The 72,089-nt window shown below is 37.2% G+C and overlaps 1 long non-coding RNA gene across 1 annotated transcript; it reads right to left on the bottom strand.

Moving 5' to 3' along the window:
- Nucleotides 1-8,538: 8,538 nt before the first annotated feature.
- LOC130453889 (uncharacterized) lies at nt 8,539-43,274 on the bottom strand. The gene is made up of 3 exons (XR_008911548.1): nt 42,630-43,274; nt 9,409-9,609; nt 8,539-8,773 (listed from the first exon to the last, which is right to left on the bottom strand). It is a non-coding gene; the product is annotated as an uncharacterized LOC130453889 (long non-coding RNA).
- Nucleotides 43,275-72,089: the final 28,815 nt, after the last annotated feature.

The raw sequence follows: 72,089 nt of genomic DNA on the forward strand, positions 1-72,089 counted from the left end.
TGGATCAGTCCATGGCCTTAGTATCTCCATCTGTGAAATGGAGCTAGAAATAGTATGGTAGAAAGAAGACTGGCTTGAAGGTTGAAATTGTGTTCTAGATTTCAAATCATAGCACTCTTATTTCTTGTTCTTCCTCTGACTCAGAGCCAGTCATTTTCTCTTCCTCAAGGGGAAAAAAATTGCTTGATTTATAGAATGAGGGAGATACTATATGTTCTCTAAGGTGATTCTTTCTTTGAGTATTGAAGAAACTTGTGTCTCATTGACGTTTTTCATATAATCAAAAAAACTTTTAATTTGTTTATATATGTGTGTATATATATACATATATATAATATGTTATAAATTTAAATTTAAAAAGCACAGTGTCAGTCTTTAGTAGGGATTAATCTGATTCTGTGGTTTATTTTTCCATAAGAAGGAAAAACTAAGAGCAAAGGGAGAATGTTGGAAAGATGAAAATTTTGTTCCAATATACAGAAAAACTTTCAATAATCAGAGACATACGAAAAGGGAAAATAGATAAGTTAGAGATAGGCAGTTCTCTGTCTCTAGATTTTCTGATAAAGGGTAAGATAACCATTTGTTGGGGGTGTTGTACACAGAATTCTCACTCTGGTATAAGTTGGACTGTATTACATCTAAAGTGCATTATCCCAGGCTTATCTCTTTGTACTCAGAAACTCTGTGATTCTACCCCTCCCATATTTAACATACTATATTCTAAGGACCCTCATAGCTCTGACATTCTATGTTCTAAGATCCCTCCAAGTTCTGACATTCTGGGTTCTAAAGACTACCCCAGCCCTCTGTGGGGGGGGGGGCATATTTTTGTTGGATTTCTCATTTTTTTATAAATAGAGTCTATTTCCACACTGCTGGGGGGCCATCAGTCTACAATGCCTTGACAGAGTCATGCATGGTAGCTGGGGAGACCACAGAGTGGTCCTTGGTGAGATATGACTGCCTACTCTATCCCCCTTGCATGACCTCTTTCATCAATGCCTCTTACCTATGAATTGACATGATTATTATTCCCCCTAGTCTCAAAAGAAATAATGCAAGAGCAAAACACATGTACCCTTATTCCCCAAAACATCACCAAAAGATCAGACCCTCAAACCCAATCACAAAAGACTATCATGGGTTAACTTTTACTGAGGTACATAATTCCCAGCAAAACCGTAGCTACAGGCCAAGCCCAAAACGTTCCCACTATTCTCATGAAGCCAGCACACAAATCAATCATCAAGGTCCATACAATATGTTCAGGCACAATACAGGTACACTAAGCTTCAATATGTCTCAGTGATCCAATTACACAAATCAGTAACTCAAACTCGCTAGTAAGCTACCTGTGACGAAATCGTTTATCTTGTATTCTGTCTGTAATCACAATACAAAAATATAGAATATTAATCACTTTTCCAATTATCTCTCTTTGATTTTGCTATCTGCATGCCAAAAAAATGGGTATAAAAATAAAAACAGACATTGGGGTAGCAGAGCAGCTGAGATGCAAAGCAATCCCATGGCCATTATGATTAAACTGCCTTCCATTTGTTATTTATTTTATTTTATTTCTTTTGACTGATCATTCGCCACTAGTCGGGAACCCTGGAGTCGCAAGTGGGGTTGGACCCTGACCGTGGCACCACACCATAAAAGCCATTGTCTGACAAACAGATATCTATACATAGATTATATTTTTTGTGTTTCCACTTTCCAGTTCATTCTCTAGATTTGGAACATTGACAGGTTATTCTTCAAATATTAAATCTTTAGCAATATATAATCTTCTTTTGGTTTTACTAATTTCACTTTTCATTATCTCATGCAGTTCTTTCCAAGATTTAAAAAAAATTAATCTGCTTATTGTTTCTTGTGGAACAGTAGTTTCTATCACAATCTTATATCGCAACTTCCTTAGCCATTCCCCAGCAGATAGACATCCCTTTCATTTCCAGTTCTTTGACATTAGAAGAAGAGCTGCTGTAAATATTTTGAAACATGTAGGTTCTTTTCCTCTCCCCTTAATCTCCTTGGGAAACAGACCCTACAATGATATTGCTAGGTTTAAGGGTATACGTAGAATTTTATAACTCTGTGGGCATAATTTCAAATTGTTTTCTAAAATGGTTGGATAAGTTCAGAGTTCCACTAACAGTGTATTAGTATTCCTTCTATTTACATCCCTCCAACATTTGTCATTTTGCCTTTTGTCATTTTAGCCAATCTGATGGGTGTGAGATGATGCCTCAGAATTGTTTTCATTTGTATTTCCCTAGTCAGTAGTGGTTTAGAGCATTTTTTTTTTTCATATACACATGCATAGCTTTGATTTCTTCATCTGGAAAGTGGTTATATTTTTTGTCAATTAACCAGTTGGGGGGTGGCTCTTATTCCCACAAATTTGACAAAGCCTTCTATATATTTTAGATTTGAAACCTCTGAGAGACTATGAACATTTCCTCTAGCTTTCTGTTTTCCTTCTAATCTTGGCAATGTTTATTTTATTTGTACAAAAACTTTTCAATTTAACATACTCAAAATTATTTTTTTAAACCCTTACCTGTGGTCCCAGAATCAATACTATGTATTGCCTGTAAGGCAAAAGAGTGCTAAGGACTAAGGAATGGGAGTTAAGTGACTTTCCCAGGAACAGCTAGGAAATATCTGAGGTCAGATTTGAACCCAGGACCTCCCATTTCCAGGCTTGACTCACTACCCACTAAGTCACTTGGCTGCCCCCAAAATTATCCATTTTACATCTCTTATTTACTCATAAATTCTGCTCCTATTTATAAATCTGATAGGTAATATAGTCTCCATTCTTCTAATTTGCTTATTGATATGATATCTATATATCACCTTTTATGTCTATATCACATATTTATTTGATCTTATCTTAGAGGATGGTGCAAGACATTGGCTTATACCTAGTTTCTATTGTCCTAGCAATTTTTAACAAATAGTCATTTCTTTTCTCATAATAGATCTATACTTTTGTTAAATACAAGGTTACTGTTGATTTTAATTAGTTTTAATTAGTTAATTAGTCTAGCTAACTAAATACAAATTGGCCCATATAAGATTTACTTTACTATAACAGTTGTCTCCAGCCCTCAATCAACAACCAGTAAATAGCTTAATAACAAATAGCTTATCAATAAATACAGTTCATTAATATCCACACAAGATTTTATTTAACTACATTACTATGATCTTTTCTACTGTTTGTTGCAGTTCTGTTCTATTCCATTGATTTACCTCTCTGTTTCTTGGTACCAGATAGTTTTGATAATTCCTGCTTTATAATACAGCTTAAAATCTAGTTCTGCTAAACAAGTTCCTTTGCTTATTTTTTTATTAATTCATTTGATATTCTTTTTTTTAAAACCCTTGCCTTCCATCTTGGTATCAATACTGTGTATTGGCTCCAAGGCAGAAGAGGGGTAAGGGCTAGGCAATGAGGGTAAGTGACTTGCCCAGGGTCACACAGCTAGGAAGTGTCTGAGACCACGTTTGAACACAGGACTTCCCATCTCTGGGCCTGGCTCTTAATCCACTGAGCTACCCAGCTGCCCCTCGTTCGATGTTTTTGATCATTTATTTTTCCAAATGAATTTTATTATTTTTTATAGCTCAATAAGATATTTTTTTGGAAATTTTACTGGGATGGCATTGAATAAGTGGATTAGTTTAGGTATGATTGTAATTTTAATTATATTGGCTCTGCCCATACACGAACCATCAATGTTTTCTAATTATTTAGATCTGACTTCATTTGTGTAAAAAGTATTTCATAATTATTTTCATGTAGTTCCTAGATTTATTTTGACAGATATATTCCCACGTCTTTTATTCTATCTAACATTCTGTTTCTAAGGGCTCTCCCAGCGCTGATATTATGTTCAAAGGAGCCTCCAAGCTATGACACTCTATGTCCTAAGGGTCCCCCCAGCTCTGACATTTCTGACAGAGAAGCCCTGAGGAACAATATAAGGGAGGGGGAATTTTAAGCTGATTGGAATCCTTTCTCTTCCCCTTGCTGATCTTGATGAAGACACTGAGATTCTCTGGATGTCACGTTCCTCCTTTGTAAGATGAAGAATATGGACCAAATCAGTAGTGTCAGATATGGAAACAGAGGCTACTAAATCCTTCCTAAAGATCTCTGCCAGTCACAGAATGATTAAGAAAACCACACGATATCAATACCAATATTCTATTGAAATTTTCCTTTTTTTGTTGATCTACTTCCTAATTACTTTGGAATTATGGAGCAGGTTCTGGGCCCCATGTTTCACACCTCTGCACTCAGAGTTTCTAAGGTCCCCTGAGCTCTCAGTCCCACATTCGCCTCAGCCCCAATACCAGGAGCCTCTTTTTAAATTTTGGTTTTTAATGTCGGAGATGTGGGAGCATCTTGGAGAATTCTGGGAACCAGGACACTGGAAAGTCTGAGGAGAAACAAGTGGAAAGGACAAGAAAGGATTGTGGCAAGCTCAGACTGGGCTTAGTGGTAAAGAGCCAACCACAGGGACAGGCACATTCCTTGCATTGGTCACAAAGAAAGTTCTTAAGCAAGGGTCTGAAGCTCTTCATATTTTCCCTCCGACAAAGGGCACATACCTTGTCACAATGACAGGCTTCCATCTTATAGAAGCTCAAAAGCTGTCTGAAAACAGAAAACAGAAGAAAAATTAGAGAGGGAGAAGGGCATAAAGGATCAAATCAATTTTCACTATTCTCAATTGATAATACCTGACTTTTCCATACTGTTTTAGGGTTTATGAAATACGTTATATAGATTCTTTCACTAGATCATTAAGGGTAGGTATTACCCAGAACAATCTTTTCCCCTTCCAATTAGGAAAAGAAGGGGAAGAAAACTGGGGAGACAAAAAATAAATGTTCATTAACTGAAAAATAAATTCATTTTAAATATGAAACAAAGATAAGGAAAATGAGTTGCAGAAAGATTAAGAGATTTGACCAGGGTCACACCTCTAGTATGTAAAAAATAGACTCGAATACAGGACTACAATCCCCATGAGCCTTTGCTCCACTTCCCCAGAATGCCTTGTAATCTCACCTGGGCCGAGATTGAGAAGGTATTTAAGCTGATTCAAAGGCTTTTGGGGGTCTCTTGGCTCTTTTGGATTTCCGTTTTGGAGCAGACACGGCTCTTTCCATAATGTAGGTGAGGTCTAGGCCTCTGGCCTAGACATGTGTTTTTTCTTATCCTGTATTTTCTTTTAATCCTTAACTTTAATAAACCTCTAAAAAATATAATACTCCTTTCAGAGAGAAACTAATTTCTACCTGCCTCAGTCTCCCCATCTCCCCTAAATTTTAACTGTTACAAGTAAGTATCAGAGATAGGATTTGAATCTAGGCTTCTCCTGAATGTTAATAGCTAAGAATAACTAAAATTTACATAGCATCTACTACATGCAAGACACTGAGCTAAGTGCTTTACAAATATTATTTCATTTCATGCTCACAACAACCATGGGAGGCAGGGACTCTTATTATTCCCATTTTACAGATGAGAACATTAAGACAGACAGATTAAGAGTCACACAGCTAGTAAGTGTCAGTGACTAGTTTTAAATTCAGACCTTCCAGACCTGGTGCTCTAGCCACTGAACCAACATTTAATGATAACCAAAAAAGATTTGTTGAATAAAAATGTTAATGAATATTTAATCTATAGTAGGTATATATAAATAGATATTATATATAAATGAACATATAAGCTATAGTAAATATGTATAGATACTATATATCAATAGATACTGTACATAAATAAATATATAAACTCTAGTAAGAATATATATATAAATAGATACAATATATAAATGAATATGTAAATCTAGTAAGTATTGTATTAATGGGATTTGGTAGGGGAATGAACAAGAGGGAAACATAAAAAAATCCAGATTTATTGTTTGGGAAAGGGAGGAAGGAAAACGGGTTAGGAGAAGGATTACAATTAATCTCAAACCCTAATTTCTATAAATCTATCTTAGCCTATCTTATCTAAGCAAAAACAATAAGTTTTGCCAATAATCAAATTTCACAGGTGGAGTCCAATCAAATGGGCCAGGATCTTCAGATGATATCTGTCCAAAACAGGTCCAGTGGAGAGGTGTGTCCTCAATCTTCTGTTCAAGCTGCCAGCAGCCAGTTCAAAAGATTCCTCTCTTCAGCTGGTATCACCAAAGCCAGAAGCCTGTTGTCAAACCTCCAACCCAAGGTCTTTCAGGAGAGAAGTGCCAAGACTGTTGTGACCTTAGAATCTTTACCCAGACCCTGACCCTTACGCTTCCATGTGACTCTCAGTCACATGCTCTTGTCAATCACTCTAACATTTGCATTACACAGTTCTTTTGCAAATATCCTCTTCCTATTATGGTATACATATCTATCTGTGTTATACATTAATAGATACTACATATAAATGAATATATGAACTATAGTAAGAATATATATTATATATAAATGAATATATAAACTATAGTAAGAGACATCAAACTTAAATTCTGGCTTTATAGTGATGGATAGAAATGTGCATTGGGAGATGGTACAGTAGATAAAGAATCAGAACTGGAGACAGGAACACTTGAGTTCAAATCCAATCTCTGAAACTTTGTTAGCTGTCATTTAACCTCATAGCCTCAGTTTCCCCATCTCTAAAATGGGCATAATAATAGTGCCAACCTCCTATGGTGGTAGTGAGGATCAAGGGAGATAATAATCGTAAAGTGTTGAGCACAGTACCTGGCAACTGAGTAAGCACGAGATAAATGCTAGCTAATGTTATTTTTGGTTTCTTGTTGAAGGACAAATGATTCCCTTGGCTGAAATGATGCGATAATTCCTGATTGGTTTTGATGTGCCCCAGTGCCTGGGGATTGTGTCAAAGAGGATGGGTTCTAGAACATCATGGACAAAGGACTCTTTTGGAAGAACCACTCCCACATTGAGGAACTAAGAGATTGTACAAATACGCCAGCCTCTTTGTCTTTCAATCTCTCCTCTCTTGGGACTGAACCAGAGCCAGCTCTCCCTTGGGCTTCCAATAAGGAGGGGGAAGGGTGAGACACTGGACTCCTGGCAAGGGGAAGAGGTGGAAGGAATGCCTCATCCTTCCTTCCCTGAAGTAATAATGGTGGCCACAACTCCAGTACATGACAAGGGCAGTAAGGACTTGCCTAAGTGACCTCAGGTACCTGGCCATTGTCTTTTGTTTGGGGCTTGTTTCCCTGAAGCCAGATAATTAAAGGAATGTTTCCAGCCATGGCAGGAACCTCATGAGTTTGGAAATCCAGGAGCTCCTAAGCTGCTATTGGCTTCCCACCTTGGTGTTCCCTATGACTGACTTGCTAGAAGACTGGGACTTTGTGATCTGCTCAGCCAGTCAAGATCTGAGATGAATGGAAAAGGTCTGTTCAGCCATCCCAAAAAGCTACCTGACCTCCCAGGAGAGTGTCATAACTCTGATTTCACTTGTGAGTCTGGTCTTGTTTTGTTTGATGTTTTTAATTTTTGTTAATAAGGATTTGTGAGTCTTTTGTAGTGGAAGAATTAAACAGCCATCCTGTACATGACACACCTTTGTTCATTGACACCTGCTAAATTCCCTCTAGGGAAGACTCTCAGGATGAGCCATATCTAAGTGTGGATGTGGGGTTTGTAAAAGTTAAAATTAAATCTTAATAATAAAAATATTATATTTTAAGAGATTTATTAATGATCACTAGAAATCAAGGAATAAAGAAGATTCAAAATAAAAACCACATGCCCATGGCTGATCAACCAGTTCAAACACATGCCTTACCACCACCAAGCTCTGGACCAGAAGTAAAGAGATGGGACCTTCCATGTCCCCACCTAATATTCCCTATCTTCAGGAAGTATGTAATGGCAGGAAGTCAGTGGGCTCCTGGGAAATGTAGTTGTTTTTTAGGGTTAACAGATTTTCAATTATACAGGTTTCCTCCCAGGGTTCTACTCTGCTGGTTGATGATAACATAAGAAAGGGTGTGAGAAGAGCTTGGCTTTCCATTTTGGGGCCAGGCTGCCCCAAGAATAAAACCAGCCTGCTTGAGCCCAGAGGAGTAGCCCTTTCCTCCAGTTGACAAAATAAATAATTATGAATGGATGAATGGAATTCTGTCTGTGTGCAAACTCCTGTCTGTGAGGGACACAGATACAAGCAAGAAGGGACTCTTTCCCTCAAGAAACTCCCAATGGAAATAAAAGAGTTTGTCATCCTGAATGCAAACTGACCAAATTAGTGAGGAAGCTGTGCTTTAAGGAGCAAGAGGCCTCAGGCATACAAATCTGAGGAGAAAGATTCCTAACCAGGCAGCTAGGTGGAACAGTGGATAGAGACCACTGGACCTGGAGTCAAGAAGTACTGAATTCAAATCTAGTCTCAGACATTTGGTGGCCATGTGAGCTAGGGAAGTCATTTAATAATTTAATATCCATTTGCCTCATTTTCCTGACCTGTAAACTGGAGATAAAATGCCAGATCCTAGGGTAATTCTGAAAATCAAATGAGATATTTGTAAAAAAATTACCATAGTGCCCAGCAATCCCAGCAATAAAGCATTATATAAATGCTACTTGTTAATATTATTCTTATTCACTTACCACAGGTTACTTCCCCAGGTGGTAGCTCTATCCATAATGTTGGATTTGGGGGTCAGATTTGTTTCCTCTCGTATCATACCAACTTTGATTTTTCCAGCAAGACCTGCCCAGAAAAAGGGATAATAAGAGTCAGAAATAGAAGGGCTCCAAACCCCGCAGTGGGCATTCAACATTCTGCTAACTTTCAAGGAACATGAGCTTAGGTCTTCATTTGATTTCTAAACCACTCACTAAGCCCTACAATTTCCCAATGCTAACCCAAGCTCTAGCAGTTACTCCCAAGGCTGAGGACAGGCTTCTATTTAATTTTATTTATTGTCTAGATTAATTAAGTATAGGGGAACTCATCCTCACAAACCTTACCTGACTGTTTTGGCTTCAGCAACTCATGAAATCATCTACAAAGGCAGGGAATTATAAATGGAGTCAGAGCACTCCATTAAGTCATATATCTCTAAAAGATTACAGTAGGTGCTCAGTATAGATGTTCTATGAAAGATCCAAGGAAGGACAGACCACTCCATTTGGGGAAATCAGAAAAGCTGTTGTGGAAGGAGTGAGTGGTTTCTGAGATGAGCCTTGAAGGATGGGCAGGTAATATTGAGGTGAGTCAAAATTCCAACCCATCACCTCAAAATGGGAAGAAATGGGCTCCCTCCGGTAGCTGGAATTATAGCAAACAGAAACAGACAAGCTTTTCCAAAATAATAGTAGTGAACACATTTTTCATAGTGTTACCCATCTGCTCCAGTAGATGAGGCAACCAGAACTTAGGTGTCCTGTCTTCTATCACATCCCGTTGGCAGCAACCAAGTATGTTCTCCTTTCCTTCCATCTATAGTCACTCCTCAAGTGGGAGAGAGTACTGCATTCATTCATCCCTTTGGCAGTGAAAGTAGGTGGAGGGAGAGATCCAGAAGAACATCCCAGCTAGTTTCCCTGAAAGATAAGGGCATGATTTCAGTCACAGTTGTCTTTCTATAGAGTTTCCACATTACAGGATTCAGATGCTGGCTCCTCTTCTACTCCCCCGTCTCTCAGCTTCCTCATACAGTTCCTTCAAGGTCATGAAAGATGCCTACTTCTAAAAGTCTGGATAGAAGTCAACGTAACCAACCAACATTTACTAATTTAACATTTCCTGAGTACACAGTATGGTGGTAAATACTAAAAATGAGTACAGAATATATTAAAATTAGTTCATTAATTAAAAAGTAATTTGGGAAAAGAGCATTAACAACTGGCAGAATAGAAAAAAGATCTTTTCTAGCACTTGAATTGAGCCTGAAGGAAATGATGTGTTCTTAAGAACAGAAAAAAAAAATAAAGATCATTCCTAGCTTGGGGGGGGGGGCAAGGGGGACCTTTACAGAGTGTAGAGATGAGCGATAGAACATCATGTACACTAAGTGGGCTGGAATAGAGTGAGTATGACTAGGAGTAATGAGTCATCGTCACATTATTGAACTATAGGTTGTAGCCAGATTGTTGAAGGGCTTCCAAAAGAGAAATGTTCATTTCATTCTAGAGGCAAGAAGGAGTCACTGGAATGTCTTCAGCAGATGGCCTGGGCCATCAGATTATCAGTGAGGATGGTGCAGAGGTGGAGCCAATATGGCCGAGGAGCAGAGGAAATAGATTGAGTTTCCTACCCCACATGGAATATTTCAAATCCAAAGGACTGAAAGAGGACCAGAGATGTGTACCAGAGTTAAAAGCCATTCTAGGTCACCTGAACCTCATTAAAAGTGTGGGATCAGATAACAACTGCCAGTTTTGTTGCTAAGTGCCCAGTTCCAGGCCACAGATTCAGGGCAGACTGAGAAGAGAACTGGTGCCTCAGGATGACATTTCAAGGCAAGGGGTGGTTGTAATCCCTGCACTATGCACTGAGTGAGACACAAGGCCCAAAGCAAACTCTAGCTGTACGGCTTTGACTCTCAAGACAAGAGCACAGTCTCATTTCCAATTTCTAGTTCACTCTGCAGCTTGCAGAGGAATAACCAAGTCAAGAATCCTGGAGCAAAGGAGAATCTACATACAGTTTGATCCCTCTGAACCAGCAGAGCTTTCCAGATGGCTAATAGTCACTGAATCTAGCAGAAGTCTACTAGAACCTCAAAGGAGTCAATCCCATAAGCTCATTATTCAGACCTAAACCAGATCAGGAATTTGATAACCTTAGATTAATGGAGCAGTGATGAGCCTTGCCTTGAATCAGATCACTTTGGGAGCTCTGAAAGTTTGCAGTTTCCTAGCCCAAATTATCTCTGAGGTCCTAGAATAAAACAACTCTCAACATATCAAGAAAGTAGCAGCAGGACCAGCTCAGATAGTCTCTCCAGAAGTATATAGATGTCAGGCAAATAGAGTGTAGGAGAAGATGGAGGGGTGGCTATGCTTGAATCTTAGTCTCATTAGAATGAGCTCAAAGTGGGAAGAACTTCCATTACACTCCCTCAGTTATAGAAATCTACCTTAGCTTATAGGTAAATAGGAGGGTAGGAAGTATAAGGTAGGAGGAGGACAAAAAGGGAGAGGTGATCATAAAAAACATAACATCTGGGAACAGGGAAAGGTAAGAAAGAGAGAGTGAGAGACAGAGAGAGAAGAAATTGGGAAAATAATATAAGAAATACATAAATATGAATGTGAATAGGATGAAGTCTCTGATAATATGGTAAAAGGATAGTAGGTGAATTAAAAATCAGAATTGCATAATATGCTATCTACAAGAAATATTTAAAACAGGGAGATGTGTGTAAATAAATAAAATTAAAAAGTTAGACTAGAATACACATGCCTCAGCTAAAGTAAAAAAAAGCAGGGGTAACAATCATAATCTCAGACAAAACAAAAGTAAAAATTGATCTAATCAAGAGATGAGAAAAAAGTGTACTATAGACAATGAAACAATGTCAATATTAAACATATATACACCAAATGGCATAGCATCCAGATTCCTAAAGGAAAAGCTACATGAGTTACAGGAAGAAATGGATAGTAAAACATTATTAATGGGAATCTCAACCTTACCTTTACAAAAGCAGATAAATCCAACCAAAAAATAAACAAGAATCAAATTAAGGAAGTAAATAGAACTTTAGAAAAGTTGGATATGATAGAACTCTAGAAAAAATTGAATGGGATTAGAAAAGAATACACCTTCTTCTCAGCAGTGCATGGCACCTTCACAAAAATTGACCTCATAATAGGGCATAAAAACCTCACATCCAAATGTAGAAAAAGAGAAATATTAAATGCACATTTTTCAGACCAATGCAATAGAAATTACCCTTAACTAAGGGCAGCAGAAAGAAAAACTAAAAATTAATTGGAAACTAAAAAATCTTATCCTAAAGAGCAAATGGATCAAAGAACAAATCATATAAACAATCAACAATTTAATTAAAGTGAATGACAATGAGGAGAAAACATTTCAAAATTTATGGGATATAGCCAAAGCAGTATTTTGGGGAAAGTTTGTATGCCTGAATGTTTACATCAATAAATTAGAGAAAGAGCAGATCAATGAATTCGGTGTGCAACTAAAAAAAAAAACTAGGAAAAGAACAAATTTAAAATCCTCAATTAAACACCAAATTATAAATCTTAGAAATCAAGGGAAAGATTAATAAAACTGAAAAACCATTAAACTCATAAATAAGACAAAGAGCTGGTTTTAAGAAGAATAAATAAAATAGATAAACCATTGGTTAACTTGATTTGAAAAAAGAAAACAAAATTTCTAGTATCAAAAATGAAAAAGATGAAATCACAACCAATGAAGAAGAAATTAGAGCAATTATCAAAAGTTATTTTGCTCAACTATATGCTAATAAACCTGACAATCTAAATGAAACAGATGAATACTTACAAAAAGATAAGCTACCTAGATTAACAAAACAAGAATTAGAATACTTAAACAAGTCCCTTGCAGAAAAAGAAATTGAACAAACCATCAAAGAACTCTTTAAGAAAAAGGCCCCAGGGCCAGATGGATTTACAAGTGAATTCTACCAAACATTCAAAAAAAAACTAACTCCAATACTATATAAACAATTTAAAAAATAGAGGAAGAAGGAACCTTTCCAAATTCTTATTAGGACAAAAATATGGTACTGATGCCTAAACCAAGAACAGATAAAACATAGAAAGAAAACTATAGACCAATCTCCCTAATGAACATTGATGCAAAAATTTTAAATAAAATACTAGTATGGAGATCATAACATTATGTTACAAAAATCATACACCGTGATCATATGGGTTTTATACAAGGAATTCAGGGATAGTTCAACATTAGGAAATTCATGAGCATGCTTCACCATATCAATAACAAAACCAACAAAAACTGCATGATTATTTCAATAGATACAGTAAAAGCATTTGACCAAATACGAGACTCATTTCTTATGAAAAATATTAGAAAACATTGGAATAAAGGGAACCTTCCTTAAAAATGATAAATAGTATCTATCTAACCCCATTAACAAGCATTATCTATAATGGGGATAAACTAAAACCTTTCATAATAAAGATCAAGGGTAAAGCAAGAGTGCTCATTATCACCACTATTTTTTAATATTGTGCTAGAAATACTTGCTATAGTAATAAGAGCAGAAAATGAAACTGGAGGAATGAGAATAGAAAACGGAAAAACAAACTTGTCACTCTGCAGATGTTATAATGATATATCGAGAGAACCCCAGAGAATCAACCAAAAAACTAATAGAAATGATTAACAACTTCAGCAAAGTCTCAGGATACAAAAATAAACCTACATAACTCATCAGCATTTCTATTTACCCTCAATAGCAAGAAATAGAAAAGGAAATTCCATTAAAATAACTCTAGAGCATATTAAATATTGGGAGTATACCTACCAAACAAACCCAGCAATTATATGTATGAATACAATTAAAAAACACTATTCACACAAATAAAATCAGACTTAGACTATTGGAAAAATATTCATTGCTCATGGATAGGCTGAACTGATAGAGTAAAATGACAATGCTACTTAAATTAATTTACCTATTCAGTGCCATATTAGGAAAACTGCCAGGAGCCATCAAAGACCCAGCTGTTTGACACAGTCATATATGGAAACTGGGGTCTGCAAAGTAGCCCCCAGGAAGGATGGAAACACCCACTGACCCCTCCAAAGTGACTTTCCTTATTAACATCCCCTTATTATTGGAATTGCTATGATTGTTCCCTAGGAAAAATAGATGAGAGTAGTATGTTTGCAGGGTTAATACAGATGTCTCACTCTGTCCCCCTAGAATATTACCAGGAGATCCCACTTACAAAATTAAACCTAAGAATTCTTATATACCCACTTAGATAGGATTTTCTTTTCTAGACATAAAAACTTCTGGCAAATATGTGCTCAGAATTCCCCAACCTAAATCTGGATCATGTTGATTCTACCCTCTGACCCCAAAATTAGCAACATTGTTTTTGTTGACTATCACCTTAGGCTTCGTATCTGTTGTTAGGTTCTGTGGAAACATGTATGTTGAAAAATGATTGTGTGCCATAAAAGCATGTACTCACTTAAGCTATAAAATAAACAAATCCCATGCAATGGCAGAACACTGAGTGACTCCTAAGCACAGGTTTGAGCACTCAGTCATCTCTCATCTCTTATTTGCCTGACTGCTCCACCTAGTCAGAAGGACCCTCCACTTTGGGAGACTGCAGGCTCGGCTCTCAAAATCAAACTACCCAAAAACTATTTCATAGAACTAAAAAAAAATAACAACAAAGTTCATCTAGAAGAAAAAAAAAGGCCAAGAATATAAAAGGAAAAATATGGAAGAAGGAGACTTGGTTGTACTGTAAAGATTAAAATTTAGGGAATATGGGGAGACTGAGGCAGGTAGAAATGAGTTTCTCTCTGCAAGGAGTATTATATTTTTTAGAGGTTTATTAAAGGATAAAGATTAAAGAATATACAAGTAAGAAACATGTGCCTAGGCCAGAGGCCTAGACAAAATAACCTCACATCACGCAAGAGACCGCCTGCTCCAAACGGAAGTCCAAAAAGAGCCAAGAGCCTCTCAAAAGCCTTTGAATCAACTTAAATACCTTCTCGATCTCGGCCCAGGTGAGATTACAAGGCATTGTGGGGAAGTGGAGCAAAGGCTCATGGGGATTGTAGTCCTGTATTCGAGTCTATTTTTTACAGTACCAGGTCTCAAATTATACTATAAAGCGGTAATCATCAAGACAATCTGGTTCTGGAAATAAAATATAATAGTGGATGGCATGTTAACATGGCAGTTAATGTTCAAAACAACTTAGAATTTGATAAACACAAAGATCTAAGTTTTTGTGGAAAGAACTGGAATTTTAGATTTACTCCACCCTGCTTAGTCTTTAGAATTCTAGCAACCAGGAATGTATACACCCCCACATATGGATTAAGTGTGAAGAAGAAAGGTCTATGACCCGTGTGTGCTAGCAAGTGACAAATCAGAAACAAATTACTGACATCCTAGGCTTTCCAAAGCCAAGTTTAAGCCACCATTGGTACATGTGAGACACAGTAAATGATGTAAATAACTTTATATTTGGTGTCACTTCCTGTGAGAGGTTTCTTGGTGGTGGAACGTGACTTAGAAGGGCTCCAGTATGGGACCTCAGACTGCTTCCCTTAGATTACCATGTGGTGAGTGTTAAGGCTGATTCCCCTTTGCTTGGTTTTTTCTGGAGGCACTAGTCTCCAAGGAGGCACCTCATCTTGGAGGGGGCCTCATGGCTGTGTGAACTTTAAATTACTCCACCCTACTTAGATCTTACTTTATGGTGAAGATAAAGTTGTAATCTCCTGATTGAACAATGAAGGTACTTAGTTCTTTATAGTGAAGCTAGAACTTTAAGCTATTTAAGCTATTAAGTCTATTTTTATATCTTACTACAAAAAGATGTTAAGTAACTATAAAAGGTAAATTAATCACAAAAAAAGGTTACGTAACTAACAAAAGGTGAACTTAACAAAGAAGTGTTAAATAATTCAAAAGATATTATCTAATAAAAGAAGATGAGAACTAAAGAATGGGCAGACCTGGAGAAAAGCCTCTGATGTGATTGGTAAATGTGAAAATTTAGAGGAGGGGACACAAGTAAAAGGTCTATATATTTTGCATCTCTTCCTCTCTCCAGTACCTTTGATGGCAGAGAGGTCATTGGTGGCACCGTGCTGGGCCTTTCAGCATCTTGGTGTGGCTAAAGCTATTGTCTGGTTTGGTGGTGAGTTTCTGGCTGTTTCCTTCCTTTACTTTCCAAACTTTATCCTCTTAGAAGCTTTTAATCTTCTTCAGAGACCTAGTGACAGAGATCTTGAATTCTCCCTGGCACAGGCCAGGCAGAAGAAATCCTATATCTCTTCCCTCTTTCTCCTTAAATCCTTCCCTCTATATTAATTAAATATTTCAATAAATTTCCAGACCAACTTGGGTATTTTATTTGGGATTTTTCCCTGGAAACCAATTAATTTAGATTTTAAGTCACAACCCTTAAATTATCTTTATAACTAGAAGCCAAGCTATATTTAATCTTCTGGGAAGGTCCTTTGGCTGAGGTCTCTGAACTCCCCCTGGCTCAGACCAGGCCAGAGCAGATCTTCTTCCCTTTCTCTCTCTCTCTTACCCTCATTCTTTTTTTTTAAACCCTTACCTTCTGTCTTGGAGTCAATACTGTGTATTGGCTCCAAGGCAGAAGAGTGGTAAGGGCTAGGCAATGGGAGTCAAGTGACTTGCCCAGGGTCACACAGCTAGGAAGTGGCTGAAGCCAGATTTGAACCTAGGACCCCCCAGTCTCTAGGCTTGGTTCTCAATACACTGAGCTACCCAGCTGCCCCCTCTCACCCTCATTCTTAATTTCTTCCTTCTATTGTAAATAAACCACCATAAAATTCAATTCTGACTTGAGTATTTCATTGGGATTTGGAATTTAAATCCCTGGTGACCACAAAAAAAATATATTCAGTCTCACCCCTAAAATTTACCCTTCACAGAACTCAATAGTTGACAAAAATTGCAGGAAAAACTAAAAAGCAGTATGGCAAAGCCTAGGTGTAGACCAACATTTCACATCATACACTAGGCTAAAAATCAAAATGGATACTTGATATAGAAATTAAGGGTAATAACATAAACAAATTAGGGGAACATGGAAAAGTTTACCTGCCAGACTGATGAATAAGGGAAGAATTTATGACCAAACCAGATGCAGAAAACATTACAAAAAATGAAATAAATCATTTTGATTACATTAAATTTAAAAGATTTTGTATAAATAAAACCAATGCAACTAAGATTATAAGGGAAACAACACATTTTGGGGGAAATCTTATAGAAAGTGTCTCTTACAGAAGCCTCATTTCTCAAATATATATAGAGAACTGCCACAGGCAAGGTCCAACCTCACTCTCGACTCCAGGGGTTCCTGAGAGGTGGTGAGCAATCAGTCAAGAAAATAACAAACAGAAGACAGCTGTATATTTACAGCCATGGGCATGCTTTGCATCTGATGGCTGCTCTACCATCCCCAGACTTGATGTTTATTTTTATACACATTTTCTTGGCACACAGATACATTACCTAACACACATGTCTAAATAATAGAGATAATTGGAAAAGTGATACATTAACTTTTAACAAATCCCTTAATTAACATTCTATATTCTTGTATTGTGATTACAGATTCTTGACAGCATAAAGGTTTCACACAAGATAAATGATTTTGTCACAGGTGGCTTAATTTTCTCATTACCCTGTAAGGAGTTTTGAGCTTACAAACAATCAAGGAAATTTACTTATTATTTTTAATAAAATGAAATAATCAATAAAAAATTCTTAAAGACAATTCAACAATCATATCATTAAGGTTGAGAGGTACTGGAAACACAATTCAGATTTAATATTAGACTGATCATTTTTCAGAGTTTACTAGGGAGTTTCTCAAGGGAAAGAATCAAGTCTCTGAGGCATGATGAAGCTTGGTGTACCTGCACATTTTGTATGGTCTTTTATTATTGATTTGTATGCTGGCTTCATGAGAAAAAGTTTCTGTAAGTGGGAAAGTTCTGGACTTGGCTTGTAGTTATGGTTTTACTAGGAATTATGTACCTAAGTAAAAGTTAACCCATGGTAGTCTTTTAGGATTGGGTTTGAGGGTCTGATCTTTTGGTGATGTTTCAGATAAATAGAGTACAGGTATTTTTCTCTTGAATTATTCCTTCTGAGGTTAGGGTGAATAGCAGTCATGCCAATTCCTTAGGTAAAGGATGTTAATGAGAGAAGTTATGCAAAGGGGATTGAGTGGGCAATCACATCTTGCCAAGGGCCACTCTGTGGTCTCCTTAGCTACCACGAGTGACTTTGTCAAGACATCATGGCCTGATGGCTCCCAGCACAAGTACTCTTTTCAGCTTTAGAACTGTGACCAAGGTCCCTTGCTCCACTGTGGCCAAAAGCACTAGTGTGTGCTACAGAGCACTCAACTAAGGATTGTGATCTGGATCTACATATAAGCAATGGGATAAGAGTCTTGTTCTCAGAGCCAGCTAAAAGACCCCAATTATCCCTTTCTGAGAAGTTTTGTACCCCACCTCCCACTTACCCTTTATAACTGGGAGCTCTTGAAAATTTTCTGCTGATTCAGGTACCCCCAATAACTGTTGCTGTGGTGGGGTCCACCTTGGAGTGCTGCTTTGTGTTCCACCTCCACCTTGGTGCAATAGATGTTTTATGCCAGGCTTATAAGTTATTTTCAGCTGAAAAAAATTATTTTTCATCCTTTTTATGGGTTATGCTGCTCCAGAAATCATTTTGAGGTGTTATAGTGGTTTGGAGATTAATGGATATGTATACCTTTTCTCATCTTGAATCTGCCTCATTTAATGATCTTTCAACAGAGAGGTGATGAATTCAAAATGCAGAGTCACATATATTAATAAGGTAGGCTTTTTGTCAGCCTATTTAGATATTGTAAAAAATAGACTCGAATACAGGACTACAATCCCCACAAGCCTTTGCTACACTTCCCCAAAATGCTTTGTAATCTCATGCAATTCTGAGGTTGGCCGAGATCGAGGAAGGATTTAAGCTGGTGGCAAAGGTTTTTGGGGCTCTTTTTGGACTTCCGTTTTGGAGCAGAGGCGTCTCTTCCATGATGTGAGGTTATTTTGTCTAGGCCTCTGGCCTAGGCACATGTTTCTTACTTGTATATTCTTTAATCCTTAATCCTTAATAAACCTCTAAAATATATAATACTCCTTGCAGAGAGAAACTAATTTCTACCTGCCTCAGTCTCCCTATATTCCTAAATTTTAACTGTTACAGATGGCGACCACTAGATTGGATGAGAACTTCTCAAATTTTTTAGCCTAGATAATGATTTTTTTAAAGCCACATTTCTCCAAGATGCTTTTTAGAAAACCATGTTGATCAGCTCCTGCCTGCAGCCCTCTCCAGCTCCTGCTTCTGCTCCTGGCCTCTCACCTGGTGCCTGAGCTCCTGGCCCTGCTTGTCTGCACTCCGGCTCCTGGCCCTACCTATCTGCTCTCCGGCTCCCGGCCCTATCCACCCCAGCGATCTGTCTCTCACCCATCTGGCCTCCGACCCAGATGGCTCATCACCTCAGCCCCAGACCCACAAGCGTGACCCCAGCCAGCTCATCACCCAGATCCTTGGAGCAGGTGGCTCAGGACTCATTGTGACCAGCTGGTAATGGTATTGGCCACGTGGGCCACGTGGGCGGAGGGGAGAGATGAGAGGGAAAGGAGAATGGGTAATTTTCCCTTAGGCTAAGCCTTCGAATGGACTGGAGTATTGGCTTCACATGGACAGGGGCAGGAGGAGATATCAGAGCAGGGGAGAGAGAAAAAGGGAGAGGAGAAGAAACAGATTTTTTCAAACAGAAACTTAAAAATCAATGGGCTGTTTAAAAGGATACCTTTTGACTGTTCTGGTAATTTCATTGATTTCACCTGCGTGCCAGAAGAAAAATTCAGCCCAAAGATTCAACTTTGGGGAGGCAAATGGGTGGCTCAGCGAACTGATGGCCAGGCCTAAAAACATGAGGTCCTGGGTTAAAATCTGGCCTCAGATATTTCCCAGCTGTGGGGCCCTGAGCAGATCCCTTGAACCCCATTGCCTAGCCCTTACCACTCTGCCTTCGGACAATAGACATTTAAATGGATAAGAACCTAAGGAACTTAAAGACTGGAGGTTCCAAGGCATTTCAAACTCCAATGGTTTATAAAAATCTCTGTATTCTATTGCATTTTTTGTTATGGTTTAACTTTGTGATTTTAAGTTTATATATTACTGGATTCAATATTCTCTTACACTGAAGGTTGATTGAATTTATTTTGAATGTACTGAGTTTTGAAATTCTGTTGTTTTTCCCCTATAACTGTGCTGAACAGATATTATTGTAATTAAGCCAATATTTAAAAAAAACAGCCTTTCTATTTTGACTTTGTAAATTATCACATAGATGGACTTCAGGACTGGTTATAATTGTATAACAACCTTGAAAAAATTTAATGTGCTAAATACCTCAAATGATTTTAAGGGTTTTTTAAATATGATTTTTGTAATTTTTTTTAACAATCTCTGGTTATTTTTGCCTGCCCCTACCATGAGGTAAGGCCCATTCTAGTAGCTGAAGTGAAATACATTTTATAAACCCCAACCTTCCCACATGTGAATGGAAGTTGGGCAATTAATCTCAGGGCATTTGTACCCCTAAAAAGCCTCCAAAAAAGGAGCATCCCTTTATTTATACTTTTCAGCTCACTATTTTACTTCTACCAGAATGATATATAGATTTCTTGATCATGTTCTTAACCCAAGATGAGTTTTACTTTGTTTAAAAATATGTTTATTACCAAGGTTGAAAGATTGCTATGTTTGTAAAAACTTGTGACAAATATCCATCAATTCATAGGTTTTAAAAAAATGCCATACAGCAACTGATGTGAAATATGATAGTGTGTTTGTTTGCTATTGTAATTAATTGGGCTATTGAGAATTTTGGGGATTTTGATAACTACATATTTGTACTACTGTATTTTTAAAAATGAAAAAATTGTTAACCTTGTTCAATTCATTTTACTTCTACTCACAGTGATCATGGCCAGATACTGTAAAAAATAGACTCAAATACAGGACTACAATCCCCACAAGCCTTTGCTCCACTTCCCCAGAATGCCTTGTAATCTCACCTGGGCCGAGATCGAGAAGGTATTTAAGCTGATTCAAAGGCTTTTGAGCGCTTCTTGGCTCTTGGACTTCCGTTTTGGGGCAGACGTGGCTTTTTTTCATAATGTAGGTGAGGTTGTGTCTAGGCCTCTCTATGGCCTAGACACGTGTTTCTTATCCTGTATTTTCTTTAATCCTTAATCTTCAATAAACCTCTATAAAATATAATACTCCTTGCAGAGAAAAACTAATTTCTACCTGCCTCAGTCTCCCCGTCTCCCCTAAATTTTAATCTTTACAATACAAAGAGGAAATGGATCTCATTTTTGGTGAGAAAGTCTTGTAATCTTTATTTTCTTAGCTGACACAGTGTGTCAATGATTATAAGCTACATTTTTTTTTATTTTAAAGCTCTTTTATTATTATATTTTTCTTGCATGTGCAATATACATTTTCAGTTTTTATTATTATTATTTTTTCTCTCCTTTTTATATTTGAAGCACATGTCACCAACATTAAGATTTTCTTTAACCTTTTGATTTTAAGTTTAAGATACATGTGCTAATGCATGCCCTAAAAGGCTTGTGACTATAAAAATGATGCCACTAATTATTTAAAAAATTATGGGACTTTGCTTAATGATTCTGTCTGATTCCAGGACAAGATATACACAAAAGAGCCATTGCACAGAGCCAAATAAAAGCCAATCCAGGATGGATTGATGCACTTTTAGGCCAATACAAAGGTCTTGAACCTAGTGTGAAGACTCGAGGTTACTATATTTAACATGTGTTAAGACATAGGCTTTCCTTGTGTCCACACTCACTCTGAAAATACTCACAGACGAGGATCCCCAAAACTTTGGCTCCTATAATCTGGTCCCCTTTTCTGCCTCTCATAGTGTGGTACTTTTCTGTAGTCCTGGCTATTGACTGGGTAAATGCATCATTGCTTAGATCATTTTGATTGGGCCCTGATTGAAGGACCTGTTATAGATTTATTTTCTTTTACTTGGAATTTTTACAAATAAGACTTTGATAGTCTATATTTTCATCCAGAAAATTTTTTCTTTTCTTTTTGATTTTTCTGATATCTTTTTAATTTCTCTTACCAATTGATTCATATACCTCATACCTCAGCCATGCATCCTTAAGTGATTCTGTATTTGTCAATCACCCTCTTAATGGGGGGAATGTAAAAAATATTATTATTTAAATTGCAAAGTTTAATTCCTTTTGAGAAGAATTTTAGGTAAAGAAGATGCTACCTCTCTGAATCCAGAACTGAACTATTGGAGAAGCCACCATGAAGAATCCTCCAGACCACAAGTGCACAAAAATGAACTTTGGGTGTGGTTAATGAACATTTATTTGCATGTATACTTTCATGCCAAAGGGGACTGCCCCCTAACTGGCTTTCTGTCAATGAGTCCAGTAATGATTGGTTTTGTTCTTTTTTTTCTCTTAGCCTCAAATTATTGTAATCTTTAAATTGATTATATTTTTATGATCCTTTGGGGAAGGAATTCTTCCCAGAGGATCAAATGGGGGAATGTAAAAAATAGACTCAAATACAGGACTACAATCCCCACAAGCCTTTGCTACACTTCCCCAAAATGCTTTGTAATCTCACGCAATTCTGAGGTGGGCCAAGATCAAGGAAGGATTTAAGCTGGTGCCAAAGGTTTTTGGGGCTCTTTTTGGACTTCCGTTTTGGAGCAGAGGCATCTCTTCCATGATGTGAGGTTATTTTGTCTAGGCCTCTGGCCTAGGCACATGTTTCTTACTTGTATATTCTTTAATCCTTAATCCTTAATAAACTTCTAAAAAATATAATACTCCTTGCAGAGAGAAACTAATTTCTACCTGCCTCAGTCTCCCCATATTCCTAAATTTTAACTGTTACAATATTTACTGAGGGATTTTTAATAAATTCATTCAATAAAGGAAAGAGTTAGTGAGTGAGTGGGAAGGACAGATTTACTAAAAAACATTTTTTACCTGAAAAACAAAAAAAAAATTTAATGGTAAAATATAGAAAGAAAGGAGCAGCTTCTTGATTTCTCTCTCAATCCTAATCTGCACCCAATCTTTGACTCTTCTGTAACCAGGGCTCTTTTTATTAGATTCTATCCTCTATTCCCTTTAGTAACTAAATTTGAAGAAATATTTTTATTGAGGAAATATTATCCTTTCATATCTTCTTTTTCCTCAAACAATGACTGTACTCAAAGACTCCAAAGAGCAGATTTTCAAGCAGGGGTACCAGATAATACTTTGATCTTGATGAATCACCATCATAAAATGCCTGAAAAGGAAGCAGCATTTCTATCATGTTAGAGATAAGACTTCCTGCATAAAAAGGGAAAGCTAAGAAGCCATATTTCAAGTTTCCTTACCACTACAATCTGAGGAGTTGTGACATTGCAATCTGGGAAACCACCATACCATCACTCCAGAATTGATACAGATTTAGAGGCCCACAGTATACCAGTCCTATGTGTTAGAAAATAAAGGACATCCTTTAATAAATATATTTTGGGGATATAAACAAGCAGTTTTTTCTAAGATAGAAATCTAAACCACCAACAAACACATGAAAAAATGCTCTGAATAATTTATTATCAGAGAAATTCAAATTAAAGAGACTCTAGGGTTTTTTCTCATATCCATCAGACTGAAAGCAGTGAGGAAAGAGGGAAATAACAGACATTGGAGAGTTTGTGAGAAAAGAGGCATGCTAATATGCTGTTGGTAGAACTGTGAACTGGTCTATCTCTTTTACAAAACTCTTTGGTACTAGGCCCAAATGTCATTAAAATGAATGTATTGACCCAGCTGTATCATTACTTGGTCTATATCCTAACGAGGTCAAAGAAAGAGGAAAAAACCCATGTGTTTGAAAAAAGCAAATGAAGAATAAAAACTATGGTATTTCTTTTTACAGTAGCCCCAAACTGGAAACTAAGGGGATGCCTTCCTATTAGGGAATGGTCACACATACTATGGTTTATAATTATTATAGAATATCATGAAACTATAACAAATGGTGAAATAGTTTGAAAGGCTCCTGGGAAAACCTCTGTGAACTGATGAAGGGTGAAGTGAGCAGGTCTAGGATAACTATGTATAGAATGACTACATTATAAGGAAAAACAATTTTAAAAGACTAGAATTCTGATCAAGAAAATAAAAAATCACAAGTCCAGAGGACTAAAGATGAAACATACCACCCACATACTGCTAGAAAAGTGGTTGATTTAAAATGCGAAATGGGACATACATTTTTGAAAATGGGCAATGTGGAAATTTCTTTTGCTGGTGGAGAAAATGAGAATTCCTGAATGCCAGAAATGAAAGAAGATCCCAGTTATCACAATTCATCAGTAGATTAGAGTAGAAATCTAGTATTTATATTTTATTGGAAAAAAAATTTAAACTACCTGGTAAATCTAGCTACTTCCTCTTTTTACTATAATTCTTTATAAGCTAGCATCTTGCAATAAGGTGTGACTCATTAAGTAAGTGAAATTGGAAGACAGTGTGGAAGAGATTAGGCTTGGATCAACACCTCACACCCTACACCAAGATAAACTCATAATGGGTGAATGACTTGAACATAAAGAAGGAAACTATAAGTAAATTAGGTGATAGTGGTTGGTTTAGGTCTCCCACTAATATGGTTTTACTGTCTATTTCCTCCTTCAATTCTCCTAGTTTCTCCATTAGAAATTTGGGTGCTATACCATTTGGTGAATACATGTTCATTAGAGATATTTCCTCATTGTCTATACTCCCTTTTAACAGAATATATTTACCTTCCCTATCCCTTTTAACCAGATCTATTTTTGCTTTGGCTTTGTCAGATATCATGATTGCAAATCCTACCTTCTTTCTATCAGTTGAGGCCCAAAAGGTCTTACTCCATCCTTTAATTCTGACCTTGTGAGTATCTATCCGCCTCATGTTTGTTTCTTGAAGACAACATATGGTAGGGTTTTGGATTCTAATCCATTCTGCTATTTGTCTACATTTTATGGGTAAGTTCATCCCATTCATATTCAAAGTTATGATTGTCACTTGTGGATTCCCTGGCATTTTGATATCCTCCCCTAATTCTGACATTTCTTCTTTAGCTATAACCTTTTAAACCAGTGATTTACTTTAGATCAGTCCCCCTACTCCCCTCCCTTGGTATGCTTCCCTTTCTAGCCCCTCCCTTTTTGTTCCCTTCCCCTCCCCCCTCTCCTTCCCTCCCTTTTTATACTCCCTACTCCCTCCCCCTCCTTAATTTCCCCTTCTCTCTTACCCTGTTGGATAAGATAGAATTCAATATCCCAATGGATCTAGATGTTCTTTCCTCTCAGAGTTGATTTCACTGAGAGTAAGGTTTAAGTAATACCACTTTGTACTCTCTTCCTCGCCTTCTTATAGGAGAATTCTTCCCCTCCCCTTCCCATGTGTATCTTTGTGTGACAAAGATTATCCTATTTAGTTTTTTTCTATTTCTTGAAGTATATCTTAGTACCATCAACAATACCCCCTCCCTTTTTCTTTCTCCCCCCCTTTCTCCATATTGTCTTGATGCCCCAATCTTTCCCTATGTGTAACTCTTCTAACTACTCTAATGAGGCATACAATTTTTGAGAGTTACACATTACATTTTCCCCACATATTAATATATATTATTTGATATAAATGTAGTCCTTATAGAATAGAGTTTGGATAAAAGAAAAAGATAACATTTTTCTCCTTTTCCCTTTCCTTCATGTTTATCTTTTCATGTTTCTCTTGCTCTTTGTGTTTGGATGTCAAACTTTCCACAGAGCTCTGGTCTTTTCTTTATAAATACTTGGAAATCTTCTATTTTGTTGAATACCCATACTTTCCCCTGGAAGTATATAGTCAGTTTTGATGGATAGCTGATTCTTGGTTGAAGACCCAGCTCTCTTGCCTTTCTGAATATCATGTTCCATGCCTTGCAGTTGTTCAGTGTGGAAATTGCAAGGTCTTGTGTGACCCTGATTGACATTCCTAAATTGTCTTTTTATGGCTTCTTGTAAGATTATTTTTCTTTTGCTTGAAAGCTTTGGAATTTGGCAATTACATTCCTGGGAGTTGTCTTTTGGGGATTCAGTGTAGAGGGTGTTCTGTGAACTCTTTCAATGCCTATATTGCCCCCTTGTTCTAGAATCTCCAGGCAGTTTTCTTGGATGATATCAAGATTACTGTTTATTTCTGACTTTTCTGGTAGACCAATGATTCTCAGATTGTCTCTCCTTCCTCTGTTTTCCAGGTCTGTCACCTTGTCAGTGAGATATTTTATGTTATCTTCTAATTCCTTAGTCTTTTGACTTTGCTTTATTAATTCTTGATCTTTTGCAAGATCATTGTCTTCCAGTTGCCTGATTCTGACCTTTAAAGACTGATTTTCATTTTCAGTTTGGTCTGTTCTGCTTTTTGAGGCTTCAAGCTGTTTCTGCAGTTGCTCGTTTTTGTCCTTCAGATTGCTGAGTTCCTTTTGCATTATTTCCCATTTTTCCTGCCAGAAGGCTTTCATCTATTTGATAGCTTCCAATTTAAATTCTTCAAGAGCTTGTGGACAATTTCCATTGCATTTGTTTGTGTTTCCTCTTCTATTTCCTCTGTATTCTGTTTTTTCCCTCCATAAAATATATCCAAAGTCACCCCCTTCTTCTTGCTTTTCTTGGTGTTCGGAGTCTGTTGCTCCTGTGCACTGTTTGCTATCTCTATGTTTTTTTTTCTCCACTTTCCAGTCAGAAATCTGAGTGAGGAGGGCTTACTCTCAGTGTAAGGGTCTAATGATCAAGGCTTTAGCCTCGAGCTTATTCTCAGTTCTCCACAGCTGCGCTGTCTTCCTGGGGGAGCCCAAAGTCTGCCCTCTCCTGCCTGCCAGCATTTCGGGTGTTACTGCTCTCAGGTGTGGGTCTTTGGTGGTCTTAATTAACTCCCAAGACCTGTGGGTTCCCAGGGATTCCTTCCTGCACTCATTGATTATAGAGCTCTAGTTCTGGGTGCCCAAGATCTGAGTTCCCCTCACCTGCCTTCCGGGGTTTGGGGTGTTACTACTCTCAGGAGTAGGTCCTTGGTGGTCTTATTCAGGTCCCCAGACCTGGGGCTTCTTGTTGTTCAGTCCTGGGGTGCCCCTCCCTCACTTGTTGATTCTGGCCAGTGCCAACTTAAACTCTGGCTCCTGTCAGTGTGGTAGGTGGGGGAGGGTGGGGGAGAGTGGATCAGCTTTTCATTCCCTTATATTGTGGAATCCCACCTACCTTCAGTCCTGCACTTTAGTTTGGGGTCTCTCCTTTCTCATGAGGATGGTTGTTTTTTTGCTTTTTGGGGGGCGGGCGTCTTTTGAGGTCATCTGTATCATTGCGTCTGAGGAGAGGAAGTGAGCCGCATCTACTCTGCAGCCATGCTTACCCAGAAGTCCCTGCATATTTTTTCTGAAATTTCCTTTTTCTTTTTTTCAGGACTTGAATTATGATAGTGGTGGCCAAGTAGGCATAGAAAAGAATGGGGGAAATGCTGCAAAGATAGATGCAACTTGATTTTTCCACTGTTTAACAAGGGAGGGGAGGGAAGAGACAATGATAACTTCGTGTTTGTGAACCTAGGTGACCAGAAATATGGCTATGGCTTTAGTAGGAATAGGGAGAATAAGGACTTGGAGTGGTAAGAGGGATTGATTTAGAGGGAAGATGATGAATTCAAATTTGGACAGAGTAAATTTGATGTGCCAGTGTGACAACTACAAGAGATGTCCACTAGGTAGTTTATGCAGGACCAAAGTTCAGAGGAAAGATTAGAATCTAGAATTTCCTATCACAAAATTTGGATCTTAAAAGTGAGAATGTCAAAGATGGAGGAGTCCTTAGAAATACAGTTTTGGACTTGGATGGGATCTGAGAACACAGAATTTTTTTTATCATGTTAGAGCCTGAAAGGATATGAGAGACAATAGGATCTTTCTTAAAGTGAAACTCTTTAAAATGTTTATTTTTTATTCCCAATTTTATAAAACAAAATAAAATAAGCATTTCCATATGCAACACAAAGGAATATTATACATAAATGAAATCACAAGTCTCTTATATGTTTAGCTTGTTGTTTATAATTTGTTTAAAATGTGTAAATTATATGCATATGCCAATATATTAATATATTTAAACATTTATTTAATATATTTAAATATTTATTTTATTTATAATATATTCAAATGTTTATTTTATTTTATACATTTAAATATTTTAAATATAAATATCCTCTGCTTTTAGTTCCCTTTGCATTTATTTTATTTTGATACCTTTTTCTCATGATTCTGTGGCTATTTTAAAAATGTAATCATAATTATGTATTATTCTTATTCTCTTTTCATTTCTTCATTCATTTCTCTTATTTTCTTTATATTTCCAACTTCATAATTTTAAATAATGTAACACATTCCACTATATTCTTATATCATAATCCAAACATTTGCATTTGTGTTATCTTTAATTATTTTATCATTACAAACAAGGCTTCCATGAGTATTTTCATACATATAAAGCTTTTTATTTTCTCAATAATCTTTTCAGGGCCTAATCCTAGAAATGGTATCCCTACATTAAAGACCATGAACAGTTTTATAGCTTTTATTATAAATTTTCATATTGTTTTATAACTAATCTAGCAATGTAATATTAGACTATTTCTCCATGTTCCCATCAACATTTAATTTTTTAAAAATTATTATTCAATTTCAACTTGAAGGAACTGTGATATGATCAATGAGTGTATTCCCTCTAGATTCTAAACCCTTTACACTTTAGTATATATATATATATATATATATATATATATATATATATATATATATATATATATATATGGTCCTTGGAAGTTGCTGAGGCTAAGCAATTCATTAATGAGTGATGATTTCCTCTAAGGCAACCAGATCAATTCTCAGATTAACATACACTACCATGACCATGTTTAGCTGAAACAATAGGATCTTAAAATGAAACTTTGACCCAGAAGAGCCCTTAGAGGTCCTATGGTCCCACCCATTCACTCCATTACTTTATAGGTGAGAAAATTGAGATCTGGATAAGTTAAATGATTTGTCCAAGATCATCCTAAGCTTGTTGAGCTCCCCATCTTCCTTTCTTTTTCCTTTTTGATCATTTTAAGATCATGAGGTACTTTCTACTTCATCTGAATTAATTTAGGAAGTCTCTTAGACAATTTTTTCCTAACATCTGACAAACATAATACCTGGAAGAATCCCTCAGTATTCAGTTTTCATTAACATTGCATCATGGAGAGCCTTCAAGCTGGGACAAGAAACCTGGATTTTGGCACAAGTTTTGTTGTGTAATGAATCACTTTGTTACCTAGGCCCAATACTACTTTCCTTTATAAAAAAAAATAAAGGGTGGTGGTGGAGGGGAGTGAGGGGAAAAATAAACATTTCCAAGTTTATTTCATAAAAATATTTTGAAATTAGAAAAAAACTTTTAAGGTTCCCTTGAATAAGTACAATAGAATAGATTATGAGAAGGTACCAGAGAGTGGTAGAAAAGATAATCAAAAGACCTGAGCTTGATGGAAAATTCTTGGCTTTGATAATAACTTGCATTGTGAAAGGCAATTAAATATCCTAAGCCCTGGATCTCTTCCCAGGCATAAAGGGACCTGCTGTGAAAATTTGTGCTTCTTAAATATGTTTGTGACCTACTTCTGGCACCTTACATTGAGACTCACTTTGTATTGTCTCAGCACATGTTTGTTCATTGAGTGATTAAGAGAATTCTGTTCATTCAGCTCCAGAGACAGTGGATGGCTAAATTCATAAGGATATTTGAATCTCTTATAGATCTTTGCCCTTGGAAAAATACTTTCCAATCCTTCCTCTCCAAGAATACAACTCACAAACAAGCTTAAAATGTAGGCCAAGGGAGTTGACATAATAAAGAACTTTCTGATGGGGAGAGTTGCAAAATACTTGTCTGACTAATTCAAGGGAAGTTATGAAATGCCTATACCTAAAAGAAAAAAAAAGAAGTGGGAGAATATTTGCCTATAATGATTTGTTTGACTGGCTAGAAACAAAAGACTAGGTGAAATGACTATTTCTTATTTTTTCCAAGTCATACAACTGAAACAATAACAGCCTCTACAATCACAAAATAATAACCTAGAAAATATATGTGACCACTCCATCAAGGACTGGGGAGAGCCTCCATAGGTCATTTAGTTCTGCTTTTGCACCTCCTACCTTCAATCATGATCACCTTTTAAATGTCCTCAGTTTAATAGCCATCATTTACATGTAAAGATCTTCATAGACCATGCAATTCCTTCCGAGATTTCTCTGAATTTTTCTTATGCATAATTTCTCAGAATCATAATATTCTCTTACATTCATACACCAATTTGGTTAACAATCCCCAAATTGAAGATGAAATCCACTTTCTTTGACCACCTTACAATTCTTGCCAATTATGATATAACTGGGTCAAAGAAGGTATTTAGTGACTTTTAAAAATATATATAATTTCATTTTATTTTCCATACTGGTTAGACCAAATCACCACTCTCCACAACAGTACATTAATGTGCCTATTTTTCCAATACTCCCTCTAACATCGATTATTTTCATCCTTTGAAATCTTTGTTAATCCAATGTGTGTAAGGTGAAATCTCAAAGTTACATTAATTTGCATTTCTATTTTCAGTGATTTGGGACATTTTTATATGGTGGTTGATAGCTTACATTTCTATTTTTTAAAAACTTCCTGTGTATGTGCTTTAACTATATGTCAATTGTGTAATGGGGTGTATGGGGTGCTAAGGGAGGGTAATATCTCCGGTATGGAGGGCTTGTCGTGCCCTTCTAGGGCAGCTCTCCAGCCACTGACCCTCACCTGACACCCAGCTCTCACTTGTGGCTCCCAGTAGCTGCTAGCATGCTACTGGCAGCAGCCACACCCTGGGCAACGGCTTCGACAGGCCGGCTAAACCTTGTGAGGGTAGCCATTGGGTCAACGTCGACCCCTGGTGAACCAGGGCTTTGCTCACCCAGCATGTGAAGACTGCTTCGGCGGAACAGGCGGAAGAAACCAACAAGAAGGTTCAACGGCTGAGATGGTGATGCAGCAAGGCACTGTGGAGTGCTTAGGGCGTGATGGAGCACAAAAGACAACATGGCCATCCAATGCAGCTGAGGAAGTCTCCAGGTGTAACGACTTTTTGTGCCAATGAACCCAGGCTTCCAACACCGAGAGAGTGGGACTGTCTCTGTGCATCGACTTTTCCACTTAAATCTTCGTGCACAGGTGTCTTTGTGCACAAAAACACACAAAGACAATCATCATCCTCGGTTTGAGAGACAACCAACAGTTGTGTAATGACTCTTATAATACATTTATATCCATCCCTTTAGAGTTTGGATGTTGACCCTTAATCAGAGAAACATGGACAAGGATTTTTTTTCTAATTAGCGACTTTTCTCTTAGTTTTAACAGAACTAATTTTTTTTCATGCAAAAGTTTTTAAAATGCTAATTGAAAATATTCACTTTTTCTTTTAGGATCATCTCTATGAAAGCATTAATGGAGAGAAGGAAGATTGCTTTTATATGTATTCCAAGTTTTATTTAATGTGCCTTCAATGAAGGAAGAACAGTAGAAGTTGAAATCCCCTGAAATTCAGTCAGTCTGTAAATATTTAGTAAGTGCCTATGAGGAGTCAGGCACCAGAGCTCACAATCTAAGGGAGAAGATACCATACAAACAATAGAGGACAAACAAGCTATATGCAGGATAAGCAGGAAATAATCAACAAAGGACAAGCACTAGAATTAAAAAGGACTGGTAAAGAGCTTCTGTAAAAAGTGAGATTTTAGCTTGAGCTTGAAGGAAGCAAGAGAAGCCAGGAGATGGAAATGAGAAGGGAAAGCATTCTAGGAATGGGGGCACAGCTAAGAAAATTACTGGAATTGATATGTAGTGTCTTATTTGTTGAATATCAAGGAATCTAGTGTCATTGGACCAAAGAATGTGGAAAATGGTAGAAGAAATAAGAGCCAAGAAAAAAGTCAATAGTGAAACCCATGATACAAATGTTTAGAGTCTGGGGGAACTAGAGGCTCTTGTGAAAGTAGATATATTTGACCTTATAAGTATGGTATTAAGCCCATGACTATAACATAACTCTATATGGGTATGCTTTCTTTAAAAGTAACAAGATAGTTATTTTTGTATTTTTTCTTTTTTTCCCAACTGCATGTAGAAAAAAATTTGACAATCGTTTTTTGACATTTTAGAATTTAAGTTTTCTATCTTCCTTCCCTCACCATCTTCCCAGGGTAAAAAATAGTCTGATATGAGTTAAATCCATACTTTCCTATAATACATACTTCTACATTGCTCATGTAATGATAATCATAACATGATAATCATAACCTATCACAGATATAATAGAAATATCACGAAGAAAATATAGTGGAAGATGGCTTGCTTTCATCTGTACTCAAATTCCTTCTTTGGCTGAGGATTTTTTTTTCATCATGAGTCCCTTGTGGTTACCTTGAAGACTTGATTCACAGTTGATCATTGTACAATATTTCTATTACTGTATACACTGTTTTCCTGCTTCTGCTCACTTCACTTTGCATCAGTTCATATAAGCCTTTACAGGTCTTTATGAACTCATGCTGTTCATCATTTCTTATGGTATTCCACTTGTAATATTTATTGGGAAAGGAAATGGAGGGAATCTAAGAAGTCGGGTTCAGATTTTCATGGGACTTTCAGTTACTTTGATGATGTCCCATTTAAGATAGGAGACAAATTCAAAACACCAGCTAAAGTTGGTCTCCTTGCCTGATTGTTTACAAGCTGTCAGGGAAACACAATATGACTTTTCCTTGGAAAGAAAAACAATTGAGTGAGCAGAAGACCTTAAGAAAATCCAAGAAGCTCAATGGGAAGCTGAGCAAAAGATTAAACTTTATATTATTTGAAAAAACTGGGGGATAAAACGTGAGGTTTGTAGCAGGGTCTGGAGGAGTTGAGGGGAGAGAGGGAATATTGCTTGGCGAGACAAAGGAGAGAGATGCCCCCTGCCAAGATGAAGCAGCTGGGGTCTGATTAGGACTGTTTGTCATTGAATGACTGAACTGATGTTCAGCTCCCTCTATGCCCAGAAAAGATAGTCCACTTATCTGACTGCGAATTCAAATAATATAAAGTTTAATAACCATTTGGGATTGGAGTTTTTCCTCAGGTTCAGAGCTGAGGCTAGGCCCCAGAGGCTGGCAAAGGGTTTCTTCCACTCCTGTCTACTCTATATCAGTTGTGACAAGGAAATCACTTTAAAATACTGATATATATTAATTTAAGGTCGCCAAGGAATTCAGCTATGTAATTCCTTAATGAAAACTCAAGTCAGCAGTCAACCTTTTATGGAGTTTAATTTCAAACAGGAGGAAGAAAGGTATGAGAGAGAGAGAGAGAGAGAGAGAGAGAGAGAGAGAGAGAGAGAGAGAGAAGGGAATAGGGCTTAAATACCCCCTCTGTTTAGGCTGGGCCAAAAGGCCCAAGCCCTTAGATAGCTGAGGCAAAGAAAAGAGATCAGTCCCTATTACTCACGTGACCAAAATGGAGAAACAGTCTCAGGGACCTCCACCTCCAGCTTCCTTCAGAGCAAGCTTCTCAGAGCACAACCTCCCAGAGCAAAACCTCTCCCCTCTCCCTAGTCCTCAGACCCCACTACCTTTAAGGAAACCATCCAAGTTCCCTCCCCTCAGTTCTCACATCTACCAATCACTGTCCATGTCTTCCCTGTGCCAATGGTCGCTCTAGCTTAACCCAGGACCGCCCAGAGGTCTGTGGCTTTGCACATGTCTGTTGAAGGTCATATTCTCAAATAATTAAATCTTGATCCTTTGCTGCAGCCCTTCCTAAACCCTGTTACCCTGAGTAGGGTGGAGATTGGAAGTTCCAAGACCTGGTTCTGTCATTCCAAGTATCTCTATTGTATCAATTCTAAAATCAATCATGACTCAAAGAACTTCCTGTTCTATGCTTAAGCATAGGTCAAAACCCTTTCCATTGTTCAGCAAAAGGTTTCTGTCCTAAAGTAATCTTAAGTAGGGAGGAGAAGGAACCTCCCATGCCAATGGGGTTCACATTCCAATAGAGTTCCCACTATCAGTAGGAAATTCTTCAAGTATGAAATTTCCCAATGGTGAAATTTCCAACATTTATAAGTCTAAGAAATTTTAAGGTTTACACAGTCCTCTTTGTCTAATTCAGAATCTTAACAGCAGAAAGAAAGCAAACAAGAATAGTTCTGACCGTCAGAAGTGATTGGGCCTGAATCTTTGGGCTGAACCAAGAAGAGGCACACCACACCAGGCTGGGCTGAACAAGCTCCTCTCTCCTCCAATGCCAGGAAGGAAGCACCACCCGGCAGGAAAGAAGTGCTAGTCACAAGACCCAACTGCCACTCCCAGTTGCCCCTTCCCCCACCAACTGTCAGTTTTGTTTCCTTTCCTCACATTACAACCATATACCATTCCCCAAATGGTGAACAACCCCTCGGTTTCCAGTTTTTTGCTACTACAAAAGAGCTACTAAGAATATTTTGGTACAGGTAGGCCCTTTTCATTAAGGGATCTGATCTCTTTGGGATATAGACCCAGTGTTGGTATTGTCAAGTCAAAGGGCAGGAAGAGTTTTGTGGCCCTTTAAGCCTGGTTCTATATTATTCTCCAGGATGGTAGTTTCCATTCAGTCTCAACAACAGTGTATTAGTATCCCAATTTTACCACATCCCTTCCAATATTTATCATTTTCCTTTTTGGTCATGCTAGTCACTCTGGTAGATATGACTGGTATCTCAGAGTTGTTTTATTTTTCATTTCTCTGATCAGTAGTGATTTGGAGTACTTTTTCATATGTCTATGGGTAGGTTTAATCTCTTCCTCTGAGAACTGCCTGTCTCATACCCACTTTTTGATTGGGAAATGTTTTGTATTATAAATTTGACTCAGTTCTCTGATGGGAGCCATCAGGCCATGATGTCTTGACAAAGTCACTTGTGGTAGCTAAGGAGACCACAGAGTGGCCCTTGGCAAGATGTGATTGACCACTCAGTCCCCTTTGCATAACTTCTCTCATTAACATCCTTTACCTAAGGAATTGGCATGACTGCTATTCACCCTAACCTCAGAAGGAATAATTCAAGAGAAAAATACCTGTACTCTATTTATCTGAAACATCACCAAAAGATCAGACCCTCAAACCCAATCCTAAAAGACTACCATGGGTTAACTTTTACTTAGGTATATAATTCCCAGTAAAACCATAACTACAAGCCAAGCCCAGAACTTTCCTACTTACAGAAACTTTTTCTCATGAAGCCAGCATACAAATCAATAATAAAGGACCATACAAAATGTGCAGGTACGCCAAGCTTCATCATGCCTCAGAGACTTGATTCTTTCCCTTGAGAAACTCCCTAGTAAACCCTGAAAAATGATCAGTCTAATATTAAATCTGAATTGTGTTTCCAGTACCTCTCAACCTTAATGATATGATTGTTGAATTGTCTTTAAGAATTTTTGATTGATTATTTCATTTTATTAAAAATAATAAGTAAATTTCCTTGATTGTTTGTAAGCTCAAAACTCCTCACAGGGTAATGAGAAAATTAAGCCACCTGTGACAAAATCATTTATCTTATGTGAAACCTTTATGCTATCAAGAATCTGTAATCACAATACAAGAATATGGAATGTTAATCAAGGGATTTGTTAAAAGTTAATGTATCACTTTTCCAATTATCTCTATTATTTAGACATGTGTGTTAGGGAATGTATCTGTGTGCCAAGAAAATGTGTATAAAAATAAACATCAAGCCTGGGGATGGCAGAGCAGCCATCAGATGCAAAGCATGCCCATGGCCATAAATAATAGCTGTCTTCTGTTTGTTATTTTCTTGACTGATCGCTCGCCACCTGTTGGGAACCTCTGGAGTCACAAGTGAGGCTGGACCTTGCCCTTGTGCTCACAGACCAGAGCATAGGACAGAAAAGTATTCAACATAACCCTTCTTTATATCATACCACCTTGGAAGTACTGAAAGTCAATAAATCCCTAGAGCTATCTCTAAAGGAAGATTATATCTTTTGGGGTTATTTAACACCTTTTTTTGTTAAGTTCACCTTTTGTAGTTACTTAACACCTTTTTGTGGTTAAAATGGGTAGATATACTTAAAATACTGAGTTATCACCTTTTTGTAGATTAAAATGTAAAAATAGATTGCAGATTATAATTCTAGCTTCACTATAAAGGAAGAGATAAGTATCTTCATTGTTACAATCAGGAGATAGTTAAATCTAATCTTCACACTATAAAGTGGTAGTCATCAAAACAATCTGATACAAGCTAAGTATGGATCAATGGAATGGAGTAGGGGTAATGACATCAGCAATCTAGTGTTTGATAAACCCAAAGATACCATCTTTTGGGAGAAAACCTTACTATTTGACAAAAGCTGCTGGGAAAATTGGAAAATAGTGTAAAAAAAAATAGGTATAGATCAATAGCTCACACACTATACCAGTGATGGTGAACCTATGGCACAGATGCCTAAGATGTCACACAGATACCTCTCTGTAGGCACACTCCCTTACCTCCTGCCCCAAATTCATTACTAGAAAGGCAGAGGGACTCAGGTGGAGCTGCTCCCCTTCCCCTCTCCACTGTGTCTGATGACATTATTTCACATCTCCCACTCCTCTACCTAGCAGCCCAATGGAAGTATTTCTTCTCTCCCCTGTATGGGATTAAGGCAGGGGCATGTCCAGCACTCAGTGGAGGAGGAAGGGCACAGTACTCAGTCTGGAGGGTGGGGTGGGGGTGGGACCTGGCACTCCATCTCTAAAAGGTTTGCCATCACTGCCCTATACCAATATAAGTTCAAAATGGGTATATGACTTAGACATAAAGTGAGTTATTATAAGTAAATTAGGGGAACATGGAATGGTTTAGATCAGATCTGTGGAAAAGGGAAGAATTTATGACCAAACAAAGAGATAGAGAACATTACAAGGTGTAAAATGAATAATTTTGATTATATTAAATTAAAAAGGTTTTGCATTATAAAAAACCAATGCAACCAAGATTAGATGGCAAACAACAAACTGGGAAAAAATAATTACAAATTTCTCTGATAAAGGTCTCATTTCTCAGATATGTAAAAAACTTAATCAAATTTATAATACAAGTCCCCAATTGACAAATGGTCAAAGGACATGAATAAGTAATTTTTTTATTAAGAAATCAAAGCTATCATCAATCATATTTTTAAAAACATTCTAAATTCCTCTTGATGAGAGAAATGCAAATTAAACAACACTGAGATACCACCTCACATCTATCAGATTGGTCAATATGACATAAAAAAGAAAATGATAAATGTTGGAGGGGATGTGGCAAATTGGGACACTAGTGCATTGCTAGTGGAGTTGTGAACTTATCTAACCAATCTAGAAGGCAATTTGGAATTATGCCCAAAGAGCTATAAAATAATTAATATCCTTTGATCTAGTAATACCACTATGAGATGTGTATCCCAAGGAGATTTTTTTTAAATGGGAAAGGACCTGTTTATACAAAAATATTTATAGTATATCTTTTTGTGATGGCAAAGAATTGAAAACTGAAGGAAGGTCCATTAACTGGGCAATGGCTGAGCAATTTGTGGTATATGATAGTGATGGAATACTATTGTGCTGTAAGGAATGATGCACAGGATGATTTCAGAAAGAGCTGGAAAGACCTTAATTGACTGATGCTGAGTGAAATAAACAGAACCAGGAAAACATTGTACACAGTAAAAGCAATATTACATGATGATCAACTGTGATAGATTTAACTATTATATCAGCAATATAATTAGAGAAAATTCTGAGAGACTTGCTATCTTTTATGCAATGCAATCTACTTCCATACAGAGATCTATTTGGAGTCAGAATGTAGATAAAAGCATACAATTTCTCAATCATTTATTTGAGTTTATGTTTTGGGGTTTGGGTTTTATAAGACTACTCACTTATAAAAAAGAACAATATGGAAATGAGTTTTGCATGATAATACATATATAATCCAGATCAAATTGCCTGCCAGTGCCAAGACAGGGAAGCCAGGGTGGGGGGAAATAAATTTGATCATATAACTTGGGGAAAACTTGTACAGAAATTTGATATTACATATAATTGGAAAAAAATAAAAATAAAGTAAATATTAAAAATAAAATAAAATATATTTTAAGGGCCCTCACAGCTCTGATATTGTATTCTAACATCCCTCACCCCTCTCATAATCTACATAAGACTGCTCCTAGTTTTGACACTGTGTCCTAAAGGTCCTCTAAACTCTGAAATTCTGTGTTCTAAAGACACTCTTAGTTCTGACATTGTGCTGTAAGCTCCCCTCCCTCAAACTCTGACATTATGTATTCTAAGAGCATACCCGCTTCAGACAATCTGGATTCTAAGGGTATTCCCAGCTCTGACATTCTGTGGTATAAAACCACTCTTAGTTCTGCTATTTTACATCTTTAGGTTCCTTCAAACTCTAACATTCTGTATTCTAAAGACCCTGTGGGCTCTGATGTTCTACATTCCAAGATCTCCCTCATTCTGATATTTTATACTCTAAAGGTCCTTTTGGCTCTGACATTCAGTGTTTTAAGGGCCCTCTCAGCTCTGACATTACCCATACTAAAGGAGACCTGGAGATTCCGGAAGGCAATTTAGAATTATGTCCAAAGGGTTTTAAAAGATTGCATGCCCTTTGATCCAGTAATACTACTACTTGATTTGTATCCCGAAGAGAAAATAATGAAAACTATTTGTACAAAAATATTCATAGCCATACTCTTTGTGGTGGCAAAAAATTTGGAAAATAAGGGGATGCCCTTTATTGGGGAATGGCTAAACAAATTGTGATATGTGATGGTGATGGAATACTATTGTGTTATAAGGAATGATGATCTGGAGGAATTTCATGTAAACTGGAAGAACCTCAATGAACTGATGAAGAGTAAAATGAACAGAACCAAGAGAACATTGTACACAGAAAGTGAAACATTGTTGAATTATCCAATGTAATGGACTTTGTTACTAATAGCAATGCAATAATCCAGGACACTTCTAAAGGATTTATGAGAAAGAATGCAATCCATATTGAGAGAAATAACTATAGGAGTAGAAACACAAAATAAAGGCATAATTTAACACATCACTTGTACATATGGGTACACAATTTGGGATCTGGGCTTTAAAAGATTGCTCTATAGCAGAAATGAATAACGTGGAAATAAGTATGAAGTGATTACATTTGTATGACCCAATGGAATTGTTTGTCAGCTATGGGAGGGAGGACGGAAGAGGGGAGGAAAAGAAAATGAATTATGTAAACATGTGAAAATATTTCTAAAATAAATAAATAATTAAAAAATAATAAGAAGACCCTGAGGAGCAGTAAAAGAGAGTGCAAAATTTAAACTTATTGGAATCCCTCTTCTCTTGTAGACCTTGGGGAAGACACTAAGACTCTCTGGATGTCACTTTCCTCCTTTGTAAAATGAAGAATTTAGATTGGATCAGTGGTCTTATATATGGAAACAGAGGCCACTAAACCCTTCACAAAGATCCCTGCCAGCCACAGAATGACTTAGAAAATGATATATTAACAATATTGATATTCTATTGATTTTATTTATTTATTATTTTCTTGATCTAGTTCCCAATTAACATTGGAATTCAGAGCAGCCCTAGCCCCATGTTTGACACCTTTGCACTCAAAGCTTTCTAAGGTCCCTTTAAGCTCTCAGTCCCAAGCACCAAGTTCATGAGCCTCTTTTTTTATTTTCAGCTTTAAATGCTTGAGATGTGGGAGCATCTTGAAAGATTCTGAAAGCCTACTGGTTGGAAGAACCAGAGAAAAGCAAGAACTGATGTGGACTGTTAGGACACTTAGTTAGGACACTTAGTGTTACTCTGTTGGCATTTTGTTCGGCTATAGTTTCTCATTTTCCAATTGAAATTAGTCAGCTGAGATCTCAAACAGTAGGCAAAATTCATGTCACAAAAACAGATTTTATTCTTACATGAGTCCGAAGAGTCTGAAAACATGGAGAACAGAATAAAAATTAATCTTCACTATTCCCAATGACTTTCCCATGGTATTTTAGGGTCTATGAAATATAGATTCTTTCAGTAGATCATGAAGGTTAGGGACTACTCATTTCAATAGCCTTTTCCTTCTCTAATTAGGAAGAGAAGGATAAGAAAGTGAGAGGGGGGAGAGAGACAGAAAGAGAGAGAGAGAGAGAGAGAGAGAGAGAGAGAGAGAGAGAGAGAGAGAGAAATTCATTAATTAAAATATAAATTTAATTTTAATTTTTAAAAAAGAGAGAGACAAACAGTGGATAGAACAAGGGACTTGGGAGTCAGAAAGACCAGGTTTCCAATCCTGCCTTAGACACATAACTCTGAGTAAGAAACTCTCCTTATAAGGATTGGATTTGATGGCTTCTCTGCCATTTGAATTCAATTATGTTAGGATTGAGTAAGTTCAAATTAATTTGGAGAAATGAAATGTTTCAACATAAAAAATAAACAATATATATTCATAAATCAATTGTCCATGATTAAAAACATTGCTTGCCACAGAATTTCAGGGAAGAGAACATCAGTATTAACTAGAATAGCCAAGGATAATTTTTAAGTTCACTCTTATAGTAAAATGAATGTATAATAAATGAGAGATATATTAAAAAACACTTGCCATTGCCCATTATGATAACTGATGCATAAGTAATGCATAAGATGGGTCTTAATATCAATAATAGTAATTTATCAGAGGAAAAAATATAAAATAGATTGAAGTGATATAATTTTTAAAGTATATGTGTTATAAGAGATTAGACAATAAATGTTGCCACAAAATAGTTTTGGAATAAAGGTAATAAATATTATGATTTTTTAAAAAGAGAGAGACAAAGAGATTAAGACTCAGAGAGATTAAGTGATTTGACCAGGGTCACACAGATAGAAAATCAGCATCAGAGATAGGATTTGAGCCTTGACCTCTCCAAAATGATATTTTTCTGACTCCTGATCTGGTGCTCTATCCACTTAGCCACCTAGAAGGTTTATAATGAAGCCAAATAAAGTTTATTGAGTAAAAATAATTGACTATATAAGCTATAATAAGGTTATATATTAATATATAGCATGTATAAATGAATACATAAACTATAGTAAGAGCCATTGAGCTTGCATTCTGTCTCCATGGTGAAGGATCTACACATGCATTGGTAGGTGGTATATTAGACAAGAGTACAAGACCTGGAAGCTACACTTTAAAGAAGAAGAGGATTCAGGAATATTAATCTGAAGAAAAGGCCCTCAGTGAGGCAGCTAGGTAGTACAGTGGGTAGAGAGCACTGGACCTGGAACCATGAAATCCTGAGTTCAGATCCAGCCTCTGACACTTAATAGTGTAAACCTTAAAATTTCTTAGACTTATAAATGTTGGAAATTTCACCACTGGGAAATTTCATACTTGGAAAATTTCTTAGTGATAGTCTATTGGAATGTGAACCCCATTGGCATGGGAGGTTCCTCCTCCTCCCTTCTTAAGTTTACTTTAGGACAGAAACCCTTTGCTGAACAATGGAAAGGGCTTTGACCTATGCTTAAGCACAGAACAGGAATTTCTTTGAGTCATGATTGATTTTAGAATTGATACAATAGAGATACTTGGAATGACAGAACCAGGTCTTGGAACTTCCAATCTCCACCCTACTCAGGGTAACAGGATTTAGGAAGGGCTGCAGCAAAGGATCAAGATTTAATTATTTGAGAATATGACCTTCAACAGACATGTGCAAAGCCACAGACCTCTGGGCGGTCCTGGGTTAAGCTAGAGCGACCATTGGCACAGGGAAGACATGGACAGTGATTGGTAGATGTGAGAACTGAGGGGAGGGAACTTGGATGGTTTGCTTAAAGATAGAGGGGTCTGAGGACTGAGGGGGTTGGTTGGAGAGTTTTGTCTCTGAGTGGTTGGAGAGGTGCTCTGAGAGGCTTGCTCTGAAGGAAGCTGGAGGTGGAGGCCCCTGAGACTGTTTCTCCATTTTGGTCACGTGAGTAATAGGGACTGATCTCCTTTCTTTGCCCCAGCTATCTAAGGGCTTGGGCCTTTTGGCCCAGCCTAAACAGAAGGGGTATTTAAGCCCTATTCCCTTCTCTCTCTCTCTCTCTCTCTCTCTCTCTCTCTCTCTCTCTCTCTCTCTCTCTCTCTCTAATACCTTTCTTCCTCCTGTTTGTAATTAAACTCCATAAAAGGTTGACGGCTGACTTGAGTTTTCATTTAGGAATTACATAGCTGAATTCCTTGGCGACCTTAAATTAATATATATCAGTCTTTTAAAGTGATTTCCTTGTCACAATAGCCATGTGACCTTAGATAATTCATTTAATTTCGGTCTGCCTCAGTTTCCTCATCTGTAAGATGGAGATAATAGCACCAAACTCAGGATGTTATGAGGAACAAATTATATAGTATTCATACAGTTTACCAGAGTGTTCTGCACATAATAGGCATTATATGAATGCTACTTGTTGTTATTATTGTTGTTATATTCACTTACCACAACATAATTCATCAGGTTCCACAAAGGAATAATCATAAGGACGCCAATCAGGGCCACAGTTTTCATCTATATTTTTATAGCAACATTTATGTCTCCAGCAGCACCTGCCCAGAAAATGGATAGCAAGAGTAAGAAATAGAAAGGCATTAAATACTCTGCTAACAGTTTCAAGGATTGTGAATTTGGGTCTTCATTTTGTTACTAAAACACTAATTACTGGAAAATGAGGGGATGTCCTTCGATTGGGGAATGGCTGAACAAATTGTGGAATCTGTTGGTGATGGAATATTATTGTGCTCAAAGGAATAATAAAGTGGAGGAATTAATTCCATGTGAACTGGAACAACTTCCAGGAAGTGATGCAGAGTGAAAGGAGCAGAAGAACATTGTGCAGAGACTGATACTTTGTGGCACAATTGAACATAATGAACTTCTCTACTAGCAGCAATGCAATGATCAAGGTCAATTCTGAGGGATTCATGAGAAAGAACACTATCCACATCCAGAGGAAGAACTGTGGGAGCAGAAACACAGAAGAAAAACAACTGCTCGATGACATGGTTCAATGGGGATATGATTGGGGATGGAGACCCTAAACGATCACCCTGGTGCAAATATCAATAATATGAAAATAGGTCTTGATCAATGACACATGTAAAACCCAGTGGAATTGCTCGTTGACTAGGGGAGGGGGAGGGAGGAGGGGGGAAGAACATGAATCATGAAACCATGGGAAAATATTCTAAATTAATTAATTAAATAAAAATTTAAAAAACACTAATGACACCCTAAAATTCTCCAATGCCAACCCAAACTCTAGACTTACTCTTGTACTTGAGAACAGGCTGTTTTCTAAGAATCAGCCTAATTAAATATAGAGGAATTCATTATCCCAAGCCTTATCTTACTGGTAAGTCATTGTTTTGGCCTCAGCAGCTCTTGAAATCATCTATAAAAGGCAGAGAATCATAAATGAAGTCAGTGCATAGAGCTCTCCTCAAGAAGTCACAGATTTCTAAAAGATTACAGAAATGTTCTGTGAAAGATCAAAGGAGGATGAGACCACTTCATTTGGGAAAATCAGATAAATCCTCTTGGAAGGGGTGAATGTTCTGACATAGTCTGGAAGGATGGGCAGGGTTTTAGCAGGTAGTTGTTAACAAAGTAATGGGGTGAGTCAAACTCCCATATCCCACCACCTCAAAAATGAGAAGAAATGGGCTTCATACAGTAGCTACAATTACAACAAATAGAAGCTGAAAAAGTTTTCCAAAACAATAGTAGTGGATCAGGTAGAGGACCAACTTCTCATACTGTTCACCATCTGCTCCAGTAGAACAGCCAATCAGAATTTAAGTACTCTGCCTTCTATCTTATCCCCTATTAGCCATAGCTAAGTCTATTTTCTTTTTCTTCCATCTACACAAACTCCATAATGGGGAGAGAGCACTGAATTCATTCACCCCTTTGGCAAAGAAAGTGGACAACTGGGAGAGAGGGAGAGATCCAGAAGAGCTTTCCAGCTAGAGGTTTCCTGGGACAGAGACGGGAACACTTTGAGTCACAGTTGTCTTTCTATAGTTCCTACATTAAAAGATCCAGATGCTGCCTCCTGTTTCATAACTGACCTCACCTCTCTCATCCTCTTCATACAGCTCCTTCAAAGCAGTAGGGAAGGTCATTAAAGATACCTACTTCTAAAATTCTGGTCAAAATCTACCTACTTCTAAAAATCTGGTCTACTCAACCAAGCAACATTTACTTATTCAGCATTTCCTACATGCAAGGTATGGTGCTAAGTACTAAGATGAGCAGAGAATACATTTTTTTTTCAAAAAGGAACTTGAGGGAAGACTAGAAAAAAGCCTTTTCTAGGCAGTTGCACTTGGAGGAAATTCAGTGTTCTGAGACTGGAGACAAGAAAAAAGAGATCATTCAAGGTCTAAGAAAAATCCTTTAGAGAAGTTCAGCAACAGGAGATTTAATGTCATGTGAGTGACAGGAAGTAATGAGTATTCAGCACATTATTGAAATATAGGTTGGGGCCAGATTGTTGAAGAGAAATACTCATTTTTATTTCATTATAGAGCCAAGAAGGAGCCACTGGGATTTTGTGAGCAGAGCATCTGGGTTCTCAGAATATCAGTGATGATGGTGCAGAGGTAGAACCAATATGGCAGAGTAGTAGCATTGAGCTCCCTCCCCTCCCCACCACATCCCCCCCAAAAAAATCTCTTCCAAACAGATCTAGAAAACATATCAGACCAAATTTAAATGGCAAAATCCAAAAAAGAGTCACATGGAGTCATTTTTTTTCCAGCCTGCAGTAGGAGAGGGAAGCTGAAAGAAAGAGGTCTCTGGTCACTGGGGATGAGGTTTGACCAAGAACATGCTAAATGGAACATCCCAAAATCTAAGGACTGAAAGAGCTGTGCACCAGAGTAAAACCTATACCTGGGCACCTCAACCTCCTGCAAGGTATGAGGACACATGCCAATTGCCGGCTTTGTTGCTGAGTACCCAGTTCCAGGTCACAGGTTCAAGGCAGACTGAGAAGAGAATAGTGCCCTAAGGATGACATTCCAAGATAAGGAGCAGTTGTACTCCCTACACTGTATACTGAGTGAGGAACAAGGTCAAAAGCAAACTGTACAGCTCTGACTCTCAAGAGAAGAGCAGGATCTCAAATCCAATTTACACTTTAGCCTGCAGCCTGAAGAGGAATAAGTAAGACCAGAATCCTAGGGCAAAAGAGTACCTAATAATTTGGTCCCTCTGAACCAGCAGAGCTTTCTAGCATCCTAATCTTCACTGAATCCAACAGCAGTCTACTGGAACCTGGAAGAAGTCAATCCCATTAGCTTGTTGCTCAAACATGATAAGCTCAGACCAATGGGGCAGTGATCAGACTTGCCCCAGATCAGACCACTTTGGGAGCACTGAAAGTTTGGAGTTTCCTAGCCTGAAGTCTCTCTGAGGTCTTGCATTAAAACAATTCTCAATACATCAAGAAAGTAGCAGCAGAACTGGCTCAGATATTCTCTCCAGAAGTGCACAGAGCCCAACCATAACACGAAGTCTGAAGTCAAGTAGTAGACTGGAAGAATCAACAACTGGGTAGTTCAGTGGATCGAGAGACAGATTTAGAGATGGGAGGTCCTAGGGTCAAATTTGGCCTCAGACACTTCCTAGCTATGTGACCCTGGACAAGTCACTTAAGCCCCATTGCCTAGCCCTTACCACTCTTCTGCCTTGGAACCAATACACAGTATTGATTCCAAGACAGAAGGTAAGGGTTTATAAAAAAAAAAAAAAGATATAGTGACAGGGACGTTTAATACACAAACCCAGAATGAGAGAATGGCATACAAAACATCTTCAAGCAAAATGTTAAGGGGGAAAAAAGCCAGCTAGGAGTTAAATTCGACCAGAATTCTTGGAAAATATAAAGTAAGAGGTTTTTTTAAGATAAAAAATATTTGTAAATTAAATCAGAGCCTGGAGGAAACAAGGAAAAAAAGAAATGAGAAATATAGAAAAAAAATTAGAAAAGAATAAACAGCTTGGCATAAGATGTACAAAACTTTTCCAAAGTAACAAACTTCAAAAATCAGAATTGAATGAATAGATGCTAGTGACTTTATAAGACAATAAAAAATATTAAAACAAAGTCAAAAAACTAAAAAGGAGGAAATTAATAATAGTTTAAAATTTATGATACCCTCTCATAGCAAAAACAAATCACCTGGAAAACAGAGAAAATTTAAGGATTATTTGAATAACAATGTCATGACTGCACAAAAGAGCCTAAAATAGCATATTTCAAGGAATCTTAAAAGAAAATTGTTCAGATTTCTAAGAACTAAAGAGCAAAGTGAGAAGACACTTCCTAAAAGAAATCTCAAAATAAAAACTCCTAGGAATATTAGTCAAAATCCTGACATACTGGTCAAAGAAAAAATACTGTAAGCAGCTAGAAAGCAAGCATTCGAGAGTTGAGAAGCCACATTTAGGACTACATGCTATTTAGAAGCTGCCATTTCTTAGAAGTGAAAAGCTTCCAGAGGAAAAAGAATATAGGCTTCCAATCAAGAATAACTTATCTAGAAAATTTGAATGTAATGCTATATAAGTAAAAAAAGAAGAACCATTAATGGAATAGAAGAATTCCAAGCATTCCTGGAAAAAGTCAGAGTTACATAGAAACTTTAAAAGAACAAACCCTGGGACCAAGAGAAACATAAAAAGGTAAACATGAATAAACAACTAAATGAACTCAACAACGATAACTGCTAATACTCTAATATGAAAAGATGATACATGTGTTTCCTCAGAACCCCTAGTATCCAATGTCATTGATGGAGTCTAATTATTATGCCTTGAGTGGCATTTGTTATGTCTTAATAATCTTAAAAGAAGAATGGAAAAGGGGGGAAAAGGAATATTCTTGCAAGTGGGAGGAGGTAGAAGCAGCAAGGAAGGTTAAGAAAATTATGTAATTTGAGCATACACATAGAAGTCTATATGAAGAAAGAGTTAGAATTCAAGGGAACAGCTGATACTTGGACCTTACTCTCATCTAAACTTGTGAAAGGAAGTAAGAATGTATATATGTGTGTATATATATATATATAATATATATATATATATAATATATATATATATATATATATACAGAGAGAGAATTGCATATGGAAATACATCTCACTCTGTAAGGAAATAGGAGCAAAGAGAAGAAGGGAGAAAGGAGAATTACAGGCAGGACAGATTAAGAGAAGAATTGTTCCTAAGCAAAACAAACTCTAAGGATGCACAAAAATATTTATAGCATTTTTTGCAGTGGCAATGAATTAGACACTTAGAGGATGGCCATCAATTGAGTAATAACTGGATAATTTATACTATATCAATGTAATGGAATACTATTGTATCATAAGATAATGAAGGGGATGGATTCAGAGAAATCTGGGGAGACTTCATGAACTGATTCAGAGCAAAGTGAGAACCAGAAGTACAAATTACTAATGGAAAAATTATTTACTGGACAGAAGACTGGCTTGGAAACAGAAAGATGTGGGTTCAAGGCTTCTTTTGACATTGACTTATTCTCTGGGTAACCATGGGCAAATAACTGCTCAGTGTATGAGGCAACTCTGTAAGTTAAAGACTGTAAGTGAAAGAATAATTAAGGTGGCTCAGTGGAGGGATTTTTCACTTTGAAAGTTCCCCACACTGATGGCATCTAGGTCCAGACAGCAACAATGGAAGCAAGAGCAACAGCAATAATGACAATAATAATAATAACTCACATAACAAGAGCAGGCTAATTTGATGATGTTGGAGGAGGTTCTAATATGTGGAATTGAAATCATTCCTGTTATAATGAATGTAGAATTCTAAACCTCTACAATAGGGAAGGAAAAATCACAGCAAGTCACAGGATCACAGATTTGGAGTTAAAAGTCACCTAAGAGGACAAGTCTAACCCTTCACTTCATAGATGAAGAAAGTAAAGCCCATAAAGATTTAAGTGACTTACCCAGGTGTGTAATTAGAATTTTCTCCCCAAAACTCTCCTTCCCAGCTTCCCATTTCTGTGCTCACATTATATGCTTACCCTTTGAAGATAAAGTTGTGGCTGTAGCTCCTCCCTCACTCTCTTTTCCTGGGAAGCCGGTTGTGGAGGTTGGGTGAGAGCCAGGCAGTAGAATTTTACCCCCGGGGTTTTACTTGGGCTTTATACTTTTGTTCTTTTATTTCTTCTACTTTGAGTGATTACTAATAAATCTTATAAAATGTAATACTTGGAGTTATTGATATTCATTTTGATCTTAACAAAGGGTTATAATTAAGCCCATCATAATAGGAAGAGGAAGGACAGCTCACCTGTCTATAGCGTCCTCTGGTTTCACATTGTCCCTATTGTCACAGGTGCAACCATATTTTTCAAACATCTTGGTGTAAGAGTATCCTGTTATCTTTTTAATCATTGTTCTGTATTGTATCATACCCCCCTGTCCATTAGGCACTCCTGTAAAACAGTTCAGGGGTATATGGTAAGATATGGGCAACCAGAAACACTGCCTCCACCTGCCCATGAGTTCTCCCTGCCATGAGGGTTGGCAGGGATGTATATGGTCCTTTCCCTTACCCTCCCAGACTTCTAGGTAGAGGATCTTGGACCTTATGAGAAGGCAGAAGGTGAGAGAGGGAACAGTAGGATCATAGGTAAGATTCCCTTGCTGCTTATTAGAAGTACAACATTCCTCCCTCTCCTTTTTCTCCTTCTTTTAGTAGCATCTTAGGTAAAGAATATATTCTTTGGTGAGAAAGTCTAGGGGAAAACAGAGTTCTCAAAGAATAAAGAACATTTGGATAAATACCAAAGAGGCAAAAACAGAATATTGTCATTGGAGTATACCACAGTACACCTAAACAGAAAGAGGAAATAGATGAAGATCTAGAAGAAAAGATTGCAAATCTGGCCTGAGGTTTACAGTCTAGGCACAGCATAGAACACTGAGAAAGATAAGAAAGCCAGCATCGTCTCACATGTAGCCTAGATTTTAAGTGGTTTCAAAGAGTTTAGAGGACATGAGAAAGGTAGGATGCCATGTCCTAGAATTCTACAGGAGAGGTCAGCCCAGGAGACACAGATAACTCTCAGCAATGAAATTCTGAAGGTAAGAGGGCAACAATTCTGATCAGGAGTTCAGATAACACAACTTGCCATCACTTTAGTACTTATTTCAAGTGGTGTGAAATGGAAATTCAGGAATGTTGTACTTCCAAAGCATGAGAACTTTACCTGTGATTCTACTATTCCTTTTCTCACAGTCTGCCTTGTCATCAAGCCTGGCACTTAGTAGGGACTAGATAGATGCTAGCTATTATTTTTAATAAAATTTTAATTATTAGTTATTAGTAATAATTTTAAAACTATTAAGAATAGCTAACATTTTTATTGCTATTGATACTTTTATCATTCCTTATTTTAATAGCTAACATTTATGTAGTGCTTACTGTGTGCTAGGCACTATGCTAAGCAAATTACAATTATTATTTCATTTGATTGGCTCAACAATGCTGTGAGTTAAGAGATTATTCACATTTAATAGATGAGGAAACAGAAGCAAGTGGAGGTTAAGGAACTAATCTAAGGTCACATAACTCCTAAGTATCTTAGGCTAAATTTGAACTCAGGTTTTCCTGACTCCACAATATTTATTGTGCCACTTATTATTACTATTATTAATGACAACACTGTTCCACGGATTCTCTAGATTAACTCATTTCCCAAAACATTAAGACAAAAGACAAAGATTGAATTAACTATGAGTTGGGTTTGCCTTCTCCCCAAAGACTTTGTTTAAAGAAAACAATAAGTTCTCAAGTGTCTTTCCAATTAACTTAGCCAAGATTAGGAAAATATAATTCAACTCAGAAAGATTAGAAAGCCAGGCATAGATAGTCTCACATGCAGCCTAGATTTTAAATAGATTTCAAAGGGTTTAGAAGGCATACATTTAGAAGGTGGGATGCCATGTCCTAGAATTCTACAGGAGAGGTCAGCCCAGACATAGACAGCCCTCAACAATGAAATTCTGAAGGCAAGAGGGCATTCCTGTGCATTTGTGAATTCATGTAACTAGTACGTTACCCTTCTCCCTAACAATATATAAGCTCCCCACTTTTTTATAGTTCAGCAGAAATTTCCAGTATTACACTGCTGTGTGTCTTTCCTGAAACTAAAAGTCTCTCAGGGCATTGGCTCTATGTGGCTCTATATTGGCTCTTTTGCCCCGATTAAAGACTTTTATTATAACTGCTCTAGCAGTTTTGTGATTTTTTTTCAGGTTGACCTTATCATCATCTAATTTGAGATAAACAAACAGTATTTGCTTCTTTTCATCTGATAGAGAGAACCTTGATATCATTGTGCAGGAATATTTACAAAATTTAGAGAATTTCTCTGTCCTATTTGTTGGGCAGAGGAATTCTCATCTTCATTCAGTTCTGGGAACCCACGAGTTCACACTCCATGTGAAAATACTGCTCTTGAGATAACTCTTCAGGGGCTCAGTGAAGTCAGAATAAGTAGATAGGAGAAGCTTTGGCTAATCAGACTGAGCCTGACACTTTCCTGTTAGTCTCCTCCATTTTTCTCCTTTACCCCCTTTAGACACTGTCCTCTGCTCTCTGTAGTACATATTCTCTAGGGTTAGAACAGCTTCTCCTTCAAGGGGCCCATCAAGTTTCTTTTAAAAAATCATAATAGCTAGCATTCATATACTTACAGGTATACAAAACACTCTTCAGATATTAATTCATTTGATTTTCACAATAGCCCTGGAAGGTAGGTGCTATTATTATTCCCATTTTACAGATGAAGAAACTGAAGCAGACAGGTATTAAGTGAATTGCCCAGGGTCACAGAGCTAGTAAGTGTCTGAGGTCACATTTGAACCCAGATCTTCCTGATTCCAGTCCCTTCACTCAGTCCTCATGCCATCTTCAAGATGATCTTTCTCTTTTTAGTTGTGTCTGACTCATTTGGGATTTTTTTGGCAAAGATTCTGGAATGGTTTGCCATTTCCTTATCCAGCTCATTTGACAGATAAGGAAACTAAGTCAAACAGGGTAAAGTAACTTGTCCAAGGTCACACAACTAGTAAATGTCTGAGACCAGATTTGAACTTACGAAGATTAGTTTTTCTGACTACAACCTGGCACTCTATCTACAGTGCCACTTAGCTGCTCTGTTCCCCTTCACTAGAGATCTTTAAATAACAATTATTTGTCCCATAAGCTAAATAGGGGTCATTTATTAGGGATAGGCTGGACTAGGTGGTCTCTAGGCTCCCTTCTAACTAAAATCCTTTGATTTCTTTTTTATTGTCTTTCAGAAATCAGCTATAATTTTATGATTCTAACTTTGACTTTAGGGTTCCAATTCTATTATTTTAGGGACCCTCCAATAATGTTCAATATCTGTTACTCTGGCCCTACTTGCCTGAGCTCCCCTTTGCCACACACAAATTCCCCAAATGCTTCCTAATTCCTGACCCCATCTTCACTACACACTAGTTCTAGAAGTAGGAAAAAAAAAACCCTAGAAATCTTCTTGTGTCAGTCTTGCCATTCTGCAGATAAGGAAACTAGATCCCAGAAAAGTGAAGCAATTTGCTTGACTTCACAGACGTTATGAGGAGTGTAACCAGGATTTAAACTTCACACGCAAGGTTCTATCCATTTTATTAGCGTGCCTTTGCCTTCCTGAAATCCATTCCCTCTGCTTCGGTCATAAGAAAAGGATCACAATGACATTTACTATTCAGGAAAACTAATCTTTGCCAAAGTGTTAGTTGCTTGAGTTGAGTACATCAGCCTCTGTGGTAGGCATCTATGGAGATACTTTGGGAGGAGGAAATCCCTTCCGTGCCCCGGCATCTTTCCTTATGTAGACATCCCCCTCCCACTCTAAGGTCTGTGGCTTATGGCATCCAGATGTGATAAGAAGTCATGATTCAGAAGCTTTGAGGTTGGCACTTACCAAATATCAGGAATGAGCACAGCACAAGTAGCAACTTCATTCTGTTGGCTGTGGGTACGTGAGGGCTGGGAAGTAGAGACAGAGAAGGAAGGTGATGTGGGAAAAAACCAATACCCTTCAATCATCCCACCCCACTCACAGCCCTAGCCCTCACCACAGAGATGGACTTCACAAGAAATTCCATTTACCTGAAGTTCTTCTTTCTGGGGATAAGAGACCCAAATGGAGGCAAGTCCCAATATTCTTCCTGCCCTTTTTATTGGCCACTATGTCATCATCTCCCAGCATTCTTCCCAAAGAACTAGCACTGCCAAGTATAACCTTGACTGTTTATTCTAAAGAAGAAGCCTCTTTCCTCTCTTTCCTGGTCCCCTGCAGGTGTTTGACATTCAAGGCCAACTATAGCATAGAGTTTTGTTGGGTTTTCTTGGATAGGGCCAAAGCAAGGTAAATCTGGAGTTAGAAATTGTTTCTGATTCTGGTCTCCTTGGCACTCTTTGACACTTAACATTCTTTTTTCTGGAATAAAAGTATTATCTACTGGAAATAGGGGAATGCAGAAGTACTTGACCCTCATTATCCTCTACAAAAGCATACAATTTCAACAGGTTCAATCCAAAGGGGCATAAACTCTAATGAAAAGGGATCTCCTTCCCAAATACTTATAAACTTAAGTCCTTTATTATGGTATCTTGAGGAAAATTTTAATTACGATAAATTATGTCATGGCTCACAAGTATAGGAACTTCTTGAAAAGTGATGGAACAAAAAAATATTCAATTCACAATGTGAATCAGGGTTTGGGACAAGTAATTTATTACTACAAACAAAAGCCTGGTGAAAATGAAAGATTTCTGAAACATCTCATGAGAACAATTAGAACAAAAATTAGTAACAATGCATAACTACTGTTATAATCTTCTAGGAGGCTGATACTTAAATATGATCAGAACAGAGGACAATTTGCAGGTCTACTAATTAGTCCTCTAAACTTTCATAATTCTTACTGCCTTGACAACTCTGCTAGTAAGATGGCCAGGCTTGGGTTAGTCCTTGGTGTCAACTTCTTTAATTTAGATTCCTTGCCACCAGTCAACTCCAACTTGGTGGGATCCAAGGTGTCTAGATTTCTAAACTGACAGGTTGCTTCCAAGCCTGGATACATTCATCTTGGGCACTCATTCACCTAAAATCAATCATTTTTCAGTCATGTCCAACTCTTATTGACCCCGTTTGGGCTTCATTGGCAAAGAACTATAGTGGTTTGTCATTTCCAGCTCATTTTACAGATGAGAAAAAAGGCAAACAGGGTTATGACTTGCCCTGGGTTAAACAACTAGTGAGTTTCTAAGGCCAGATTTGAACTCATGAAAATCAGTCTTCCTGATTTCAAGACCAATACTCTATTCATTGTGCCTAACAATAGGAAACAGCAAACATAAAAGCAGCAAAGGCTGACAGGGACACAAATACAGGCTTGGCTGAATAGGATGTGCCTCATAGTGACATGGAAGTCAGGTGGAGGTAACTGCCCTTCCCCACCTGACTCTAGGTAACTATCTCAAAACAGTACTCTCTTGTTTTACAGCTACAAGGTAAAAGAGAAGCAGGGGTAGGCATTTGGGGGCAGATCAATCTCTTTTGTAAGCCACTGAGTCATCACCCCCTCTACTTCAGTAGTCCATCAGGAGACTCTTTTCCATCTAAGTACAAGCCCCTCAGTGACAAGTCAGTCACTCCTAGCTGAAGGCTAACTCCAAAGCTAACACTTGGTCAAGAGGAACCAGTAATAACAAGTTAAGGCCTTTATTATACCTAAAGAACAACAGAAAAGGCATGTACCAAAGAGGGTTGCAATAGTTACCTGTTGTGACATCTTCAGGACCATAATTCCTGCTGGAGATGAAGCCATTCTCAATGAAGAGTTGAATCTAGAATCTTGTCTGCTGCTTGGGGACTGAGCTAAGCCTCCCTAAGTGCCCTAAAAGGATAAACCTTCCTAGGACTATCTATCTATCTGTGTCTATCTATCTATCTATCCATCCATCTATCTATCTATCTATCTATCTATCTATCTATCTATCTATCTATCTATCTGTGTCTGTCTATCTATCTGTGTCTGTCTATCTATCTATCTATCTATCTATCTATCTATCTATCTATCTATCTATCTATGTCTGTCTATCTATCTGTGTCTATCTATCTATCTATCTATCTATCTATCTATCTATCTATCTATCTATCTATCTATTTGTCTGCCTGCCTGTCTGTCTATCCATCTATCTGTCTATCTGTCTGACTATCCATCTATTTATCTATCCATCTATCTATCTTTTGATCTAATATATAGTTGTGTATTCACATATATACCTAATTTAGTTGTATATACTCATGTGTTTGCATAAAATATGCACATATGTATACATATGTCTGGATGTATGTATTTTAGGACCTTATTTGTATGACTTCGTGTATGTGTGCATATATATAGCCCTTTCAATTTATGTGCCTGTAGTAAGCACATCTGAGAAAAACTCCTTTCTGAAACAAAGATCTGGGAGGAAAGAAAAACATGGTAGAAAGGGTTTTCATTATCTTTTTCATCTTAATTCCATGTCATTAAAGCTATGTGATTATAATACACTGAATCTGTATGTGGTGAGGAAAAGCCTGAGAGAGGAAGCTCAAGCCAAAAATATAGCCAATCATTTTTTAAAAAATTTAACCTTTGATTAATATTTTATTTCCTTAAAAAGATGAGAACCTAAGAATCAAGGGGGCGGAAATGTATGTAGCAAAACACCTGTTATTCTTAGGAAAAATTACCAAGATCTATTTAGGCTATCAATAAACTACAGTGTTTGATCTCTGTGATGGCGCAGTAAATATGAAGAAATTATGTAAGATAAAATACCAATTGGTAGTTATCATATATTTTGCATTCTGAGTTCAGTAGAACCCATTGGCTGGATTTTTAACAATGAAACTAGACATATAATTCAATACATCAAGTCAATACTACCATATGGGTATTACATACATGTTAGAGTCATATTTACTTATGAAACCTATTGGGAACAATAGGTTTATTTATTCTACAATAAACTAACACTATTATCCATATAAGAAGGATATAACTCCACTTTGTCTCCAAATTATAAAAATAACAAAGGCCAGATGGCTGAGCCTCAACAAGAACCAAGTTAGGACTCTGAACCTTAACAGACTCAGAGTCTGAACCAAAGACCAGGTATTTGGTCTTCTGAGAGATAAAACAATCTCTGGATGAGCAATACAAAGTCACTGGTGTTTCCCAAGTTGGAAAAGGAAATCACTTAGATCCTTCAGGCTTTTTCCATCTTTTCCTTCTAACTTAAGACAGTGAGGAAAGAGAGAAAATATGTTACCTGATCCCAGCACTCAGAGAGAGAGAGCCACTGCCACTCCCAGAGACCAATTGCCACAGAAAAACTGTTACACCTCCCACATATACTGTCAACATTTGAAACTGACACTCTGTCTCAGATTTGTTTTAAACTCCAATCCTTCTCAAGCCATCTTCTCTACTTCTTATCTCTAAACTAATATAACAAGACTTAATTTCTAATATCATCCTTAGAAGTGGATAAAGGAAAACAGGCATGTCATCATATTAATTCCCTGTTGATTGAACTATTAATTTGTCCAGTAATTCTGAAAAGCAACTGAATCAATGTTTTCAAATATTTCTAAACTACATATATCCTTTGACCCAACAATATCATTATTAGGCCTATATTCCAAAGACAGCCAAGAAACAAACAATCCATATGTACAAATATTTCTTACAGCTTTTTTGAGTTAACAACAAACCAGAAACTAAGGGGCTACTCATCAATGGAAGAATAGATAAACAAATTATAGTATATTAATTTAATCAAATGCTATTGTTCTATAATAAGTTATGAAGGTGATTGTTTCAGAGACATCTGTGAACAGTTGTAGGAACTGATGCAGAGTGAAGTGAATAAAAACAGAATAATTTACAGGATGACATCATAACAACAAACAACTTTGAAAGCTTAAGAGTCTTGATCAATATAATGACCAACCACAATTTCAGAAAGCCAATGATAAATCATGTTACTTGCCTCCTGACAAAGAGGTGGTAAACTCTGGGTATGAAATATGATGTCTATTTGGACATAGGTAATGTGAAAATGTGTTTTGTTTGACTATTGCTTTAATTATAACAGTATTTTTTATTTTTTAATGATAAGGGAGAAAGAGGGGGGAAAGAGATCAAATATATTTTTGTTCACTGAAATAATTTTAAATAAAGTTACATGCTCTCATATTTCATATTTTAAAATCTTACTCTTAGTTCTGTGATTCTATGTTTTAGGATATGTTCTAGTTCTTAAATTATTTACTCCGAGGTCTTTTTCAGTTCTGATATTCAATGTTCTTAAAATTTATGCCTTTTATAACTGAGTCTCAACTGGGACAATTAGGTGGTGCAGTGGATAGATCATAAGCTTGGAATCAAGATCTCAGTTCAAATCTAGCTTCAGACATTTAATATTTATGTAAATCTGGGCAAGTCACTTACCCTCTATTTGCCTCAGGTCCATTGAGAAGGAAATGGCAAACTACTTTAGTATTTTTAGCAAGAAGACTTTTTTACATGGGGTCACAAAGAACAGGAAACAACTGAATGACAGAAAAACAAGTTCTCATCTAATTCTGGTTTCCAGTTCAACTCAACAAATATTTGAGTGCCTACTATACACAAAGAATTGGTCCAGCACTGGAGATTCAAAGTAAAAAAAAAATCCTGTGGATTCCATAGTGAATGACATACAAATGAAGGACCTAAAGCTGTCACCCTGAGATCAATTACAAAATATTGAGTCAGAGAAAAACAAGATGCAAAAGTATTCCTCTTGTCTAAATAACTTCAGAGACTTCATGAGTAAATGATTCCATTTAAAAGTTAAAGTTCCATCCATGAGTTAATGTCTCATACATGAGTTAGTGTTAAAAGATGTAAATAACCTTGGACAGTCAACCTGAGATCAAAGCAAAAAAGCCCTGATCTGGGATGAAACAAGATGTCTTGCCCAAAGCAATTTCTTGTCATGACTAATCCAGGAAGTGTCATGAGTTAATATTCTATGCACAGGTTAAGGTTTGTTCATATGCATTCCTAAACTCTAACTTGAAATATTTGGCAAACTCATGTATAATTCCTATATCCTTAGAGTTTTTGTTTTTAAGTAGTCACCTGCCTATTTACATTATTCATTGTGCTATTTTGTCATGTAACCCTGTACTCTAACTCTCTAATAAAAATACACTGCCCTCTTGGCTGAGTAACAGTTGCTCTGAACATCAACCTGCTCCAGACTCTCTCTCCTTTTGGCATTCCCATGCTGAGTTGTTCCTCTTCAGCTACCCTGCTCTGTGCTGGCTATAGAAAAACCCTCAAGGAGTTTACATTCAACCAGGGGATGGAACAAGTATATAAGTAAAAAATTAAAATTTTATTAAAAAAGGAGACAAAGTAACTGAAAAAGTGAGAATAGTACTGGCTGGAATAGTTGGAAAGCCTTGCCTGGATTGGGTTACTTGAACTCTCTTTTGAAGAAAGCTAAAAAGACATTTTATAAACAACTGTTCCACAGTGCTCCAAGATTATTTTAAAACAAATTGCCCAAAGTGGCAAGAAATGGATATTGATGAGTTAAGGTGAACTGCTTCTTATGTCTTCAAAGGCAATAAAGAAAAACAATTTTAAAAAAACTAATGATCTACTAGAAAAGATCCAGAAAGAATTAAAATATTTAACTGAAAGAATTGATAAAGAAGAAAAATGGCGTGATACTCAACCAATGTCACTTGCCTCTCTCCAAGAACCTAATTATTGATCCCTTACCTGCAACTTCTGTGGAAAGAAGGGCCACATAATGATGAATTATAGAAATTTCTTCCAAAGAATCAGAAACAATAGTCAATGGAATAATAGATATGGAAATTATAATTACAATAATGAATTTAGAAATCATAATTTTAGAACTGATAACTTTTCTAGAAATTTAAATCAAATAACTGATAACTCAAGGCAAATGACCCCTCAACAGTATATTTTAAATGGAGCTCATCCCCAAACTAATGCTCCTCAGGGGGGAACCCAAGAAAATACCCAAAGATTATGAAGGTGTACAGGGGGAATGTGGTGGCACAGGAATCAAAGGTTTTAATTTTTGATTTTCCAGACCCTGATGTCTTACTACCCATTATCCCTATTCACTGGCCCCCTATAGTGATGAACCTCATGTGACTTTAAAGGTTTGTAACACTTATTAGACCAGTTAGGTATTACAGTGGATAGAGCACCAGATCTGGAGTTGGGAGAGCCTGAGTTCAAATCTGAATGCATCCACTTCCTAGCTGTGTGACCCTGGGCAAGTCACTTAACCCCAATTGCCTAGTCCTTATCCCTGGGAACCAACACTTAGTTTCAGTCCAAAGACAAGAGGAAAGGAATTTTGGGGGGTGTATGGGGTGGTCAGGGAGGGGTAGTATCTCTGGTATGGAGGGCTTGTTATGCACTTTTAGGGCAGCTCTCCAGCCTCTGACCCTCGCCTGACACCCAGCTCTCACTTGTGGCTCCTAGTAGCTACTAGCATGCGGCAGCAGCCACACCCCAGGCAATGGCTTCGACAGGCCGGCTAAACCTTGTGAGGGTAGCCATCGGGTCGTCGACCCCTGGTGAACCAGGGCTTTGCTCACCCAGCATGTGAAGACTGCTTTGGCTAAACAGGTGGAAGAAACCAATAAGAAGGTTCAACGGCTGAGATGGCGACGCAGCAAAGCACTGTGGAGTGCTTAGGGTGTGTTGGAGCACAAAGGACAACACGGCCATCCAATGCAGCTGAGGAAGTCTCCAGGTGTAATGATTTTTCGTGCCATTGGACCCAGGCTTCCAACGCCGAGAGAGTAGGACTGTCTCTGTGCAATGACTTTTCTACTTAAATCTCCTTCATGCACAAGTGTCTTTGTGCACACTCATCTATACACCATAGATGAAAACACACAAAGACAATCATCATCCTCAGTTACCGAGAGACTAATACCACAACACTTATTATGACTATCTTCTGTACACAGGAGCCTAGAGGTCTGTATTGAGGAGCACACCTGATTCAAATTACAATTCCATCAGCTCAATAAATGTAGTGGGGGTATTGGGTACACCCCTAAAGGTTCCAAAGATTTCCTCTAGGATGATGTTTGTGGGATCCTTGTCAGTGGAGCATTCTTTCCTCTTGATGCCTGACTCCCCTATAAATTTTCTGGGGAGAGAATTACTATGTAAACTGAGAACAATGATAAATTGATCTCCTAATGGCTCTATCTCATTAGCATTGCCAGAGGAAACCTTAACTTTGCTCCCGGTCCTCCTTTCAGACACTCAGGACAAACAGGAGCCTCTTACTTTTCAAATCCCAAATGATATATCTGAGTCTCTCTGGGTCACATCATCTTCTGATGTTGGCCTACTTAAATTGGCTGTCCTTGTCCAAATTAAAACAAAATCTAGCCCACCTCCTTTGATTCCTCAGTACCCTCTCTCAAAGGAGGCAATTGAGAGCATTACATTGGTAATAAATTCTTTAATTGACCAAGGCATCATAATTCCCTGTAAATATGAATACAGTACTCCCAGCCCCCTTTTATGAAACCAAAATTGGAGCCTAATGGCATTGATTTGTCCAGGATTTGAGTGGGAACAATCACATTATAAAGAGACACCCCGTAGTTTCCAATATAAACACTATTATTTTCTCTATTCCTAGCACAGCTATATACTTTACTAGAGTAGACATTGTAAAGATTAAAATTTAGGGGAGACGGGGAGACTGAGGCAGGTAGAAGTTAGTTTCTCACTGCAAGAAGTATTATATTTTTAGAGGTTTATTAAACGTTAAAGATTAAAGAATATACAAGTAAGAAACATGTGCCTAGGCCAGAGGCCTAGACAAAATAACCTCACATCATGCAAGAGATGCGCCTGCTCCAAAATGGAAATCCAAAAGAGCCAAGAGAGACCTCAAAAGCCTTTGAATCAGCTTAAATACCTTCTCGATCTCGGCCCAGGTGATATTACAAGGCATTCTGGGGAAGTGGAGCAAAGGCTCGTGGGGATTGTAGTCCTGTATTCGAGTCTATTTTTTATATTATCCCCATATGATCATTTTTGGAAAAATTAATTTTTCCCCAAAAGGATCATAAAAACATAATAAACTTAAAAGATTACAATACTGTGAGGATAAGAGAAAAAAGAATAAAACCAATAATTGCTGAACACATTGACAAAAAGCTGTTAGGGGACAGTCCCCTTTGGCATAAAAGTATACATACAAATAAATGTTCAATCAACCACACCCAAAGTTCAATTTTGTACAACTTGTGGTCTGGAGGCTTCTTCATGGTGGCTTCTCCAACAGTTCAGCTCTGGATTCAGAGAGGTAGCATCTTCTTTACCTAAAATTCTTCTCAAAAAGGAATTTAAACTTTGCAATTTAAATAATATTTTTTTACATTCCCCCCGTTAAGAGGGTGATTAAAAAACCGGGATCACTTAGGGATGCATGGCTGAGGTATATGAATCAATTGGCAAGAGATATTAAAAAGACATCAGAAAAATCAAAAAGAAAAGAAAAATTTCTGGATGAAAATATAGACTATCAAAGTCTTATGTGTAAAAATTCCAAGTAAAAGAAAATAAATCTATAACAGGTCCTTCAATCAGGGCCCAATCAAAATGATCTAAGTAATGATGCATTTACCCAGTCAGTAGCCAGGACTACAGAAAGGTACCACACTATGAGAGGCAGAAAAGGGGACCAGATTATAGGAGCCAAGGTTTTGGGGATACTCCTCTGTGAGTATCTTCAGGGTGAGTGTGGATACAAGGAAAGCCTATGTCTTAACACATGTTAAACATAGTAACCTCGAGTCTTCACACTAGGTTCAAGATCTTTGTATTGGCCTAGAAGTGCATCAATCCATCCTAGATTGACCTTTCTTTGGCCCTATGAAATGGCTCTTGGGTGTATATCTTGTCCTGGAATCAGACAGAATCATTAAGCAAAGTCCCATAATTTATTTAAATAATTAGTGGCATCATTTTTATAGTCACAAGCCTTTTAGGGCATGTATTAGCAAATGTATCTTAAACTTAAAAATCAAAAGGTTAAAGAAAATCTTAATACTGGTGACATGTGCTTCAAATATAAAAAGGAGAGAAAAAATAATTTTAAAAAACTGAAAAAGTATATTGCACATGCAAGAAAAATATAATAAAAAAAGAGCTTTAAAAAATTCAAAAATATAGCTTATAACCATTGACACTCTGTGTCAGTTAAGAAAATATAAAATACAAGGCTTTCTCACCAAAAAATGAGATCCATTTCCTCTTTGTATCTGGCCATGATCACTGTGAGTAGAAGGCAAATGAATTGAACAAGGTTAACAATTTTTTCATCTTTAAAAATACAGTAGTACAAATATGTAGATATCAAAATCCCCCAAATTCTCAATAGCCCAATTAATTACAATAGCAAACAAACACACTTTCATATTTCACATAAGTTGCTGTATGACATTTTTAAAACCTATGAATTGATGGACATTTGTCACAATTTTTACAAACATAGCAATCCTTCAACCTTGGTATTTAAACATATTTTTTAAAACAAAGTAAAACTCGTCTTGGATTAATAACATGATCAAGAGATCTATATATCATTCTGGTGCAAGTAAAGTAGTGAGCTGAAGAGTATAAATAAAGGGATGCTCCTTTTTTGGAGGCTTTTAGGGATACAAATGCCCTGAGATTAACTGCCCAACTTCCATTCACATATTTAGAAATGCGGGAAGATTGGGGGTTATAAAATGTATTTCACTTCAGCTAATGGGCCGAAGGGCAGGCAAAAATAACCAGATTGTTAAAAAAATTCCAAAAATCATATTTAAAAAACCCTTAAAATCAAATCATTTGAGGTATTTAGCACATTAAAATTTCCATAGTTGTTAATACAATTATAATCAGTTCTGAAGTCCATCCATCCTCGGCAAAATAGAAAAAGGCTGTTTTTTCATATATGGGCTTATTCACAATAATATTTGTTCAATAGTTATAGGGGGAAAACAACAGAATTTTTAAAACTCAGTACATTCAAAATAAATTCAATCAACCTTCAGTTCAAGCAGAATAATATTGAATCCAGTAATATATGAACTTAAAATCACAAAGTTAAACCATAACAAAAAATGCAATAAAATACAGAGATTTTTATAAACCATTGGAGTTTGAAATGCCTCAAAATATAGCCTTTAGTCCTTAAAGTTCCTTAGGTGTGTTTATCCATTTAAATGTCTATTGTCTGAAGGCAGAGTAGTAAAGGCTAGGCAATGGGGTTCAAGGGACCCGTCCAGGGTCCCACAGCTGGGAAGTATCTGAGGCCAGATTTTAGCTAGAGACCTCCCGTCGCTGGGCCTGGTTCCCAGTTCGCTGGGCCACCCATTTTCCCCTTCAAAGTTAGTTGAATCTTCTCCCTGACACGCAGGTGAAGACAATGCTATTACCAGAACAGTCAAAAGGTATCCTTTTAAACCCATTGCTTTTTAGGTTTCTGTTTGAAAAGATCTGTTTCTTCTCTCTAGTCTTTTCTGTCTTTCCCCTCTCTGATACCCCTGTGGCCAATACCCCCATCCACGTGGAGGCTTAGCCTAAGGGAAAATTACCCAGTCTCCTTTCCCTCTAGTCTCTCCCCTCTGCCCACGTGGCCAATACTGTTACCAGCTGGTCGCAATGAGTCCTGAGCGATCTGCTCCAAGGATCTGGGTGATGAGCCGGCTGGGTCGAGCTCGTGGGTCTGGGGCTGGGGTGATGAGCCATCTGGGTCGGAGGCCAGATGGGTGAGAGACAGACCACCGGGGTGGTCCATTTTTTTCTTTATGTTTTTGGTTTTGTTTTTCTCTTGTTTTGATAATTGATTTATACGACTCCATAACTCAACCATGCATCCTGTGCTGAACTGGATGTTTCTTTTTAATTAAAAAAAACTTTTTTTAATGATATCATTTATGTTTACATTTCATATATTTGCCAACATGTCCTTCCCTCACCAAAGACATGTCACCCAAATCTAATAATATATACAATGGACCACACCCATTGTCCCATTGAAACATGTTAATGTTCATTACAGTAACTTTGTTATATTATTGCATATAATGTTTTACTACTTATTCTATTTTTTCCCAATTTAAACATTATTTTATTTGGTCATTTTCAAACAATATTTCTTGGAAACAAAGATCCTTTCTTTTCCTCTCCCTCCCACCACCCCTTCCCTGGCCAACACACGATTGCACTGGGTAGCACATGTGTCCTTGATTCAAACCCATTTCCATGTTGTTGGTATTTGTATTAGGGTGTTCATTTGGAGTCTCTCCTCATTCATGTCCCCTCAATCCCTGTAGTCAAACAGTTGCTTTCTTCGGTGTTTTTACTACCAAAATTTGTCCTTTGCTTGTGGATAGAGTTTTTTTTTTCTCCTAGATCCCTGCAGAATGTTCAGGGACAATGTGTTGACACTCATGGAAAAGTCCATTACATTCTCTTGTACCACAGTATATCAATCTCTGTGTACAGTGTTTTCCTGGTTCTGCTCCTCTCGCTCTGCATCACTTCCTGGAGGTTGTTCCAGTCTCCATGGAATTCCTCCACTTTATTATTCCTTTGAGCACAATAGTATTCCATCACCAACATATACCACAATTTGTTCAGCCATTCCTCAATTGAAGGGCATTCCCTCATTTTCCAATTTTTGGCCACCACAAAGAGCGCAGCTATGAATATTCTTGTACAGGTTTTTTTCCTTATTATCTCTTTGGGGTACAAGCCCAGCAGTGCTATGGCTGGAAAATAGGACAGTTTTTTATCGCCCTTTGGGCATAGTTCCAAATTGCCCTCCAGAATGGTTGAATCAATTCACAACTCCACCATCAATAAATTAATGTCCTGACTTTGCCACATCCCCTCCAGCATTCATTACTTTCCATAGCTGTCATATTAGCCAATCTACTAAGTGTGAGGTGATACCTCAGAGTTGTTTTTATTTGCATCTCTCTGATTATAAGAGATGTAGAGCACTTTTTCATGTGCATATTAAGAGTTTTGATTTCTTTATATGAGAACTGCCTATCCATTTCCCTTGCCCATTTGTCAATTGGAGAATGGCTTGATTTTTTGTACAATTGATTTAGTTCTTTATAAATTTTAGTAATTAAACCTTTGTCAGAGGTTTTTATGAAGATTGTTTCCCAATTTGTTGCTACACTTCTGATTTTAGTTACATTGGTTTTGTTTGTACAAAAACTTTTCAATTTGATGTAATCCAGATTATTTATTTTGCATTTTGTAACTCTTTCTAATTCTTGCTTGGTTTTGAAGTATTTCCCTTCCCAAAGGTCTGACATGTATACTATTCTGTGTTCGCCTAATTTTCTTATAGTTTCCTTCTTTATGTTCAAGTCATTCACCCATTTTGAATTTATCTTGGTGTAGGGTGTGAGGTGTTGATCTAAGCCTAATCTTTCCCACACTGTCCTCCAATTTTCCCAGCAGTTTTTATGAAATAATGGATTTTTGTCCCAAAAGCTGGGATCTTTGGGTTTGTCATATACTGTCTTGCTGAGGTTGCTTGCCCCCAGTCTATTCCACTGATCCTCCTTTCTGTCTCTTAGCCAGTACCAAATTGTTTTGATGACCGCTGCTTTGTAATATAGTCTGAGATCTGCTTTCTAGTGTTTTTAATAGGAATGGGTGTTGTATTTTATCAGAGCCTTTCTCTCTATCTATTGAAATAATCATGTGATTTTTGTTGGTTTGCTTGTTGATATGGTCAATTATGTGGATGGTTTTCCTAATATTGAACCAGCCCTGCATCCCTGGTATAAATCCTACTTGCTCATAGTAAATAATCCTCCTGATCACTTGCTGGAGTCTTTTTGCTAGTATCCTATTTAAGATTTTTGCATCTATATTCATTAGGGAGATTAGTCTATAGTTTTCTTTCTCCATTTTTGACCTGCCTGGCTTTGGAATCAGTACTATGTTTGTGTCATAAAAAGGAATTTGGTAGAACTCCCTCTTTGCTTATTATGTCAAATAGTTTGTATAGTATTGGGATTAGCTGTTCTGTGAATGTTTGATAGAATTCACTTGTGAATCCATCAAGCCCTGGGGATTTTTTCTTAGGCAGTTCTTTGATGGCCTGTTGGATTTCTTTTTCTGATATGGGATTATTTAAGAATTCTATTTCTTCTTCTGTTAACCTAGGCAATTTACATTTTTGTAAATATTCATCCATATCACCTAGGTTTGTATATTTATTTCCATATAGTTGGGCAAAGTAAATTTTTTTTAAGAGACAACAGAGAGATCTTTGTTTAATGATAGGAGACCATTCATATCAGGTGAGACATAAAAGTAGGAGATAAATACTTGTCAGAGAAATTCACCACTACTACTAGAGATGTACTGCAAAGTTCAAATTAAAGAGGGATTCCATATAGATGATAAAGTCCTCCAGAAGCTTCTGTTAACAGATTAATGTACTAATTAAATCAAGAATAGTGATAGATATTTACATAGATTGATCTGAAACATTTTCCTGAAACAAAGGTCCATCTTTTAAAGATGAGCAAGATCAATATTCTACCAGTTTTCTTTTTTTTTTTGTTTTGTTTTTTTTTGTTTTAAAATATATTTTATTTGATCATTTCCAAGCATTATTCGTTAAAGACATAGATCATTTTCTTTTCCTCCCCCCTCCCACCCCCCATAGCCGACGCTTAAGTCCACTGGGCATTAGATGTTTTCTTGATTTGAACCCATTGCTTTGTTGATAGTATTTGCATTAGAGTGTTCATTTAGAGTCTATCCTCTGTCATGTCCCCTCAACCTCTGTATTCAGGCAGTTGCTTTTTCTCGGTGTTTCCACTCCCATAGTTTATCCTTTGCTTATGAATGGTGTTTTTTTCTCCCGGGTCCCTGCAAGTTGTTCAGGGACATTACACCACCACCAATGGAGAAGTCCATTACGTTCGATGATACCACAGTGTGTTTGTCTCTGTGTACAATGTTCTCCTGGTTCTGCTCCTCTCGCTCTGCATCACTTCCTGGAGGTTGTTCCAGTCTCCATGGAACTTCTCCACTTTATTATTCCTTTTAGCACAATAGTACTCCATCACCAACATATACCACAGTTTGTTCAGCCATTCCCCAATTGATGGGCATCCCCTCGTTTTCCAGTTTTGGGCCACCACAAAGAGCGCGGCTATGAATATTTTTGTACAAGTCTTTGTGTCCATTATCTCTTTGGGGTACAGACCCAGCAGTGCTATGGCTGGGTCAAAGGGTAGATATTCTTTTAGCACCCTTTGGGCATAGTTCCAAATTGCCCTCCAGAATGGTTGGATCAGTTCACAGCTCCACCAGCAATGAATTAATGTCCCTACTTTGCCACATCCCCTCCAGCATTCATTACTTTCCTTTGCTGTTATGTTAGCCAATATGCTAGGTGTGAGGTGATACCTCAGAGTTGTTTTGATTTGCATCTCTCTGATTATAAGAGATGTAGAACACTTCTTCATGTGCTTGTTAATAGTTTTGATTTCTTTATCTGAGAACTGCCTATCCATTTCCCTTGCCCATTTATCAATTGGAGAATGGCTTGATTTTTTGTACAATTGATTTAGCTCTTTATAAATATGAGTAATTAAACCTTTGTCAGAGGTTTCTATGAAGATTTTTTCCCAATTTGTTGTTTCCCTTCTGATTTTAGTTATATTGGTTTTGTTTGTACAAAAGCTTTTTAGTTTGATGTAGTCAAAATTATTTATTTTACATTTTGTGATTCTTTCTATATCTTGCTTGGTTTTAAAGCCTTTCCCCTCCCAAAGGTCTGACATGTATACTATTCTGTGTTTACCCAATTTACTTATGGTTTCCTTCTTTATGTTTAAGTCACTCACCCATTTTGAATTTATCTTGGTGTAGGGTGTGAGGTGTTGATCTATTCCTAGTCTCTCCCACACTGTCTTCCAATCTTCCCAGCAGTTTTTATCGAATAGTGGATTTTTGTCCCAAAAGCTGGGATCTTTGGGTTTATCGTATACTGTCTTGCTGAGGTCGCTTTCCCCCAGTCTATTCCACTGATCTTCCTTTCTGTTTCTTAGCCAGTACCAAATTGTTTTGATGACTGCTGCTTTGTAATATAGTTTTAGGTCAGGGACTGCAAGGCCCCCATCATATGTGTTTTTTTTCATTATTTCCCTGGATATCCTTGATCTTTTGTTCTTCCAAATGAACTTTGTTATGGTTTTTTCTAAATCAGTGAAGAAGTATTTTGGTAGTTCAATGGGTATGGCACTAAATAGATAAATAAGTTTGGGTAGGATGGTCATTTTTATTATATTGGCTCGTCCTATCCATGAGCAGTTAATGTTTTTCCATTTGTTCAAGTCTAGTTTTAGTTGTGTGGCGAGTGTTTTGTAGTTGTGTTCATATAGTTCCTGTGTTTGTCTTGGGAGGTAGATTCCTAGGTATTTTATTTTGTCTAAGGTGATTTTGAATGGGATTTCTCTTTCTAGTTCTTGCTGCTGAGCTGTGTTGGAGATATATAGAAAAGCTGATGATTTATGTGGGTTTATTTTGTATCCTGCAACTTTGCTAAAGTTGTTGATTATTTCAATTAGCTTTTTGGTTGAATCTTTAGGATTCTTTAAGTAGACCATCATGTCATCCGCAAAGAGTGATAACTTGGTCTCCTCCTTGCCTATTTTGATGCCTTCAATTCCTTTATCTTCTCTAATTGCTACTGCTAGTGTTTCTAGTACAATGTCAAATAGTAGAGGTGATAATGGGCATCCTTGTTTCACTCCTGATCTTATTGGGAATGCATCTAGTTTATCCCCATTGCAGATGATATTAGCTGTTGGTTTTAGATATATACTGTTTATTATTTTTAGGAATGACCCTTCTATTCCTATGCTTTCTAGTGTTTTTAATAGGAATGGGTGTTGTATTTTATCAAAGGCTTTTTCTGCATCTATTGAAATAATCATGTGATTCTTGCTAGTTTGCTTGTTGATGTGGTCAATTATGTGGATGGTTTTCCTAATGTTGAACCAGCCCTGCATCCCTGGTATGAATCCTACTTGATCATGGTGAATGATCCTTCTGATCACTTGCTGGAGTCTTTTTGCTAGTATCCTATTTAAGATTTTTGCATCTATATTCATTAGGGAGATTGGCCTATAGTTTTCTTTCTCTGTTTTTGACCTGCCTGGTTTTGGAATCAGTACCATGTTTGTGTTGTAAAAGGAGTTTGGTAGAACTCCCTCTTTGCTTATTATGTCAAATAGTTTGTATAGTATTGGGATTAACTGTTCTCTGAATGTTTGATAGAATTCACAGGTGAATCCATCAGGCCCTGGGGACTTTTTCTTAGGAAGTTCTTTGATGGCTTGTTGGATTTCAATTTCTGATATGGGATTATTTAGGAATTCTATTTCCTCTTCTGTTAGTCTAGGCAGTTTGTATTTTTGTATATATTCATCCATTTCTCCTAAATTGGTGTATTTATTGCCATATAATTGGGCAAAGTAATTTCTAATGATTGCCTTAATTTCCTCCTCATTGGAGGTGCTGTCCCCCTTTTCATCTTTAATGCTGTGAATTTGCTTTTCTTCCTTCCTTTTTTTAACTAGATTGACCAGTACCTTGTCTATTTTGTTTGTTTTTTCAAAGTACCAGCTTCCTGTCTCATTTATTAAATCAATAGTTCTATCACTTTCGATTTTATTAATTTCTCCCTTAATTTTTAGGATTTCTAATTTGGTTTTCTGCTGGGGGTTTTTAATTTGATCGCTTTCCAGTTTTTTCATTTGCATTTCCAATTGATTGATCTCTGCTCTCCCTTGTTTGTTAATATAAGCATTCAGGGATATGAATTTACCTCTGATTACCGCTTTGGCTGCATCCCAAAAGGTTTGAAAGGATGTTTCGCCATTGTCATTTTCCTCGATGAAATTATTAATTGTTTCTTTGATTTCTTCTCTAACTAACCGATTTTGTAGTGTCATATTATTTAATTTCCAATTAATTTTTTATTTGGCTCTCCATGTGCCCTTACTGAGCAATATTTTTATTGCCTTATGATCTGAAAAGGTTGCATTTATTATTTCTGCTTTTCTGCATTTGTATGCTATGTTTCTGTGACATAGTGTATGATCTCTCTTTGTGAATGTGCCATGTGGTGCTGAGAAGAAGGTGTATTCCTTTTTGTCCCTATTTATTTTTCTCCATATGTCTATTAACTCTAATTTTTTCTAAGATTTCATTCACATATTTTACCTCTTTCTTATTTATTTTTTGGTTTGAATTACCTAAATTTGATAGTGATGGGTTCAAGTCTCCCACTAATATGGTTTTACTGTCTATTTCTTCCTTCAATTCTCCTAGTTTCTCCATTAGAAATTTGGGTGCTATACCATTTGGTGCATACATTTTGATTAGTCATAATTCCTCATTGTCTATACTCCCCTTTAACAGAATATATTTATCTTCCCTATCCCTTTTGATCTGGTCTATTTGTGCTTTGGCTTTGTCAGACATCATGATTGCAACTCCTGCCTTCTTTCTATCAGTTGAGGCCCAAAAGGTCTTACTCCATCCTTTAATTCTAACCTTACCCATTTTTTTAATTCTTTAATTAATTTATAAATAATAAATTTTATATAAATAATAAATAAATAAATAAATAAATCTTTAATTCTAACCTTACCTAAAATTACCTATTCTAACCTGAGTATCCACCTGCCTCATATGTGTTTCTTGAAGACAACATATGGTAGGGTTTGGGATTCTAATCCAATCTGCTATTTTTCTATGTTTTATGGGTGAGTTCATCCCATTCACATTCAAAGTTATGATTGTCACTTGTGGATTCCCTGGCATTTTGATATCCTCCCCTCATTCTGAGCTTTCTTCTTTAGCTATAACCTTTTAAACCAGTGATTTACTTGAGATCAGTCCCCCTAGTCCCATCCCTTGATATGCTTCCCTTTCTGGCCCCTCCCTTTTTTGTTCCCTTCCCCTCCCCCCTCTACTTCCCTCCTTTTTTAAACTCCTCCCCTCCCCCTCTTTAATTTCCCCTTTTCTCTTACCCTGTTGGATAAGATAGAATTCAGGATCCCAATGGATCTAGATGTTCTTCACTCTCAGAATTGATTTCACTGAGAGTAAGGTTTAAGTAATACCACTTCACACTCTCTTCCTCTCCTTCTCATATGAGAATTCTTCCCCTCCCCTTCCCATGTGTATCTTTGTGTGGGAAAAATTATTCTATTTAGTTTTTCCCCCTCTATTTCTTGAAGTAAATCTTAGTATCATCAACGATATCCCCCCTTTTTTCTTTCTTTTCCCCTCTTTCACCAAATCTTGATGCCCCAATCTTTCCCTATACGTGATTCTTCTAAATACTCTTATGATGCATACAATTTTTGAGAGTTACACATTACATTTTCCCCACATATTAATATATAATTTGATATAAATATAGTCCTTATAGAAAAGATTTTGACTTAAAGAAAAAGATAACATTTTTCTCCTTTTCCCTTTCTTTCATATTTATCTTTTCATGTTTCTCTTGCTCTCTGTGATTGGATGTCAAATTTTCCACAGAGTTCTGGTCTTTTCTTAGCAAATACTTGGAAATCTTCTATTTTGTTGAATGCCCATAATTTCCCCCTGGATATATAGTCAGTTTTGATGGGTAGTTGATTCTTGGTTGGAGACCCAGGTCTCTTGCCTTTCTAAATATCGTATTCCATGCTTTGCGGTCTCTTAGCGTGTTAACTGCTAAGTCATGTGTGATCCTTATAGGGGATCCTCTATATCTGAAGCTCCTCTTCTTGGCTTCTTGTAAGATTTTCTCCTTAGCTTGGAAGCTCTTGAATTTGGTGATTACATTCCTGGGGGTTGTCTTTGGGGGTTTAGTATAGAGGGTGTTCTATGAACCCTTTCTATTTCTATTTTGTGCCCTTGCTCCAGAACATGTGGGCAATTTTCTTCTATAATCTCCTGTAGTATAGCATCGAGGTTTTTGTTTATCTCTGGCTTTTCTGGCAGACCAATGATTCTCAAGTTGTCTCTCCTTCCTCTGTTTTCCTGGTCTGTCACTTTGTCAGTGAGATATTTTATGTTTTCTTCCTATTCATTAATTCTTGCTGTTTTGCAAGATCACTGTCTTCCAGTTGCTTAATTCTGGTCTTTAGGGACTGGTTTTGCTTTTCAGGTTGGTCTGCCCTTCTGTTAGAGGCTCCCAGCTCTTTCTCCAATTGTGAGGACTTATCTGTCAGGCTGCTGACCTCTTTCTGGGCTTTTCCCCATTTTTCTTGCCAGAAAGTTTCCATCTTTTGGATAAGCTCCAATTTGAGTTCTTCCAGAGCTTATGGATAATTTCCATTTTGGGGGGAATGTTTTGATTTTGTTTGAATTTCATCCTCTTTCTCTTCTTTTCCTTGGGTATTTGCACCATAAAAGTTTTCAATAGTCACTTTTTTCCCTTTCTTCTTGGAGGCTTGATTTTGGGCCTTGTGAGCCATCCCTTTGGTGGATTTTTTCCTCCTTTTTTTTGGTCCGAGGTCTGGATGATCTGGGTGGGTTTTCTGTGGATTTAGGTTGCCTCAGACTAGTTCTTCCCAGCCTCCATGATTTGTTGGCATGCCTGCCCCGGTGCTCTGTGGTCTCTTCTCACCAGTGCACAGGAATCTCCTGTAAA

The sequence above is a fragment of the Monodelphis domestica genome, chromosome 4 (genome assembly GCF_027887165.1).
Source record: "Monodelphis domestica isolate mMonDom1 chromosome 4, mMonDom1.pri, whole genome shotgun sequence".
NCBI classification, from domain to species: Eukaryota; Metazoa; Chordata; class Mammalia; order Didelphimorphia; family Didelphidae; genus Monodelphis; species Monodelphis domestica.